General features: G+C 41.3%; 2 protein-coding genes across 4 annotated transcripts; one reads left to right on the forward strand and one right to left on the reverse strand.

Annotated features, from left to right (window-relative positions):
* Nucleotides 1–624: 624 nt before the first annotated feature.
* Nucleotides 625–16,348, forward strand: RPL15 (ribosomal protein L15). 2 transcript variants are annotated; one of them, XM_086824918.1, is made up of 5 exons: nt 625–781; nt 866–986; nt 7,339–7,551; nt 7,760–7,925; nt 15,983–16,348. In XM_086824918.1, exons 1-5 carry the CDS (start codon nt 686–688, stop codon nt 16,002–16,004), a joined length of 618 nt encoding a protein of 205 aa, XP_086681044.1. In that variant the 5' UTR covers nt 625–685; the 3' UTR covers nt 16,005–16,348. The 2 variants fall into 2 exon arrangements, with proteins under 2 accessions (XP_086681044.1, XP_086681043.1); XM_086824917.1 differs by having other exon boundaries at nt 7,760–7,911.
* Nucleotides 16,349–57,705: 41,357 nt separating this feature from the next.
* Nucleotides 57,706–61,126, reverse strand: LOC147620651 (microtubule-associated protein 70-1-like). Of its 2 annotated transcripts, none has more exons than XM_086824916.1 (10): nt 60,615–61,126; nt 60,450–60,535; nt 60,297–60,362; nt 60,014–60,184; nt 59,764–59,934; nt 59,534–59,689; nt 59,273–59,419; nt 59,101–59,172; nt 58,349–59,005; nt 57,706–58,243 (listed from the first exon to the last, which is right to left on the reverse strand). In XM_086824916.1, exons 1-10 carry the CDS (start codon nt 60,883–60,885, stop codon nt 57,953–57,955), a joined length of 2,088 nt encoding a protein of 695 aa, XP_086681042.1. In that variant the 5' UTR covers nt 60,886–61,126; the 3' UTR covers nt 57,706–57,952. The 2 variants fall into 2 exon arrangements, with proteins under 2 accessions (XP_086681042.1, XP_086681041.1); XM_086824915.1 differs by having other exon boundaries at nt 59,534–59,692.
* Between the last annotated feature and the right edge of the window lie 10,963 nt (nt 61,127–72,089).

The raw sequence follows: 72,089 nt of genomic DNA on the forward strand, positions 1-72,089 counted from the left end.
TTAGAGGGGGTGGTTGATAGGTTTCAGAAGGCCTTGTGTGGTCTTCAGTAGGTTTCCAGGACTAGGCTTTGCACCGTAAACAGGTGTTGATCCTTGTGAGTAGTGTGATGCCTCTTTGACTCGGAAGCAGAATGGTTCATTGATTTGGTTGATGGACACTAGATTGGACGGGAGCTTTCTGATGAGGCAATTGAGCTCATGGTTGCAAATGACTCTTTGGGAGGCATGATTACATATCTTGTGGTTTCCGTGGCATGCGAAGGATCATGGACTCTTTTACACAGGAGGGGAATTGTGATTGATGGAGTCCGACTCCACGGTTGGAGTGACTCAATTTGGGGAGGAGAGGAGATCTACTTCAGGCCCAGGAGCAGTTTTATGGAGCAGTAAGAGGCCGTCATCTTTTGCCTTGTCGTTAACAGAGGCAGAGTACCGGGCTGCTTGTGATACTGCTTATGAGGTGGTGCAGATGCAGAGGTTGCATTGCAGGATTGGGTTTCCATCTCTATCTCTCTCTCTCTCTTGTGCTGTTGTTTTTTGCATTGCGTTTGCTCTGGAAAAATTTCACAAAGCTGCCACGTGGCAACAATTGGGAGGTTAGGGATGGGGAGGAGGAGGTTTGAGAAGGTTTGGGTGGAATTTGAATTTAGAGTCTCAAAAGACTACACGTCTAACTTGCCCTCGGATGCTTTTGGCTTATCCAACTTGGTGGCCACACAGGAAGAACGAAATGGCGATGGCCGCTCCTGTGACACTGCTGCCCTCTCGACCGCTTCTGAAGGTAAAAAAGAGAGACAGTGATGATTTCATTATCATGCTCGCTTCACTTGCTGAGGCATACACGCTCTTCTTTTGGCGCATACAGGATGTGCAATCGTTTTCCAGCTCGAGTTTCGCGCGAGGCTGCCCCTTGCCGCTCTCCTTAGCCCCGACTCCTCGTCCTCGATATACGACTGCACTCTCCATTCGAGCGACTGCCACTCTTGGTACCTCAATTTCTTCCCTTTCTACATGTGCGAACAGTTTGAGTTTGTATGAAAGTCTCTGCACCCAATACAGTCCAAGTATAGACTTTACCTCATTAGAGGGTGTCGAAGGTTTTAATACGTAGGTTCTGTGCTAGTAGCATGAACCCTTACACTTCTTCTCAGAAGCAGGGGCATCGCTGTACAAGTCACAGTTTAAGGTTTTTGCTCATCACGTCTTTATAAGTGTCCCCACGCACTAGCTACCATGGTTACAATGCCGTAAGTTGGGAACGGAAAAAAGTGCTCCACACATGTTCGGAATGCAACTTTGGATCGGAAGCGATGGTACAGCCAGATGTATTGCGGTCATAGAAGCTTCAAGTGCTCTTGCAGCTGTAGTCCCATCTCTTACCTCAACCATGTACCAATGTGAAGGCCCATTTCCGGCACCTATCCATCTGGTTTTCACCATGTTTCATTGTGCAAATTGCTGCTCTCTTCTCTCGCTGATTTCCCACTCTCTCTATCAGACCCACTGTTTGGCCTCCACCATAGGCTCTATGAGCTTTAAATTAGTTAGATCTTCATACTCTTTTTCCATTCAGGGGCAAGTGTGTTAAATTCTCTGCCACCAAGATTGAGACTTCTGAAACTTTTATTTGGTGCATAGCCTTGTGATAGGCATACTACAAAAGTATTGTCTATGACTTTCTCTTTTGTTGAAATAAACTTGTTGATGCGATAGACACCCTCGAGATTGTTAATAAAGCTTTGACTTTCGTCCTTGACTAGCCACAGAAAGAGAGAGAGAGAGAGAGAGAGAGAGAGAGAGAGCCGAGTTTCAGTATATTCATAATATACAAAAAGGTGTACTTTCTTGGCAAGCCTAAAGCTGCCCCATAAAAGGTAGAATCACCTAGTCTAAACATAATCTATGATCTAACACGCAAATAGGTGAGAGATCCCCTCAAAGAGTTGTGCGCTTGCTTTATATAGGCCTTGGAAGCATGTGTGGACTAGCCGACTGTTGTTGGCCAGGTTCCTGGACACATTAAATCCCTTTGTTTGTTGCAGCAGGTGACATAGGAACAACCTCTTTATTTGCTGGTCCACAGCCCCTTGATGAAGATCTGTGCATTTGTTCCACTTTGTCCCCTAGCCGTTCATGCCACGTTCTTGAACACTTTCTTTGGTCTTCTTTTCCTGAGTATCGAGTTTGGCACTTTCACTCCACCCCTTGGAGGATCATCCTCCCTTGGAATGGCTGCCTAAAAGCCTTTCCTGGTATGCGCTAACTGGCATCCACTCATAGGATTGCCATTCCCCTTGGGTCTTGTGGAACATCACCAACCAACCTTCTGGGAACTTCTTCCATGTCTTGTGTTACTCTCCTTGGACTGTGCATCTTCATTTGGGACTGAATCAGTGTTTAGCCTTGTTGAGCATGATATTGATATAATGTTGCTTGGTCACCACACCACCAAAAGATAAAGACACGTGCGATGGTTTCATCCATGATGTAGTAAGGGTGGGTGGCTGGGTGGGTGTACGTGGGTGGGTCGGTGGTTAGGTCGGTGGGCGGGTGGGTGCGTGGACAACAACAATATGGTGGGTGGGCAATAACACTGGGTGGAACACCAGCCTAAAGCTCTGATACCAATGTTACATGCGAAAGCTCTGGGAGTCTTCTTTCAACCCTAAACACCTACCTCGAACATGCTGAAGCAAAAATGCAAGCAGAAGATAGAGAGAAGAGAGAGAGATAGCCGAGTTTCAATATATTTATAATATACAAAAGGTGTACATTCTTGGCAAGCCTTAAGCTGCCCCTTAAAAGGTAGAATCATGTAGTCTAAACCTAATCTATGATCTAACACCCAAATAGGTGAGAGATCCCCACAATGAGCTATGCGCTTGCTTTATATAGGCCTTGGAAGCATTTGTGGGCTTGCCAACCTGTTGTCGGCTAGGTCCTTGGACACATAAAATCCCTTTGCTGCAACCGACACAGAAACAACCCCTTTATCTGCTGGTCGAGACTCAACAACCTCTTGGTCCATCCACAAGTCTTCCCTGCCAATACTAGTTGCACAAGCTCCTCAATCAGGATCTAAATTTGATATTTATGTGTTGCCCCTTCACGGATTAGCATGTACATGTGCATGCACATGGCATTTTTGCATAAAACATAAAATGCTCCGGCTGTTTCTTCAATTCACGCTAACATTCAATGGGAATAAATAGCTTCAAAACCGCCTTGCGACAAGCATCCCAACAATTCCAGTGTTGCCAGGCGTTTTTGAAACGGCAGGTATGAAACGGGTGTCATACGTTTTGAAACGTTTCATAAAAGGTAAGAAACGGGTACAAAAAGGTTTCATACAAAATAGAAAAAACATGTATATTTTTAACTTGAAATATACAAAAGAAAAAACTGTTGACATAACTTATAAGAGACCACATTGAATTCATTTCAATAGAAACAAAATACATGTAAGATATGATGATATCTCAAATCACGTGGGTGATCACTGATCAGTGATGACTAAACACAAATCAAAAGGATCACCACGTGGGTGATGAGTCATGACTCAAAATCCAAGATTAAAATAAATAACATGTCCAAAGTTCAAACTAAATAACATGTCCAAATAAAATGATACTGGCAGCTGCTAGCTACTATCTGCATCCTCATGCTCATCCTCATCTGCATCTTCTGCCTCTGCAGCCTCACTCTCAAGGTCACTGCCGGTAGCCGAGTCCTCAAATGCCTCATCCTCTAGAGGTGCAGGTGCACCACTAGTACTAGCCTCTCGAGAAGATCGTGTAGTGCGAGCCGGAGCCATGATCTCCTCATAGAGCATAGAATAGATGTCTCTCTCCTCTTGCAGAATTTCGAGAATCTCCTTGCACTTCATGATATCAATCTTATCTGGATTCACTTGGCGAGGCTCAATGGGATGACCCTTTTGTTCTAGCAAACGGAGATTGCAACGACAAAAGACAAGCCTCTCCAATTGTGCTGAGGAGAGTCTATTTCTCTTTTTCGTGTGAAAAAGAGCCCATGTACTCCAGTTTCTCTCACAAGGCCTTGAACTGCAATCCAGGGAGAGAACTCTCAATGCAATCCGTCTCTACATTGTACAAAACAGAATGTTAAGTTAGAGTCAAAAAGAGAGTAGCATTTGAATGTAGATTTTGAAAGAATAGGACTCAGGAGACAAAGATACAAGATTCAAGAATCAAGAAACCTTACCAAGTTGGGTGTCCCAATACCGTATTTCTCCCACCAAGACACTGGCTCCAATTGTGTCTCCCTGAGCAATGCAGTAGCTCGCCCAAACATATGGCTACCGTTGCGGTAAATGAGAAGCTCATCCTCGAGCTTTCTCATAAGCTGTATATCACCTCCCACTCCCACCAACTTGGTAATGTACTCGATCCATCCTAACTCTAGCTCCTCATTGAGGTATTGCTTCTCATTCCTCCAAAGGGGATGCAAAATGTGAGCAACAGCATGGATTGGCCTATGAAACCAATCCCAACGCCGATTCCAGATCTCCTTAATATCTTGAACTCTACATGTAACATGTGACATACATAAGAGATCAAGATTTTTAAAATAACTTATAGGAAGACTCAAGAGAAAGACTCAAAGACTAAAGTGAGCACCTATCACGCGACATGGTAGTGAAATCATTGAGAGCTGAGCCGAAGGACACTATACATGGGCTGAGGTGCCTCTGCATCCTGCCACCAAGTATCTCTCATGACCATACGAGAGAATGCTATAGACTTGGGCTCATCCTTGTCCTCCCATGCTGTCCATTCACGACACACAATAGTGTGTAATAAGCCATGTCGCACTCTCACTAGTCTCTCCACCACAATAAACATATATGCAAACCGAGTTTTGGAGGGCTTTAGAAGCTCAAGATCACTATTGACCCTGTACATGCTCAAAACCTTTGGCCTCTTTGTGACAAAGCTCACCATGGTAGATGTAGCTGAAAATACATGGCTCACCCAATCAAGCTTCCCCACATCCTCAATCATCGAGTCAAGGCTGTGTGCGTGCTGCACAAGGTGTCCACACAATCTTGGGGAACTCCTCTAACATCCTGCCCATGGATACACAATTGGACCCATTGTCCGTGATCACCTGCACAATGTTATCACTCCCAATTTCATTGATTGCCTGGCGCATGTGGGACATAATGAACTCCACTATCCCTGGCACCGATGCATCTATGGCACGAATGAACATTGTGCCTTTGCAGGAGGACACAAGAATGTTGTACACATTTCTCTTCCGCACATCTGTCCATCCATCACAAAGCAAAGTACAACCATACTTTGCCCAAGTGGCCTTGAGAGGCTCCATCTCCATCTCCACAGCCAGTTGCTCCTTGCGAAGCTCAGTAGTGCGCAATGTCTCGTAGGAGGGGCCATCCCACTCACACCCAATGCGGGAGATAGCTCTCATTGCCTTCTTCCATCGAGGAGTCCTGACAATGTGGAAGGATAATCCACATTGAATAAACAACTTCATCAACTCCCTCGTTGCCTCTTTCATGGCAGCCTTTTGCATCCCTGCCTGTACATGTCCTTCTTGAACACTGGAAGACTAGTTCTCTTGGCTCGAGGTGCCGAGCTAGAACCACCTGCAACACCACCTGCAACCTCACCATTGGTATCTTCCTCTCTGATACTGCGAGTCCTCTTGGAGACACTTTGACGTGCTTCAGGCTCTTCCAGATTGGGGATATCCTCAAGGGGGATACCTAGCTGCATGGCCTTCCAAGCCTTGAGGCTATCATAGATTTCTTGTGGCACATGCTTACATGGCCCAATGCCAAAACCCTTTGTTTGTGACAAATGTGCCTTCAGCCTGGTGACACTGCCATGGTGCTTATCAGCACAAAAGTTGCATTTCCACTTTCCAGAGCCCGAGCCACCATATCTAGACTCGAAGGTGACATTGTTCCAAAGAGAATCACCTGTTCGAGGCATCCTACAAGGCGGGGATAAATGCATATTGTCGGCCTTGCAAGTGCGACACAGTTTCCTTATAAGTAATGAGCTCGATTATTGAAGCTTTTGAATCCTCCCAAGTTGAATTGGAAGATAGATAAAGAAGTCGTCACCAATTGGACCCACGAGACGGCTACCACATTGGAAACAGCACGTGGTTCAAATATTTTTCAGACCCATTTGGTGCGTACGGCTTTGACGGGTGCCGCTATCTTTTGGTTGGAAGCACAGTTGCATAGAAACGCGTTTCGTACAGGTTCGAAACGTTTCGAAATGCGTTTTTTTCATCATGCATATTTTAAAAACCTTAAAAAACGAATCGTTTCGTGAATTGTACGGCGCACTTCATTCACGTTTCCCAATGGCAGCCGCTTATGACTTCGCCGATTTGTGTGCCATCCTTCCATCACTCGTGTCAGCCCGCCTGCTCCTTGGTGTCCTTGGGCCTTGTGGAGGTCTTCCAAAGGGGTAATGTCATGTTTTGCTTTATGTTGGTTTTCTCTGCACAACTCACAAAGCAGCACACTTTTTTCTCTTCCATCAATATTTATGGCATATCTTCCACGGTCCACCCTTGCTCTATTGAGGCCTGACTTCTAAGGCTATCTACCTTCTCTTCCCTTGCTCTATTGTTGGCCAAGATGACAGTTAAAATCATGAATCATACAGAGAAACTCTTTGTGTTGTGAAGTCCAACATGAGGAAAGCATATGAATATGATGATTTGGCTACTCACGTATCTATATGCACCAATGCTCCTAGTCGGCCAGTAGTACTGCTGTTGGCCATATGTTCGGATTGTAGCGCTATCAATGCCATGCTATCATTGCCACATCATCATTGCTACATGGCAATGCCATGTGTCACATGTGCTGTCCGACTTTGCCTGTCGACTGCTATTTGATGTCCGGATGTGCCGTGCATACTCATAGGTGTGTCACATTCTTCTCTTTGGATTCATAATGTATATATGAGAAAAGAAAGAAAGAAAGACTTATTAATGTTTCCGGGAGGCCTAAATGGCCTATGAGACCAAGAAGGTACAACATGTAGAATTTGTAATAGGAGATGCATAGAGCATCTCCAAGAGCTATAACAACAAAGAAATAGAAGGTGAACTGGGCAGGTCAATGTAATAAAGCATGTAGGTTACTAGTGGGTACTGGTCGTGTCACTGTATGCCTATGCTAGGGCTGCAAGGTCACTCTGTCAGGGTGAAGGAGTTACAAAGGAGAGAGAGAGAGAGAGAGAGAGAGAGAGAGAGAGAGAGAGAGGATTTTCTTGTTTTGTGGTTGAAAGAGAGTCTCACAATCTATTGATCGGTACACATTTGCAGAAAGATTTCACCTGGCAAATCTAGGTCCTCAGCCTGGTTCTCGCAAGAAAGCCAAGAGAAAGGGACGAGGTGAGGGTTCTGGACAGGGTGGTAGCTGTGGGTTTGGGATGAGGGGGCAAAAGTCAAGATCAGGCCCTGGGGTGCGCCCAGGATTTGAAGGCGGCCAAACACCTCTGTACCGACGTCTCCCCAAGCTAAGAGGAATTGCAGGAGGTAACTTCTTTGTAGACACATGTAAAATTTGTCTCCACTTTGACCCTCAAACTGCACCTCATCAGACTGGTTCATGCCATTTTAAGGCCGAAGCTTGCTTGCGATTATCATTAGAGGAAGGATGCTTGCTTGATTCTGAAAGCTTTAAAGACTCGATTAGAGAAGTTGCAGTAACTTGATATGTGGGAGGGGATGTGTGTATCAACAGGTATGCCTGCAGGGCTGCCGAAATTTGTCACAGTGAATCTTTCAGATATTGCACTTGCGGGGTATAATGAGGGAGAGGAAGTCTCATTGGATTCTCTGAAGAGCAAAGGCATACTTAATCCTTCTGGACGAGACAGACGACTGCGACTGAAGGTACCATATTACAAGTATATGCCAGGATCCTCTTGTTTTTTTTCCTAGATATGAAATGTATTGAAACAAATCGTAGAAAACCTCGAAATGCGGTAAATAATTTGCTCAGAGAGGTGTCCCCATGGAGAGTGGGTATGGGGTAGCTACCCACAGAGTGCTTTCACTCTAGAGACTTCTCTTATCCTGGAGAGGCTTATAGAGCAGTTCATTTATTTCGTTTTGTTTTTTCTACTTCTGTTTGCATGATTGGGTAGTTTTACCTCTCATTTGGCTAGTCAGACCCCAGTTGGTTGCACAGGAGATTCGGTGTGAGAATGGACATGACCATTTGATCTTACACCCTAAAGTAAAGCACCATGACAGGAATGCCATCTATGATCTACCATACAGTTCTTCCCTTCCAAGGGACTTAATGGCATGCCTTTTTGTCCCTTAGAAGCTTCTTGTTTGCACCTCTTTATGTCATTAGATGGAACAGTTCTAAATTGGCCATGAATGCGAAGACCAACATCCACGAATTCCATGCTGGGATTTGATGCTTGGTCCTCCCTATGGACACCCTCTTATGGAACATCTTCAGGGAAGTAAGAGTCGCCATACATTAAGGAAAAAACTTAGGCCATTGCCTTATCAGCATCCAAGAAACCTGCTTTGGCCTTTGGTGAAGACACATTAACTGACTTATTCTCTTGTGGTGCCACAACAAGTGAAGAAATCACCAATGAAGTTAAAGATTCTCCATCAACACCTTTGATGGCTTTGAGGACTCTTCCTCACATACATGGCTAGAAGCTTGATCCTCCTGCAACTAAGGTCTAGGTGTAAACCAGACGGGACATTGCTTTACCAACTGTTGGTATAAAACTCTTCTTGAGAGAGTTGTGGTGACCCCCCCCTCTAGAATTTTCCTAATCCTATGTGGCCTTGATGGTTGTTTCCTTGGGAATATCCTTTCCATTTTGTTGTTGGTATTGTACCCTTCATTTGCGACTTTCTCAAGTCTCCCATTGTTTCTGCATCCAGCACTCATGCCAGAAGGCCACTAGTTGAGTAGTGAATTCTAGCTGCCATGTGCCCAAAAACTTAAAAGTTCACGCTTCCGCTTGTGTGGGGCCATCATGAAACATACAAGTTTGGAAAAGAGCTAGGAAATGTAGGAGATATACACATTTTGTAGTGGACATGTTTGTAGTGTGAGGGCAAAAGGATGAAAGGACCAAATGTATGAGAGATCAGAGCAAATCAACACAGCATGAAATGAGTGAGTGTATATAGGATGAAATCCAGTACAGGAGCTCAGTGTGAGGCTCTGAAGGAGGAGAGAGGGCTGCTGTCCCGTGATAATGCAGAGGGTGGAGAAGGCCACAATCCAAGGCAGATGGTAGGCTGCTGTCCCGAAGAAATGAGCAGAGAGGGCTGCTGTCCCGATGTCGAGGACCAAGGTAAAGGAGCAGAGAGGGCTGCTGTCCCGGTGATGATGAATGAGGGCAGAAAGGACCGCGATCCCGAGGTAGTAGATGCTGAAGTAAACCTGCGGGAAAGCTCTACTGTAGCAGAGAGGGCTGCTGTCCCATGTGCTGTAGAAAAACGCTGATATCCTGTAGGCGAAAAGCTACAGCAGATCAGCACGTGAGAAACGCTGATGTACTGTAGACAGGGTACCGAAGACCAGCTTCAGAGTAACGCAAAGGTGCTGTAGATGAAGACTGCTGCAGAACTGAAGCTGTAGGAAACGCTGATTGAAGAGAATGCTTAGCCTGCAGATGTGGAAGCACCAGCAGCAGCAAAATGGTAAAGATGCGCTGTTTGAAGAAGCATCGGCTGCAGCAAGACTTAGATCTATGTTCTTGTTGAAGTGAATAATGTTGAGTTTCTTTTATATGCTGAAGGACTACTGGTTGGTCTTAGGGTAAGCTGTCGGCCAATAGCAAAGACAAATAAAATCCCTTTTGGGCTGGAAGGTAAAGGCATGTTTTCACACACCTCCTTGCAGGCCAAAAAGGCATCATGAGAGAAGATGAAAAAGGGGTTGAAGAGGATCATGAAGAGGAATGTGGCTTTGGTTTGTCGATGGTGTAGAACCGTTTGAGTTTGGGCGGTATTGGATCAATGCCACAATGCAAGAGGTTTTCACTTGCATGAATGCCCATTTTTGGGTTTTCATTCACACATGCGTCCCAAACACAAAAAACAAAATGCTATGCATAGGGAATGCAAGATGGTAAATGCAATGCAGTGGGTTTTCACATGAGCCGTGCCCTCATGGGGTTTTCACTGACTCATGTGCCCGATACAACAATGATAAAAAATCTGAAAGGAGAGGAAGATCCCCCTCTCAATATGTGGAGGGTGATGGTGGAGGATAGATGCTGATTTGTTTGTGAAGACGCTCGAGGATGGGCCGGTTGACGGACTTTGTAAGGATGTCTGCATGGTTGTCCGCCGTAGGAATGTACTGGAGTCTGATGGTACCAAGCTTAACCTGTTCCTTGGTAAAATGAAAATGGACATCGACATGCTTGGTATGGTTAGACAAAATAGGATTGCCAGCAAGGGCAATCACACTTTGATTGTCGACGAAGATGGTAGAAGCGGTGTCAATGGGAACGCACATCTCCGTAAGAAGTAGACGAAGATACATAGCCTCAATGGTGGCGTCATAGAGGGCTTTGTATTCGGCCTCAACGGAAGAACGTGCAACGATATCCTGCTTCTTGCTAGACCAAGAGAAAGGGGCAGATCCGAGGGAGTACAAAAAACCACCATGAGAACGTTGGGAATCGAAATCACCGGCCCAGTCGGAGTCCGTGTAACCACGCAGGGCGATCCCACGACTGTAGTGAAGTCCAAACATATAGGTACTTGCTAGATAGCGAACAACTCTCATTGTTGAATTCCAATGTGGCCCCTTAGGAGCATTGAAATACCGACATAAAATGGATGTGCAATAGGAAATCTTAGGTCGAGAATTTGTGAGCCATATGAGTTTCCCAACCACTTGGCAGTAGGCTTTCTCTTCATGTGGAGGTGAGTTCTCTTTCTTTTATAGTTTGATGGTTGAATCCAATGGGGTAGCCACAGGGATAGCACCATTAGGAAAGTAGGAAGTAATGAGTTGGAGACAATACTTTTGTTGTGACACAAAAATACCATCAGGATGTTGGACCACCTCCATGCCAAGGAAATATGAGAGAAGACCGAGATCAGTCATCTCAAAAGTTCATCTCAGCTGTGCCGTGATATCAGCCACTTTGGCTTGATGCGAACCAGAAATGATGAGGTTATCAACATACAGCACTAGGTAGCAAACCATCCCCTGATCTGTGTGGATATAGATATTGGGATCACAGTGAGATGGTTGAAAACCTTGGCTGCAAAAATATTTATCGATGCGATAAAACCACACTCGAGGGGCTTGCTTAAGCCCATAAAGAGCTTTATGCAGGCGGAAGACTTTGTCCTCATACCCATTGACCGGGAAACCTAGAGGTTGGTCCACATATACCTCTTCCTCGAGAATGCCATTGAGGAAGGCACACTTGACATCCATTTGACAGACTGGCCATGTGGTGTGCGGCCAGATTGAGTAAGAGACAGATTGTCGTCATTTGAGTGGTAGGTGCGAAGGTCTCGTCGAAGTCAATGCCTTCTTTTTGGTGAAAACCTTGCACCACAAGCCGAGTTTTGTACTTGTCCAAGGTACCATCGACTTGAAATTTGGTGCGAAAAATCCATTTGGTTCGAATGACCTTATGATGAGGGCGATCCAGAAGGGACCACATGTCGGGTGGGCTTAGATGATAGGCACAGAACGATTATCAGGTAACTAAGAAATCTGAACAAGGGTGGACACGTCCACATGTGGACTGCCTCGTCTAGGAGGTTGTTTCTTCTCCCTTCTGGAAGAGTGACCAGAATCAACCTCAAATGTGACCGAGCGACATTGGCTGAGGGGTCGGGATGTGGTGTAAGAGATGACGAATCAGACATCTCTTTCGGGGTGGGAAAAGAAACTGACTGGGCGGGGGGGCCTTGAGCGACTTGACCGGTGGGTCGCCATGGAGATGATCTAGGTCAATTTGTACCATTGTCTTGTTGCGGGTTCCTTGGGGGGGAACCCTACAGAGTAGGTGCTGGATTATTACCCCCTATTAGGGGCATTACTGCCACCTTGGTTGTTTTGGCGATTCGAGTTAATGGGGTTGTTACCTCTATTTTTCTTGGCTTTAATGGCACACTCCTCATCAACATGACCAGGCATTTGGCAATTAGTGCAAAATCTATTCTTTTTGGGAATATTTTGCCAGCAGGGAGTGGGTGTTGAGGGAGGGTTTTTGGGATCAATATTGTTGCCTTGAGGTTTTCCTTGATTACTTGAGTTGTTGTTCCCCTCTCCTTGTTGCCCTTTTTGAGTAGAGGTGGTATTGGACACAAGAGCTCCCTCTTGAGTAGAGGAGGAAGATTTCTTCGGTTGAAATTGGGCATGCAACGAGCGAAGCGCAAGAGTTGGCACTCACACTCATATAGGTTAGGCATAGGTTCTAGACTAATGGACTGTGTGACAAAAGTAAAGAAACTAGGAAGCAACTTGTTCAGTAAAGTGATAACTTGGTCTTCTTGAGACTTGGCGGAGCCAGTGGTGGCGTACTCCACGTTAAGGCGTTGGTATTCAACAACCTTCACGGTTAGGTCATCACTCTCTTTTATAGAGAAAAGTTGGATTTGATGTTCGAGATCAATGCGACGTGTGCGATCACGTGCTGCATATCTCTTTGCAAGGTGTGCTCATTTGTCAGAGACATAGGGGAACTGCTGGAGTCGTGAATGAAACTCCGGCAGAAGGCCTTGCATGAGCTCCACTATGGCAGTGGCATTCCTAGCCTCCCAATAACGGATAACTTCAAGAGGAGCAAGTGAGGGGTGGGGTTTTGGTTCAAGTCCCTTTACTAGGTTCCAGGAACCTTGGGAAGTGAAAACTTGTTCCATAAGATTAGCCGAGGTGGTGTAATTAGACCCATTGAAACGAATCTTTGTTGTGAAAGCATTTCTGGACATAGAGACGTGAAAGGAAGGAGGTGGGGGAGTCCAGGATGATTGGTACCCATATCTAGAGTGTAAAGGGTGAGGAGGAACTCTAGAAATCCACTGATACCAAGCACATGTGTATGACTTGGCGAGGGTACTCCATAAGATGGAATATAAGGTTGGGCACTTGGCATAGGTGGAATACCTGGCCAAGGCACAAATCCTTGAGTGGCCACATAACCAGGAAAAGCATTAATGCCAGAGATGGGTTGGTAAACCATCTAATACCCCGGAATGCTGGGTGGCACCGTAGTGCCAGAAGGCATAGTGCTTGAGGTTGAGCAGTATTCCAAAACACATTAGGAGCATGAACAGAAGGTGAACTAGAAGAGAAAACAATGTTACCTCCTTGAACACCAGAAATTTGGGAGCGAATCGTACTCCTAGACCCTCCTCTATTTGGGTTCACATAATTCCAGGGATCGAGGGTAGTTGATGGTACCATATGTTGAACCTGTGCTACAGAAGAAGAAACCCAGGAAGAATTAGGAACATAAGTACTCAAAGGCACATACGAACCTGACGCGGTCATCGGCAGGGTTGATGATGATAGATCTCCGAACAACTGAGGAGGTACCTATCCTTCTTGAGAAAAAATCTCATACCGAAGTCGAGGCTGTCGGCTAGACTGAGTAACAGGGCTCTCCAGATGAGCCTGGATACCTCGGTCGAGTACTGGCACACTGGTTGTAGGCATGTATCCTCCTCTGGAAGTGAAGTCTGATAAGCTCGGAGAAGAAAGACGAGATGCCAAGGGTGTAGAGGGTGAGTAGGTGTAAATGGGCTGGTTCTCTCCCAATGAAAGACCTTGAACGGGGCTCTCCAGTGAATAAGGAGTCCCATCCTCCGTGTGATCTATATCTGAATAAGGAGAATCAACAGTTGGTAAGAAAGGCTGGTCCTCCGGAATGGTGGGTAGACGATCCATGCTGTGTGCTCTCAAGGTCTTCAATCCTTTTGCTCACGATAGCTCTGATATCATATGAGGGCAAAAGGACGAAGGACCAAACGTATGAGAGATCAAAGCTGATCAAGACAGCATGAAATGAGTGAGTGTATATATGATGAAATCTAGTACAAGAGCTCAGTGTGAGGCTCTGAAGGAGCAGAGGGCTGCTGTCCCATGATAATGCAGAGGGTGGAGAAGGTCACAATCCAAGGCAGATGGTAGGCTGCTGTCCTGAAGAAATGAGCAGAGAGGGCTGCCGTCCCGATGTCGAGGACCAAGGTAAAGGAGCAGAGAGGGCTGCTGTCCCGGTGATGATGAATAGAGGACGGAGAGGGCTGCGATTCCAAGGTAGTAGATGCTGAAGTAAACCTGCTGGAAAGCTTTACTGTAGCAGAGAGGGCTGCTGTCCCATGTGCTGTAGAAAAACGCTGATATCCTGTACGCGAAAAGCTACAGCAGATCAGCACGTGAGAAACGCTGATGTACTGTAGACAGGGTACCGAAGAACAGCTTCAGAGTAACGTAAAGGTGCTGTAGACGAAGACTGCTGCAGGACTGAAGCTGTAGGAAAACGCTGATTGAAGAGATGTGCTCAGCCTGTGGATGTGGAAGCATCAGCAGCAGAAGAATGGTAAAGATGTGCTGCCTGAAGAAGCATCGGCTGCAGCAAGACTCAGATCTATGTTCTTGTTGAAGTGAATAATGTTGAGTTTCTTTTATATGCTGAAGGACTGCTGGTCAGTCAGGGTAAGCTGTCGGCCAGCAGCAAAGACAAATAAAATGCCAAAAATACCCTTTTGGGCTGGATAAAATGGAATGTAAAGGCATGTTTTCACACATAGGAGTTAGAAGTTTACTAGTGCTAGGCACTAGGCGCATAGTTTATTTGGGGTTTTTATACCTTAAGAGTTACGTGTATGCCTTATGGTGACACATGGCACATTTTACTTGGACCCCTTGGTCCTTAGCTGTAGGGGGGGCACCTTCTACTTTGTGTTGCAGGTGAAGGTTTCCATTGCTCTCTCTTCCAACTTTTGGTATCAGAGCCAGGTTGGCTATAGACCAAGGGTGCCACAGAGCTGTTGGTCGACAGGTCGACATCTTATATCAAACAAGGGCTGCACAGCCAGCTGTGACAGGGAGGTGGAGCTTATAAGGCGGCTGCACAGACCGTAGTTGGTGCTGAACAGGTGGAGTTAGCAGGCAGCACTATGAAGCACGCGTCAGCAACGCATAGCAGGCAACAGGCGCTGCAGGCATTAGCACAGGTGGCAGCAGTGCATAACAGGCATTGTGTCAGCAGTGGGCAGTGGGCGCTGCAAAGGCGGCAGGCAGCGCAGCTGTGTGACTGCAGGTGGTGCCTGTTGTGGTGGGCTGGTGGCGGAACACAGCTCTGCACGGGCTGAGCTGAGCGCTGCAGTGGTGGCACAGGGGGGTCTGAGAATTGCACATGTGGCTTAGAAGAGTGAATCATCGGCAACATTCATCTGTATTGTTTATACAGTGCATTCAAGCTATCTTGGTGCCACAGGTTATTACACTTGCAGGCATTCAGATCTGTGTCGGGGATTTTTTGCCCTAGCATTTGAGTTCGCAGTACTGCAGTGGGCCTTTTTGCATTGTTGGCACATGCACATGATGTATTTGGGGTGCTCACCTAGGAGGATAAGTTGTACCCCAGGAGAAAAGGATATACCATCAGCAGATTAGTGCCAGCTTTTTGTGAAATTAATACACTAATGAAATGGCTATTAATGTGAATCTGCTGAATTGGAAACATATCAAACTCCTTAGAATTGTTCTTTGCTGTAGATGCAAAAAAATGGGATCCCATGACCAGCTATGAAATTAGTGAGTCGGTGGTCATGTGCTACCTCCCATTTCAGGAGCTCTTAGATTGGTTCAATATATGATTGTGCTTCAACCTGTTAGCTGTATGTACTTGTTTATCCTTTGTATGCTGTTTCCCTGTTTCAAGGTTTTCATCATCATATTTTTCTCACATTTCTTACTTTTTTTGTTTTTTGTTGTGTTCAGATACTCGGTGATGGAGAATTAAGCACCAAAGTTTCTGTTAAGGCCGGGGCTTTCTCAGAGTCAGCAAAGGGCAAATTAGAGGCTTCTGGCTGCACCTTGATAACAGTTCCAGGGCCAAAGAAGTGGGTAAAACCATCAGTGGCCAAACATCAAGCCCGTGCCATTGAGTACTTTGCCAAAAAGTTTGGATCAGCGGCGATGAAGACGTCAGAGTAGCTAAAGCCTTCCATCTTTTTTGTCAAAAACTGTCTACTGGCAGTATCTGTTGTCATGAAAATTGTCTCCTCGCTAATCAAAGCTAACATGGACCCTCTTGTAATCTCTTTAGAATATATATATTATGTTCCCTCATTGATTAGTTAACAAGGGAAAGGATTTTTGAGGGAACCTTAGAAAGTATTTCAAATTAAACTGGTGGAAAATCACAACAAAATCGCTTGCAATGATGCCAACCAGCATTGCTTCCGACAGCTTTGACAGTCCCTTGCCTAGCAAGTGCTCACTGCACAGAGGTCGATTGCCGATGAAACTGGTGGTGTCGAAGGCTTCGCCTAAGAAACCAGAAGGCACTTCACAGGTGTAGGAAACATTGAATGAATGACTTTAAGGATCAAGAGGGATGTCAGGATCTTTCCAGTATCGCCGGAAAGCTTTCTAGAGAATCAGGGATGGGTCTGGATAGGTGATTATGTTTGAGGTCAGTGTTGAGATGACTGCACATAGTAATTTCCTGTGGAATCTTCTTGGAAGATAAATTGAATTGGAGATGAGAGCGTTGAGATTCTGTAAGTTGCTAATCTGTTTGGGGAGGCTTCTTGAGAATCGATTCTGAGGCAGTAGGAGCATGGTAAGGTTGCCCAAATTCCCCATCTTACCAGGCAGGCTGTCAAAGAATAGAATGTGGGTTAACCTTAAGGTTGAGAGATGGCCGCATTGCCAATGCTAGAAGAATGCTACTCTCGAAGTTCCAGAATGTAGATGGCACGAAGTCCTGAGGCACTCTCAGTGAGCATGTTTCCATTCATCCGTAGGCATTGCACATGTGTGCAATCATCATACATCTCTGGAATTGTTCCATTGAACCTGTATACATGTTGAAACTACAAAGCACTACTCGCACACAGGTGAGGTGGCAGTGGCCCCATGAAATTATTGGAGGTGACATTGAACACTGAAGCTTGCCCAAAATTCTGGGGCACAGACCTTGAGAAGGTGATGTTAAAAAGACAGCTCTGCCAGGGCCTGAAGTTCTGTCAGCTCCTCTAGAAGAGAGCCAGACAAACAGCTCATTACCATAGAGGTGAAGATTCTAATTTGTGCAGACGTAAGAGGCTCGCATCTTGTCTGGTTGAAGCCTATGGTACCCAAATCTTCTATGTCAACATCTGCTTACAATCCTTTGCAAGCATCGATAGTTGGTCTGTAGCCTGCGCATCTGCAGTTGTTTCCTACGATGGCCTTTTGGTCATCTTCAAGCGAGAGGGTGGGCTGGGTTTGTAGAGGATGATGATGATCATTAGCATTATCAACACCATCACGATTTTCGGCAGGTCCTTAAGATTGAGAGTTTTGCAAGCAGTTGTACATGGACATGCACATTGAGAGCCATGGCAATGCAAACCATTCTGGGAGGTCTTCATGGTGCTGATAAAACAGCCATTGATAAAACAGAGGAGGGTAAGGCAAGGGTTGATGCCAAAGCGCACAGAACACTTTTATACACTCTTTTTTATAAAAAAGCTGAATTTAAAAAAGGAATTAGGGACGAATTGCTTCGTCATACGTGGTGTGGAATGAGCTTATTAGTTTGCTAAAGTCGTTTTGGCGTAATGATGAGGGAGATTTGCATGTGCTTGTGTAATCTTCAATAATGACTATTTGCTAATTTGTTGTGAGATTTTTGCATCGTGCAAGTATCAATGGTTGTTTGTGCAATGAACTCACATTGATCACTCAAGGCATGGAGTGATAACATGGGTGTAGGAGCACCATTCATGAGCAAGAAGAAGAGCAAGATTGCCATGAAAGCTTGTTAGCTTGTAATTTGAATTAGTATGAGTTAATTGTGATTAGCAATTCATATTGGCATAAATACCATGGTTCTCTTTTCACACATACTTATTAATGTCTATCTTACTTGGCCTTTTGTTTATAAGTCTATATCTTTCACTTACACTTGGTCCTTGGACCCAATATAACTTATGCTTGGTCTTTGGTCTCGTGTGTATAATTTGTGTTCACACTTATGTGTCAACCGCTTCATTACAAATTATCTCCACCCGAATATGTTTCGTCCTCGAAACATGCACAAAACAAAACCATAGTATAGATGGTTTGCATAAGCATCATCATTCACACTTTTTTGCCAAAGCTATGCATGATTTGAGGCTTTGAGACCTCCAAAACATCATGTAATGCTCCGCAACTCATTGTCAATCATGGCTAAGAAGTGTATATGCTAATTGCATCCGTTTGAACCTCTTTTATGTGTCATAATAGTAAATCACAGCAAGCTGTTTTTCATTGTTTTAACTCAAGAATCCACCTCGGATGCATCAAAAAGGCCAACATAGAGACGGGTTGCCATGTTGCTTCATCTTGAGGTAAACTTTTCCACTTGACAAGGTACTCACGCAAAGTGCGGTTGCCGAACACCTTCTCTCTTTCTTCCAAGATCTTCTCAGGAATATACTCCACCATGCCATCTTCACTCATGGATGGAAGCTCATTCAATACTTGCACCTCCAGCCCAACGTATGCCTTCAAATGTGATACGTGAAAGACATCATGTATCCTTGTAGTATATGGAAGTAGCAATTGATAAGTCCGCTTCACCAACCCTTCTCAATACTTTGTATGGCTCAGAAGATTGAATCATGGGCAACATTCATCTGCATTAACACAAATCCTTGCAAGCTTCCATCAAGTATTTTTTATATAGTGCATTCGAGCTATCTTGGTGCCATAGGTTATTACACTTGCAGGCATTCAGATCTGTGTTGGGGATTTTTTGCCCTAGCATTTGAGTTCGCCAGTACTGCAGTGGGGCTTTTTGCATTGTTGGCACATGCACAGGATGCATTTGGGGTGCTCACCTAGGAGGATAAGTTGGATGGAACGAACTTCTCCCTTTGGAGTTTTTTGATTCACAATGTGCTGGTGAAGACACCCACCAACATTTCAGCTAGCTACACCTCCTAGAAATGCTGCACAGTGGGTTGTAGGTGTTGATGTATAGGTTGCAGATCATCCTCTGTCTACACAGGAACAAACGAGGTGGGACTCTCATGATCCGCAAGGAATATCTTTGATAGCCTTGTCAGTAAAGAGGTAAATCATTCCACATAAAATGTCATGTAAGACAATTGAGAATGCTTGGGATACACTAGACCGTATGAATCAAACTCAGAATGAGACTAGGGTTGCCTATCTCAAGAGGCAACTGGATATTATTGAGTGCATGCGAGAGACTCTATGACAAAGCACCTCACAAAGGTTAAAGATTTGCAGGAACATCTGTTAAACATAGATGAGGTCATCCTTGACAAGCAATTGGTTAAAAGCACACTCAATTCATGGCCTCATATACTCGGTTCATTACTTCTCTCAATCTCATGATGAGGGGTGGTGCAAACCCAGTTCTTTTTGATGAACCTCTTTTATGCCTCATAACAGTAAATCACAGCAAGCTGTTTTTCATTGTTTTAACTCAAGAATCCACCTCGGATGCATCAAAAAGGTGTTCCATCCCCTCCAACATAGAGACGAGTTGCCATGTTGCTTCATCTTGAGGCAAACTTTTCCACTTGACAAGGTACTCACGCAAAGTGCGGTTGCCGAACACCTTCTCTCTTTCTTCCAACATCTTCTCGGGAATATACTCCACCATGCCATCTTCACTCATGGGTGGAAGCTCATCCAATACTTGCACCTCCAGCCCAACGTATGCCTTCAAATGTGATACGTGAAAGACATCATGTATCCTTGTAGTATATGGAAGTAGCAATTGATAAGTCCGCTTCACTAACCCTTCTCAATACTTTGTATGGCTCAGAAGACTGAATCATGGGCAACATTCATCTGCATTAACACAAATCCTTGCAAGCCATCAAGTATTGTTTATATAGTGCATTCGAGCTATCTTGGTGCCACAGGTTATTACACTTGTAGGCATTCAAATCTGTGTGTCGGGGATTTTTTGCCCTAGCATTTGAGTTCGCAGTACTGCAGTGGGCCTTTTTGCGTTGTTGGCACATGCATAGGATGTATTTGGGGTGCTCACCTAGGAGGATAAGTTGGATGGAACCAACTTCTCCCTTTGGAGTTTTTTGATTCACAACGTGCTGGTGAAGACACCCACCAACACTTCAGCCAGCTACACCTCCTAGAAATGCTGCACAAAGGGTCGCAGGTGTTGATGTATAGATTGCAGATCATCCTCCGTCTACACCCTCTGTCTACACAATAACAAAGGAGGTGGGACTCTCGTGATCTGCAAGGAATATCTTTGATAGCCTTGTCAGTAAAGAGGTAAATCATTCCACATAAAGAGGTAAATCATTCCACATAAATGGTCATGTAAGACAATTGAGAATGCTTAGACCGTATGAATCAAACTCAGAATGAGGCTAGGGTTGCCTATCTCAAGAGGCAACTGGATATTCTTGAGTGCATGAGGGGGACTCTATGTCAGAGCACCTCACAAAGGTTAAAGATTTGGAGGAACCATCTGTTAAACATAGATGAGGTCGTCCTTGACAAGCAACTGGTTCAAAGCACACTCTATTCATTGCCTCGTATATATTGGGTTCATTACTTCTCTCAATCTCATGATGAGGGGTGATGCAAACCCAGTTCTTTTTGATGAACTTGTTGGATTGCTCCTACAAGAAGAGCAAATGAGAGTAAATCTCTAGTTCTCATGGTGGGGAACAAGCATTTGTTCCGAGAGGTAAAGGCAAATCTGAAGTGGGCTCTGGGCGCACAATCACCAAGTGTGAAAATACTTCCAAAGGTGATGCGTCCAAGAGCAAGAAGAAGGGTGAATGCCATTTTTGCCATAAAAGCAAGGGCATTACATCAGTGAGTGCAGGAAGCGGATTGCTCGTGAAAAGGACAAGAAAAAGGATGCATGCAAGGATTCAAGCAATGTAGTGAATGCTTCTAGTAATAAAAAGGAGTATTCAACCAACCTTTTGGAAAATGATTGGGTGTTCTTGACCTTGGAAGAGGTCAGTGAGATGTCTCTTAGTGCATGTGATAAGAGCCAACCAATTTGGTACATTGATAGCGGAGCTACTAGACATATTACGTTTAGACATGATGTATTCAGCTCTTTGCGGGATGTGGATGATGGGAGGAGTGTCTCATGTGCAAACCACTCTTCATACTTTGTAAGATACTAGCAGATGATGTATGTGAGGGCTGCATTCTGGGCAAAATGTATCAAAAGCCCTCCCTTGAGATGGTGTGGCGAGAACTGAATGTAAATTACAGCTCATTCATAGCGATGTTTGCGGCCCAATGAGGACCCCGTCCATGGGAGGACACATGTATTTTGTCACATTCATAGATGACTACTCAAGATTCACATGGGTATATCTGATGAAAGATAAGTCCAAGGTGTAATGCACTTTCAGCACTTTTGGGGAATGGTTGCGCGGTGTAAAATTCACTCTCTTCGTACACAGAGAGGAGGTGAATACATGTCAAATGATTTCAATGCATATTTGCAGGGGAAAGAATGCACAGTGCCGTACACACCACAACAAAATGGTGTAGCAGAGAGAGAGAATAGATCTTTGATGGAAATTGCAAGATGCATGATAAAGGGTAAAGAGTTGCCACAAATGTTGGCTTGAAGCCAACTCATTTACTTAATAGATGCTCCATGAAGGCCTTGAAGACCATCACGCCATTCGAGGCTTGGCATGAGCACAAGCCCAAAGTTGACTACTTTCGTGTGTTTGGTAGCTTGGCATATGCACATGTACCCCAGGAGAAAAGGATATACCATTAGCAGATTAGTGCCAGCTTTTTGTGAAATTAATACACTAATGAGATGGCTACTAATGTGAATATGCTAAATTGGAAACATATCAAACTCCTTAGAATTGTTCTTTGCTGTAGATGCAAAAAAATGGGATCGCATGACTAGCTATGAAACTAGTGAGTCGGTGGTTATGTGCTACCTCCCATTTCAATATATGATTGTGCTTCAACCTGTTAGTTGTATGTACTTGTTTATCCTTTGTATGCTGTTTTCTTGTTTCTAGGTTTTCATCATCATATTTTTCCCACATTTCTTACATTTTTTGTTTTTTGTTGTGTTCAGATACTCGGTGATGGAGAATTAAGCACCAAAGTTTCTGTTAAGGCCAGGGCTTGTACTAGATGTGTCATGCTATTCTTCTAGGACTTTCACATGTGGAGACATTCACGATATCACTACTAGTTCTCATAGCTTACCTGGCAATGTTTGTAGTGCATATATTTGAGCAATCAATAAATGAGCATGAGGTAGTGATGACTTCATTAAGGTGAGACCTCGTAGGGGGGGAGGCACAATTATACATATAGATCTACGCATGCATGTAATGACCATGGTTTCAAGGGAAAGAGAGGGCTGGTGATAACATGCAAAAGGGTGGACCTCATTTTAAACCCTTTGTGGATGATGTAAAGAGTGGAGGGAAGGCTGAAAATATATAGCCCAATGATGCCTCTCAAAAAGAGCACAAATTTAGCCTAACCCCTGAGTAAAGGGAGCAATATGCTAAACTTCTTCTTCGAGAAAAGGAGTTTACAACTGATGGGCCTTCTACCTCCACTACACATTTTCTTAGATACAGTGTTGATGGAGATAGACCATACTTATAAAGATGACTAGTGCCCTTGGGGATTTGATGGTTACTAATTTCGTGGGTGATTCCACTTATCTCTCATGTGTGGATACATTGTTAGTCTTCAGTGATGGTGCTCTTGTTGATTATGCTTTTGTCTTGGAGGATTACACACATATAAAGGGATTTTTACGTGAGGATTTGGTGCATGGTTTGGATCATGCCCATACACACATTGATGTAGTGGATCCTGCCTTGTATTGTTGGAGTGGTGCTATAGTAGACAACAACATTGGCTCACATTTGTTCTTACATGATGTCGACCATGAGATGTGTTCCTTTGACTTCCATGATTATCAACATGATCCTATTTTCTTTGGAGCTAGGACATTCATTTTTGAGTGTATCATATGCCACTTGAGATGGATGGTAGATGGTTACATGGTACGGCATTCAAATGCACTTGCTCTTGATATTTTGGCCAAGGGTTTTGAGCTTTCTCCATGGATACTTTGGATTCCGGATTCATACTACGATCATGAGGATGGACTAGTAGGCTTTCCTTTAGATTCAAGCTTTCCTTTTGACCCGAGAGCTACTATTTCATCAGCTTTGGGAGTTCATGATATGTACCATGCCTATCCATTTGATCGAGGATTACCAAAACGTGAGTGAAAAAAACTAAGCGAGGCCCAAAAAGCAAGTGAAAAAAGATGAGTGAGATTCCTTCACAATAAGATACTTGAAACTCTAGAACGCAAAATTTATTTAGCTTGAGATGGGTGCATCAAATGTTAACGGGAAATTTTACAAAGAGAGCATCACATCTTAATTGTAATTTCATTTAGATATTAGTATTGTGAACTGAAATCTGCCATGATATTATCCAAGAACATGACGATACAAAACACATTCTTGTTACATGAAAGTAGAAAGCAAAACAACCAAGATGGACCGACCTAGTTGAATAGGGCACAACAAGCCGCACTTTAGTTTTCCAAACACAAAAAAGATGCACACAATGTAGCTACCAAAGCATAATAGGCAAGGTTACATTCTGCAAGTGAGATACATGGTACTCCATCTGATGTATCTCTTTGAAGCAATGCTTGCGATAACTCCAACTTTGATAGAGCTACCTGGTGGATGAATTGATGCACCATTTTATCGAGTCCCAAGATGTTAATGAACACATAGTATAGGTGTTTGCATGGCATGTAAGCCAATTTTATCTAACCTTTGGGGCTTGTTGATCTTTGGCATGGTGATGTTTTCAGAGAGGATGCTACAGATGGGAGCGAGAGATGTGAGCAACAGAGCAGATTGTGAATGTGCATTTTTAGGCCCCTTGTGTTCTTGTTTGCGATGTTTTCTTCTTTTTGCTTCCTTTTCGGGGTATTATCATTTTTAGCTTCTTGCTTTTCGAGGTGATGTGACCCTTGATACAATTTAAGGCCGTTGCCTCGGCTTAATGCATTTTTAGGCCCCTTGTGTTCTTGTTTGCGATGTTTTCTTCTTTTTGCTTCCTTTTTCGGGGTATTATCATTTTTAGCTTCTTGCTTTTCGAGGTGATGTGACCCTTGATACAATTTAAGGCCGCTGCCTCGGCTTAATGGTATGAAAGCATTTTTACTATTTTCCCATCTTACCGTTGCTAGTGGGGTCTTAATGATGTTGTGACACCTGTCCTCCATGTAGTTTCTCATGCCGACATCGTGGCCTTTTGAGATACTGATGTGGATCGGGCTGGCACCCCCTTAGTCACTTGCTTTTTAAGTGTCCTGGGCTTGATTGGTTGCGGAGTTCTGAGGTTTGCAGCCTGGCCACCCTTGTAGAGACTGGCCATCCTTATGGGGCTTCATGGTCTTTTGAATTTTCCACATCCACTTCTACTAGTGAGATCATGCCACAGAAAATGCTTCGAACTGGCTCCTGCTCTTTTCCTTCTTCTTCTTTCGGTGTACTTCTGGGTGGCCTTTATATTTTCTCATCCTCAAGCCATTCATTGTTTTTGGAAAGGGTGTATCATCCAAGTTTTCTAAGGTGAATGTATAAATGGTCCAATCCACCGGATTTTGAATTTTCTGGGTTGAGGTCCTAGCTTGGAATTGTAGACCAATACAAGATCTCCTTTCTCAAAAATCATGTGCTTGAGATGCCTATCAGTCCAAGCCTTTCTTCTTCGCTGTACTATCTCCACCTTTAGCGAGCTAATTTGCCTTTCTTCTTCTAAGGCTAAGAGTTCCTGTATTCTGATCTCCTAGGATTCTTTCATTGGAAGCTTTTCTTGAATGGCTACTCTCATATTGGGTACCACGAATTCCATGGGCATAATTGCTTCCAAGCCATGGACCTGTTTGAATGGTGTTTGCTCAGTTGAGACTTTGTAGGATGTGCAAAATGCCCATAGGGCTGCATCCAGCTTTTGGTCCCAATCGTTTTTGTTAACATTTACAATTTTCTTGAGAATTTTGGTCAAAACCTTATTGGTTGATTCCGCATGGCTGTTGCACTGTGGGTAGTAGGGTGAGGACTTCTTGTGATTGATCATGTATCTCTCCATTAGCCCTTTCATCACTTTGTTCATGAAATGTGTCCCCTGGTCTCACTGACTATTTCTACATGCAACCCATGCTTAGCAATGATATATTTGAAGAGGAACTTCACCACTTCTTCTGCGGAGTTGCTCTTTATAGCTCTAGCTTCCGGCCACTTGGTGAAATAATCGGTGGCCACAATGATGTACTCACATCTACTGCTTTTTGTAGGCGTTTTGATTGGTCCAACAAAATCCAATCCCCATTTCATGAACGGAAATAGAGGCAGTATAGGCGAGATGGGCAGTCTATCGGCATTTTTGGGTTGACCCATTCGATGACAGACATCACAGTTCTTTGCTTCGTTGTTGGCATCCTTTATGACAGTAGGCCACCATAGGCCTACTTGCAAAAATTTTTGGGCTGTTATTTCTCCACCCATGTGTCCTCCGCCGGTGATCCCACAGTGTGCTTCTCTTAACACGGCTTGCTGTTCATGATATGGAATACATCTACGTAAGATTTGGTCTATGTCTCTTTTGAGAGCTGCCCAGTAATCATAGTGAAATTTCTACTTCAATTCTCTTTTTTTTGTCAGCAGTTGTACCCTTTCGAAAATGTCCCATCTTCCAAACTGCATCATGTCATAATACCAGTTCTCTTCCACTTCACATGTTGCCATTGTGAATAAGTTGGTGTCTGGGAGTTGATCTTCCATGCCCCCCAAAGCAGGTTCTCCAGAATCTAGTCTGGATAAAACATTTACCATTGCATTTTCTTTTTCGGGTTTGTGTTGAATAGTGAACGCAAATTCTTGTAGTAGAAGCATCCATCTTGCGATCTTCCCTACCAGAAAAGATTTGTTTACTAGGTAAATGAGAGCTTGATGGTCTACAGAGTGTCGGAACTTGTTTACAGCATAGATCATCAAATGATGTTCTCGTTTTGTTGTGGCTGTAGTTCCTTTCCGCTGTGTCCTAATAGAGTCCCAGATTTTACTGCAAAAGCACACTTGGCCGGATTCAACTTTAGCCTTGTATCTATGCATCTCTTCAAGCATAACCTTAAATGGTAGATGTGCTTTGCTTTATCTTTGGACATGCTGAAATCATCTACAAATGTTTTCATGAAGTCTGTGAAATAGTCATAGAAAATCTCCTGCACCATTCTCTGAAAGGTAGCAAGTGTATTTTTTAAGCCAAACATTATAATAGTTGCCACAAAGACACCCCATTTGGTGACAAATGCGATCTTCTCCTTGTCTTCCGGAGCCATCTTCACCTAGTTGTATCTGTTGAAGACATCTAAGAAAGAGTACATCTCCTTTCCAGCTACCTCATCCAACAAAGAGTCTGTGAAAGGGAGCAAAAAAGGATCTGAATTAGTTGTAGCATTCAGCTTGTGGTAGTCTACATAGATCTTGATTTTCATATTTTTTTGGGAACTACCACAATCGGGGATATCCAGGTAGCTTTTTCTACTGGTACTATGAAACCCACTCTCAATAATCTGTCAATCTCTTCTTTAACTTGTTTTGCATAATTCGGGTTCATTCTATACCTCTATTGCCTGACATGTGTGATTCCTTCTTTCAAGTTGATGCTGTGCTAGAAGAATTCAGGGCCAATGCCCTCCATGTCTTTGTATGACCAAGCGAAGACATCTTGGTATTCCTTTAGAAAGGATACCAACTTCTATTTGAATTCATCTTCCAGTTCAAGGCTAATCTTTACACGCTTTTCTTATTTTCCATCCCCTAGATTTACCTCCTGTAATTTGTCCGGGCTCACCTTTGCTGCATTGTTTTCTTGGTTCTCCTTTTGGTTTTACACCCAGTCCCGGATCTCGTGAATCTCTCCTTCTTGCTCTCCAGATTTCGGGCCCACTTGATTTCTTTTGAGGCTTTTTCCTGCATGGTTTTACTTAATTTTGAGCCCTCTATCTTTTCAGAATCTTCTTCTTTCTTCATTTGTCTATTCGGTGCCTCCTTCTTTTCACTCTCTTCTTTTGCATAATGTCTTATTACTTCCCCCACATTTAACATGTATAAGGGCACCAGGTTTGGGTGTTCATGAAGTATTATGTTCTCTTCATCGTCATCCAAGCCTTCTGTCATGTTAAATGTTTCATGGAGTGGTCTCTGAGTGGGCTTCACTATTCCCCTTGTGTCATCAGAGAGATCAACATGCACTTTTCCCTTTCCTTTTCTGATGGTGATTTTGTTTCTACCCGTCTTGCTTTACCTTGCCGTGTCTTAGCTAGGGCCTTCCCAATAATACCTTGGCCAGTGTAGTATTTTGTGGTAATCACCACTAAGTTTACCTTGAAGTCAACTTGTTTTTATTTTCATCGGAACATTTTTTATTATTCCTTTAAGTACCACTACCCTATTGTCTGCCATTCTTATGTTGAACGGAATGGGCTCCCACTTGAGAACCAATCCCAATGGAGTTTCCATGGTGATAACATTCATTCTAGATCCTCCATCCAGCACTACATCATTGATGAGTACATTGCTCGGCTGAATTATGACTTTGGCCACTTCACCATCTTTGGATACTGGGGGTTCTTCGGCTTGCATATTGCTGCATTCTGGGGTTTCTTCTTCTATTGAGTTCTTCAATTCCTTGCTCAAACCTTCAATGCCTGCCCTTAGGATTTTGGCCTTGAACCTTGGACATAAGTCCAGCACTTGTCTCAGCTGAACCTGTTTATCTATCTAGCAGCATTGATGTTATATTGGTTTGTAACCAGTCAGCATCCTTCTGGTTTTCTCCTGGGTATTCTCTCTGGTTTTCTTTTGGGTATTCCCTATAGAGGTGCTTTGAATGCTTGCTTTTGCTTGTTTCTAGCAATTCCATGTTGATTTCTCGTAAGTCATCCTCTTTTTGCTTACCTTGCCTTTTCTCTATTTCATGCTGATCATGCTGATCATCTTTTCCTGCTGATCTTAGTCCACAACTGCTTTCTTGCAAGCTTGGGGTTAGGTTTTGATTATGTAGCCGAGTTATTACTATCAAGATTCATTAGCCGTAGCCCTTGTGACTACCAAGATGTTATGCACTTCCTTATGTATGTCATATGCCTACATCATGTTGGCGCTTGATGGATTTTCTTTGAGCTGCATCAATTCTCCTTGTCTTTCTTCATCATGGTTTTTCTTCATGGCACTTTATGCTTTGGTGTGACTAGGTTGTTGACAATAATAACACGTGAAGGTTGTTGAACCACCAGCTCGTCCTCCTTAGTTTCTTCTTCTTAAATAATTTCCACGGCCTCTATTTCCATACCTTCCCATTCATAGAGGTTTTCTTTTTGTTCCTTCCTAGATGTTCACCATGGGAGCTCTACTTTTCATATTGTATCTGCAGTTCCATGTACTGTGATTGTACATATTACAAATAGTGCAAGTTGGTGGCACAGTGCATTCCTCCTTATGGTGACCTTCCTTCTTGCATTGGGAACATAACACATTCTTGTGAAATTCTGAGCCCTTGCTCTTTTTCATCTCTTGCATCAGCTACTTTACATGCAACATCAATTCACCGACGCTTCCTTGTGCCTTCCCGGTTTTCTTCTTTTTGTCATTCTTTTTCACTACCACTAGTGTGTCTTGTGAAGAGTCGGATTGGCTACTTTCTAGTACTGCTCAAACCTCCTCACATGTAGGTATGCATCTTCCCCTTTCTCTCTTGAATACGTTTGAGAAATTCTTGGCTGATGATGCCATGGCTCCCTTGAACCGTTTTCGGTGGTTCTGTTGTGGTTATTCTTCATGGTTTTGCTGTTCTACCCTTCTTCAACTTTCCGAGCCCGAACTATGCCCAGCTTCTAGCTCTTGGCACCCCTTTTCTTGATCCAAGTTGTGCCTAAATTCTAACACTTCTTCTTGTTTGTGCGGGGCTACAGAAGTTTCAGCACTGCCTTCTTGATTGTGATGGTGCGAGGCACTTACAGCTGGAAGCTTCCGAGGGTCTCTTAGAAGGCATTACTTTTCATCATTCTTAGATCCTTGAACATGCATGTAGCATGCCTGAAGCTATGGGAAACGCTCCAAGTGTTAACTTCTCCGGAGAATTCCTTCGATGCTCTTATTTGTTTTTAGACTTGTTCTCAGCGATTGTAGTCCCCAATAGGATTGCCAAGTGTTTCTCGTTGTTTTCTTCCACAATGAAAAGGCAAGATAGCAGTATGTGGTAATAAACCAATCATGCAATGCCATGGGAGACGTACAGTCACCCACTAGAGTTTTTAGATACAAACACAAACTCCCATATCGTCACGGGGTCATGCTGAACATAACTCCATTAAGCCACCCTTCACTCTCACTCTCTCAGCTCACTCTCTGCACACTCCACTAAACATCTCACACACTTTCTCATGAACACACAACAATCCATGCTTAGCAATAATGTCCTTAAAGAGGAACTTCACCACCTCTTCTGCGGAATTTCTCTTCAAAGCTTTAGCTTCCAGGCGACTTGGTGAAATAATCAGTTGTTGCCACAATGATGTATTATTGCTGCCTTTTGTGGGAGGCTTGATTGGTCCAATAAAATACAATCCCCACTTCATGAATGGAAGCCTTGGTAGTATGGGCGAGATGGGCGATCTATCAAAATCACTGGGTTGACCCACCCATTGACAGACATCACATTGCTTTGCTTCGTTGTTGGCATCCCTCATGATCGTTGGCCACCATAGGCCAGCTTGTAAAATTTTCCAGTCTGTGATTTCTCCACCCATGTGTCCTTTGTTAATGCCACAATGTGCTTCTCTTAATACTGCTTGCTAGTCATGGTCTGGGACACACGTGCATAGGATCTAGTCTATGCCTCTTTTGCAGAGCTGCCCTGCAATCTAATGAAGTTCTTGCTCCTTAAGGAAATCCTATTCTTTTTGTCAGCAGTGTCATCTTTTGGGAAAGTTTCATCCTAGAAATTGCATCATATCATAATACGAGTTTTCTCCCACTTCTGTAGGCTACTACTGTGAATAGGTTGGTATTTGGTAGCTGGTCATCCATTCCATCTAGAGTAGGTTCTCCAGAATCTGGTCTGGACAGAAAGCCCACCACAACATTTTCTTTGCCAGGCATGTGCTAGATGGTGAACTCAAACTCTTGTAGAAGCATCCACCTTGCCATCTTCCCCACTAGAAAGGCTTTGTTCACCACATAAATTAGGGCTCGATAGTCCACATGGGAAATAAACTTGTTTCCGAAGGGGTAGTGTATAACTTGTTCACAGCATAAATCATTGAGAGCTTTCTGCTCTGTTGTGTTGTAGTTCCTTTCCACCCTTGTGAGGGCTTTGCTAGCATAATGAATGGGTTTCATATATCCATCTCCTTGGGCTGACACAATGTGTCCTAAACAGTGTTCCTGATCTCACTACAAATGCACACTTGGTTGGATTTAGCTTAAGCCTTGTATCTCTGCATCTCTGCAAACACAGCCTCAAATGATAGATGTGCTTTGTGTCATCTCCAGACACACTGAAGTCATCTATAAAAGCTTTCATAAAGTCTCTCAGGTAATCATAGAAGATATCTTGCACCATTCTTCGAAAAGTAGTAGGTGCATTTTCAAGCCGAACATCATGACATTCGCTGCGCACGAAAACACCCCATTCAGTGATGAAGGCTATTTTCTCCCCATCTTCTTGCGCCATTTTTACTTGGTTGTACCCACTGAATCCATCAAGAAATGAGTGAATTTTCTTTCTACCTATCTCATCCACCAGCAAAGAGTCCGAAATGGGAGTGGAAAGGGATCCGAGGTAGTTGCGGCATTTAGCTTACAGTAGTCCACACAGCGTCTAATCTTCATGTTCTTTTTGGGAACTACCACAATTGGGGATATCCAAGTAGCTTTCTCTACTAGCACAATGAAACCTACTCTTAGTAGTCTGTCAATTTCTTCTTTGACTTGTTTGGCATAGTTGGGGTTCATTCTATACCTCTGTTGTCTGATTAGTATGGCTCCTTCTCTTAAAGTGATGCTGTGCTGGAAGAAATTGTTGGAATTAGGGTTGCAGGAGAGCACACAAAGCTTGGAGAAGAAGAAGCAAAAATGCACACAACACACGATGTATTAGATTGTGTCAATGTACAAAAGATAAGTTAGCCCTAGAATGATGATGGGCGTATATACAAGCCGGGGGAAAAAACCTCCTAAAGAGGGAAAAAGTGCCCCGGCGGTCCTAAGTGTGTTCACACACATCACTGCCTATATATATGGGAGTGGTATGAACGAGAGCTGGCAGTCATGTATAGGGGAGTGCCATGCCCGAAGTAGATCAATCCACAAAGGGGAGTAAGCCCAAAGCTTTGTGGAAAGCTTCGAACTTCTCACGAGGAAGCACCTTTGTGAAAAGATCGGCGAGGTTGTCCTGTGTTGGCACATAGGCCAAGCTGATCTCTCCTGCTGAGAGTCTCTCCCTGACATAGTGATAATGCACCTCAATGTGCTTTGTGCGAGCATGAAAAACTGGGTTTCTCGCAACAACTGCCAATGCGCTCTGACTGTCAGTGAAGATAGTGGTGGCAGACTCCTATCCAACACCCAAGTCAGCCATAAGCCGTCTGAGCCACACACACTTAACCGTAGCTGTGAAAGCTGCCCTGTACTCAGCTTCACAACTAGAAGTGGCCACAGTAGGTTGCTTCTTGCTCAACCAAGATATGCATGAGCTACCGAGCATGAAACAAAAACCACTTGTGGACACTCTTATGTCATAGCAACCAGCCCAATCTGAGTCCGAAAAAGCATGTAAATCTGGTGGCAACGATCCCCCCTTGGGATAAAACAACCCAAGATGTATGGTGCCACTCAAGTAGCGAAAGATGTGTTTAACTGCCTTCCAATGCTGAGACCCTGGGCTATGCATAAACCTGCTCACTTGTGAGACTGCAAACTGAATGTCCGGCCTCGTAATGCATACATAAATGAGGCAACCAACAGCTGTTTGATAGAGTGTGACATCAAAGTGATCTCCAGCATCATACTTCAAACCTGTCTCCATTGGAGTAGCAATAGGCTTGTAGTCTTCAAGGCCAAATCTCCGTAACAATGTCTCAATATACTTTGTCTGACACAAAGCAATACCTCCATCACACTGCTTAAATTGTATCCCCAAATAATGATGCAAATGCCCCAAATCTAACATCTCAAAAGAGGCATTCAAATCAGCCTTAAAATCAGCAATATGACTCTCATTTGGTCCTATGAAGAGCATGTCATCGACATAGAGAGCAATGATTAGATGTACATCATCCACACATTTAACATACAAAGTGCTTTCTGTTGGACTATTCTAAAAACCATGTGCAGTCAAATATGCATGTATCTTTTTATACCAAGCTCGTGGAGCTTGCTTTAAACCATACAAAGCCTTTTTTAACTTGCACACTTTGTTTTCCTGCCCTCTATGAACAAAACCACGAGGCTGCGATACATACACCTCCTCATGCAAATCTCCATTCAAGAACGCAGTCTTTATGTCCAACTGATGTACATTCCAACCATTATTGCTACGAATGGTAGTCATACGACAAGTGGGAGCAAAGGTCTCATTAAAATCAATACCCTTTTCTTGAGCATAACCCTTTGCAACAAGTCTAGCCTTATAGCGATCAACACTGCCATCTGGCTTTCGTTTCAACTTAAAAATCCACTTACATCCAATGGCCTTTTTACCAATAGGCAAATCACACAAAGACCATGTACCATTCTTTATTATAGCATCATATTCACTTTGCATTGCAGCCAACCAATTTTTTTATTTTTGTGCCTCATCAAATGAAAGTGGTTCTTCCTCTTCACACATACTAGACACAGCCAAAGCATAACAATATGATGCATAAGAGACATGCTGAAAACTTGAACGAGTATGACTAGTCACATAGGTGCATCAATTTTACTATCACGCAAGGTTTGCACCAGCCATTTAGGCATACCTCTAGCCTGCTCATTTTCAGCCCTATCCTCATGAATTACATCCTGTAAATCTGCATCAGAAACAGGCTGATCTATGATGTCGTTTGAAATGTGCATAGGCTGAATATTTACCTCATTAGGACTTCATTTGAATTCCCACTTGTAAAGAGAGGCAACAACGTATCAAATACATCCCGTGAGCTCACACTTGTCACTTTGGTACATGATAACAAAGGTTGCACAGCATCTTCCACAAAAATAACATCTCGACTAATCAAGATACGCTTTGACTGCAGATGATACAATCTGTAACCCTTGCTCTCAGCACACTGTAACCAACAAAAATGCCTTTGACAGCCTTATCATCCAATTTTCTACGTTGTTGCACAGGCACTAAAGCATAGGCCAAGCAACCAAAGACACGCAAGTGACCAATAGAAGGCTTCCTCCCTTGCCAAGCTTCGTATGGAGTAATAGACTGCAAGGCCTTAGTGGGACACCTATTGAGTACATATGCAGCACACATGACAGCCTTAAGCCAAAACGCATGTGGCAAAGCTTGGCTCTTGACCATACATCGTGTCATCTCCATAAGTGACCTGTTTTTTCTCTCACAGCAACACCATTTTGCTGAGGAGTATACGGCACTGTACATTGGTGTTTTATCCCACGACTAGCTAGAAATGCATCAAACTCTTTAGACATGTACTCCCTCCCTCGATCAGAACGGAGGGTGCCTACATTACAATTGGATACATTTTCAACCATAAGCAAAAACTGTTTGCAGCACAAAAACACTTCGAACTTTGCCTTCAATGGATATACCCATGCATGCCTTGAGTAATCATCAATGAAAGTCACGAAGTACAAGTGTTTACCAAATGACGGAGTTTGCATAGGCCCACATACATCACTATGTACAAGTTGCAATTTGTGAGTGGCCCACACAGAACCATCTTTTGGAAACACAGAACGCTGCATTTTGCCCAAAATACAGCCTTCACAAACATGTTTCAACGGTGCCTCAAGAGGGGGCAATGAAGCAACCATATCAAATTTCTGCAAACACAGTAAACTAGCAAAGTTCAGATGACCAAAACGAGCATGCCATAGTTTTGCATCTGAAACTGCCTTTTCATCAGAAACTGCATTTGCTGAATCTTCCACACACTTGTCATAAGAATTGAGCCTATATAGCCCATGAAACAAGGTGCCAGATACAATAATCGTATCACCAGAAGTCAAATCATGAATAGTACATCTTTTATCCACAAATTTGACTACAAGTCCAAGTCTAGCAAGCGCAGAGATAGACAATAGATTCTTCTTTATCCCTGGTACATACAAAGCATCTGAAAGTGTGAAAACGCTACCATTTACAGCAGTAAGCATAATTTTACCAATTCCCTTTATTGGGTAAGAAGCATTATTGGCACATGTGACAATATTCCCATTAGGAACAGTCTCAAGACAAGTGAACATATCACGATGCGAGGTAATGTGCTTTGTAGCACCACTTTCAAAATACCAAATATTAGAGTTAACAAAAACTGCCAAACATGCATCATGTACAGATGGGTCATACTGGCAATACACGCTAAATGCTCATTCTGTATCCTGCACAACATTTACAGAATCTGCATTTGTAGAAGCATCCACTATTGTGGCTGCATTTGACTCTTTCTTCTTTGCCTCTTTAGGGCAATTCTTAATGACATGATCACTTGCCTTACAATAGTTGCACCTCATTTTTTTCTTGCCTTTATCAAGAGCCTTCTTAGACCTATTTTTGCTACCTGTGGAAGGAGAAGAAGTTGCAGAGAGAAGAAACAGTGGAAGGGACTGCCTTACCACTTCTTCTCTACTGGGCAGCAACAAATGCTTGATCAACTGCACGTTGCCTAGCCCTGTTTTGCCTGGTTTACGCTTCTTGCAAGAGCTTGTTGACTAAAATATCATACTTGACAACATCAGGTTTGTCCTCATCAGTAATACAAGTCTCCACGTGGAAGCAAAAGTCTAATATGACTCAGGTAAAGTATCAAGAACAGTCTGCACAAGAGAATGATGAGGAATAATCTCACCTGCAGAAATCAACTGTTCCTTGAGATCTTTAATCTCGACAAGAAAAACCTTCATGTCATCATCTTCCTGCATAATCTTCGATTCCAGCTCTTTATGCAGGTAAGAGATTTTTGCCTTGTTACGACCTGCATACAAACCAACTAGAATATCCCAAGCCTGTTTTGCTGTTTTAGCTAAACAAATATGTGGGGTGATGTTACGTTTGACAGAAAGTGCAATCAAGGCATGAGCCTGCACATCTTTACCATCCCAACGAGCTTGTTCTCAGCAGTGGGTAAAACAGCAGTAACAGTAGAGCTACTAGAACCTGCAACATCCTCAACAGATCCTACATCCACAGAACCTGGACGTACATCCATACCCTCCACAATGTTCCACACTCCTTTTGCAACCAAAACATGCTGCATCATATATGCCCAAAGTGGGTAGTTGCTGTCTCCATCCAATTTGTCATCAGTAGACAACATGCGAAATACATTATTGCTGTTATCAGCCATGGCCACTGACTGAAATTGATGCAAAAGCTACCTGTAATGAAGTAAAGATTGAACAGAAAATAACTTGTACTATGTAGCGCGATCCACAATAGAATACGTATGCCTGTTTTACAGAAAACCGCACTGTTAAAATTTCTGCAGAAAATGACGAAAACACCTGTGCAGAACTTGCAATGCAAAAACGGAGCCCGAAACGACCTTAGATGCGATTTTTGAGAACGCAAAGCCTTATGGGCGTTTTTGCAGAGTATAGGGACCTGCAAGTGCTCGTGAAAGCTCACCTCAATTGGAGAACATGAGTCGGAGGGTGTTGGCGGCGTAGCCCTAGGAGCTGATGCCTGCTCTGATACCAATTGTTGGAATTAGGGTTGCAAGAAAGCACACAAAGCTTGGAGAAGAAGAAGCAAGAATGCACACAATACACGATGTATTAGATTGTGTCAATGTACAAAAGATAAGTTAGCCCTCGAATGATGGGCGTATATATAAGCCGGGGGAAAAAACCTCCCAAAGAGTGCCCCGGCGGTCCTAAGTGTGTTCACACACATCACTGCCTATATATATGGCAACAAATAGAAATAGGGTCAATGCCCTCCATGTCCTCATACAACCAAGCAGAGACATCTTGGTATTCTTTTAGTAAGGACACAAACTCTTGCTTGAATTCTTCTTCTAGTTCCAAACTAATCTTCACAAGCTTTTCTTCTTTTTCATCTCCTAGATTCACCTCCTCTTGTGGTCTGTTCGGGCTTACTTTCGACATTTTTCTTCTAGTTCTCTTTTTGCTTCTACACCCAATCACGGATCTCTTGAATCTCTTCCTCTTGCTCAAGATTCCAGGCCCGTTCAATCTCTTCCGAGGATTTCTCTTGCATGGTTTTGCTCAGTTTTGTTCTCATTGAGCCCTTTGGTTTTACGAAATTTAATTCTTTTTCTTCATTTCTTTGGCTGCTTCTTCCAAGTTTTCATCTTTTGGTTCCACATAGTGCCCCATCCACATGTAACATGTACAAGGGCACCAGGTCGGGATATTCACGAAGTATTCTATCTTCTTCATCATCATTAAAGCCTTTTGAAATATTGAATGTCTTCACATGAACTGGCCTTTCAGCAAGTGTTACTGATCCCTTTACGTCAGAAAGATAAACATGAACCTTCCGCTTCCCCTTTCTGATAGAGATTCTATTTCTTTCCCAATCCTACTTTACTTTTCCATGTCTCATCAACCACCAGGGCCTTCCCAATAACACCTGGTAAGACTCGGTGTGGTTTTCAGTGGTCATGACCACCAAGTTTAACCTTGAAGTTTGTTTGATTTTCATTTAGACATTCTTGATAATTCCTTTAGGAACCACCATTCTATTATCTACCATTCTTACATTGAATGGAATGGGATCCCATTTGAGACCCAATCCTAGTGCAGTTTCCTCTCAGTAATGACATTTACTTCGAATCCACCATCCAGTATTACATCATTGATGAGAGCATGTTGTTCACTTGGATTATGACTTTGGCCACTTCATCATCTTTGGATAGTAGGAGTTCCTAGCTTGCACTCTGCTACATTCTGGGATTTCTTCTTCTTTTGAGTGCTTCAGTTCCTTGCTTAGTCCTTCAATGCCTACCATCAAGATTTTAGCCTTGAATCTTGGATATAAGTCTAGCACTTATCTCAGGAGAACCTATCTATCCAATAGCATTGATACTACATTGGTTTGCAACCAGTCAGCATCCTTTTTGCTTTCTTTCCAAGAAGATTTCTTTTTTGTGTTATGCACACATCTTGTATTTTTGCCTGCTTCCGAGTGATCTGCGATGACTTCGCATGAGCCACCCTCCTCCTTCTTGCCTTGCCTTCTTTCTATTTCCTTAGTGGTTTGGATCCTCACCTTCTTCTGATGTTCCCACTCCATAGCTTCCTTCTTTTGCAGGCTTTGGGTGAGTCCTGATTATCTAGCAGAGTGATTAGTACACCATATTCATTTTCTTTTGCCCTTGTGATTGTCAATATGTCTTCAACCTCCATCTGTATGTCATCGGCCTGCATCATGTTGGCACTTGGCAAATTTTCTTTGAACTCCATTAATTTCGCTTGTCTTTCCTCATGTTTTTTCTTCATGGCACATTTCTCCTTGGTGTGCCCAAGCTGTTGAAAATAGTAGTATGTGAAGGTGGTAGAACCACCAACATGTCCTTGGCTTCTTCTTCCTAATTAAATTTTGCGGCCTCTGCTCCCATACCTTCCTATCCCTTTGGGTCTTCTTTCCACTTCTTCCATACTGTTCACCATGGGAGCTCTATTTTTCAAGTTATACTTGCAGTTCCATGTACTATGATTGTACATGTTACAAATGGTACATGTTGGTGGCACTATGCATTCCTCCTTGAGGTGGCCTTCCTATTTGCATTGAGAGAATAACGCATTTTTGTAGAATTTTGAACTTTTTCTCTTTTTCATCTCTTGCATCAGTTGCTTCACTTGTAGTACAAGTTCTCCAGGGCTCATTTGTGCCATCACGATTTTCTTCTTTTTGTCCTTCCTTTTCTTTATTATTGCCACCACTCGAGTGTTCTGTGAGGTGTTGCTTGAATCATCCTCGTCAGTTGTGACACTTTTCCTAGGCTTTCTCTTTTTTCTTTCTTGACTTCTTTTTTTTGCCATTTTGGCCAGCTTGACCAATTCCTCAAACTCCTTTTTAGTTTTTGCATGCTTTGTGCTAATTGTTGAATGAATGTCCGGCTTAAGCCCTTGGACAAACCAATATGCAACTATTTGCATTGAGGGTCGGGTTTGTTCCACCACTCTCTACCTCAAGCTCACCAATTTTGTTACATAGGCCTCTACATCCATGTCTTCTTGTTGGAGTCCTCTCATTTGATCACAGAGTTGAGTTGTAGACTTTATCTTTTGCGGAATCTCCCCACAAAAGTAGTCATGACCTCTTCAAATAAGTTTGAAAATGGTTGTCTTGGTATCTTGACACCCACTTCGTGACTCTATCTTTGAAGGTGTTCATGAAAGCATCTCTGTAGATTTCACTCAGCTTTGGTTCTTCCACATTCCGAGGTCTAGCCACTTTCCAATATTGCTCAAACCTCCTTACATGCACATATGTATCTTCCCCTTTCTCTCTTGAGAACACCGAAAAATTTTTGGCTACTCCCTTGAACCTTTTCCAAGGGTTTTGTTGTTGTGGTTGTTCTTCTTGGTTTTGTTGCTCCACCCTTCTTGGGCTTTCTGGACCTGGACTTTGCATTCCAAATTGAACTTGAAATTTGATGCTCCCTCTTGCTCGTGTGGGGTTGTAGAAGTATTTGCACTATCTTCCTGATATTAGAACGGTGCGAGACACGCCTAGCTACAAGCTTCCTAGAGGGTTTCTTGGAAGGCATTACTTTTCTCCATCCTCAGGTTCACAATCATGTGAAAGGCATGCTTGACTCCATTTTTGCTAGTTGGGTTATGTGGAGGAAGGTTCTTCGCAAGCCCCTCCATGCTATGGCTTCTCTGCCGTCATAGACTTATTTTAGGAATCTAATTTTAGCAAGATCAGTTTGAGCGTAACCAAAACTTTCTCTTTTAGAGTTTCCTTTGCCTAAAGGTGCAAAATGCTACTCAGTGGAGACTTTTCTGCTCCGTCATAATTCCCCAAAAGGAAAGATTTTTGGCCTAGTTTACGGTAGAGGTTTTCCAATAGAGTTGCGCGGCGGTAGAGATCCCCAGTAGGATTGCCAAGTGTTTCTCACCAATTTTCCTCCTGACGGAATGGTAATAGACCAGTCAGGCAATGCCATGGGAGGCGAGTAGCCACCCACCAAAGCTTTTGGATTTGAACACCATCTCTAGAGTGGTCGTGGGGGACACTCATAACACCGCTCCGGTTTAGAACTCCACACACTCTCACTCTGCCACATAACTCTCTCTCTCTCTCTCTCTCTCTCTCTCTCTCTCTCTCTCTCGTGCATAGCATGTTTATTAAAACAGAGACACAACACTCTTATTCAACACATTACAGAGAGTAACATAGAGACATAATGAATGGAAACATTGCTCTTTGTTTACTAGATTACTTTTGAAATCATTGTGGGATCATTACAGAGCTAGACACATAGACTACAAAGTACCCTCACCATATATTATCTTGAACACGTGTATAAGAAATAGATGAATACTAGAATACGATGAGAGTTAAACCACTTACAAGTTCAACCAAGAACTCATGCTTATAGAATCACACTTGCATGTTTCATTAAGCTATCCAATAGATTGTATTGGCATAAACCTCTCATTGTAGGCTTAAATCAAACAATAAGAACCATCCCACAAGCATTACATGCATTATCAATGCTTACATTGCTTGAGGTTACTTCACAAATGCTTACAACACTTCAATAAGCCAACAAAGTATCCAATGCTTCACATAAGCCATCACTAGTGCATGGGTGAATGCATGGTATGGTGGCTCATATAGCTATGTCCATGGACACTAGCTATTGCGCTATATTTCAAGGGTTGGTTTATGTTTCAAAAGTCACAAAAAAAGAATTAAATTATATTATATGTATAAAGGATTTGAAACTCCCATGTAGTGGGGTTGCTACGTGGGTTTCCTTCTGTGCGCTATATTTCAAGGGTTGGTTTATGTTTCAAAAGTCACAAAAAAAGAATTAAATTATATTATATGTATAAAGGATTTGAAACTCCCATGTAGTGGGGTTGCTATGTGGGTTTCCTTCTGTGCGCTATATTTCAAGGATTGGTTTATGTTTCAAAAGTCACAAAAAAAGAATTAAATTATATTATATGTATAAAGGATTTGAAACTCCCATGTAGTGGGGTTGCTACGTGGGTTTCCTCTTTCTTTAGAAGCCTTTGTTGCTTCCCCCTCCCTCTCTGTACCTATCTCTCTCTGTCCCTCTCCTCATCATCACACACAGAGCCATATAGAGAACCTCTGTCCATCTCTCTCTCTCTCTCTCTCTCTCTCTCTCTCTCTCTCTCTCACACACACACACACACACACACACACACACACACACACACACAGATTAACTGGGTATTTCCATATCTTCTTGAGGTTATTTCTATATCTATCCTTGGTTTTGTTTAATGGAAGGCATAGAAGATAGTATAGAACCTTCAAATCAAGAAGGATGTTTTGTTGCGCATTTGATGGTCGCAAGCAACTCTTCACAGGCACATTTCATTTCATTTCAAGCATGTTCCCATTCTTCAAGAAGAAATCAGCTTCTCACTGAACAGGATGTAGTTAGAAAGTATGAAGCTTTTACGAAGGGGGAGTATTGGAAAAGGCATAGGTTACATAACCAATCACAAGTCATAGACAATGAGAAAGACATTGAATTAAGGAAACAAAAAAGTATAGAGCACCTAGTTGAGCACATTTTTACAGAGCTAAAACCTTATGGGAAAAATGACATGGCAGATATCGTTAAGCAAGTCCTCAGTAATGAACAAATTCTACCATATACAGAGGACATAAAAAAGTCTCTCTTTTGGTCTCTACAATCAGTAGCTCATTACAAGTGTTGAAGACTCCATGATCCTTGAATGAATCGTTTTTGAAGTGCAACACTCTAACAATGCTTGCTCATGGATTAAATCATGTTTTCGGATATGGTGACAAAGAACTCAGCCTTCTTCAAGCTTCAAAGCTTCTTAACATTCACCCAAGAAACCTTTATGCTGTAATAAGTAGAGCTAGTAGTGATGCTCAGGCTTCTCCATTGCCACTGGAAGCATGTAAAGAAAGAGTTCCCATTCTAGGCTGATTGAAGAGGTAAAGGAAATAGTAGTGAAATTTTGGACGGATCATACAAGGGTGTCTCCAAACAAGAAAGACGTTTGTTGGCTTCGAACTGGCTACAAGCAATCAATCGAACATCCGATACACTTGTTGCATGAATCTCAGGTATATACCTCCACTGTGGATAAGAGCATAGTTTGTTATTCATGTCTTGCATATCATGGTGTAGAGGTCATGGATTACTCATTGAAGAATGCTATATAGCTCACAACATCCTGGTATAGCACATTGACTAATGCACAAGGCTATTTTGCATGATTATGTAGTAAATAGCAGTCTCTACGAGCTATATAGCATAGTTAACCAATTACATAGCACATGTTGAATGACCATCCCTAATATAGCATGATCATGTAGTAAATAGCACTCTCTATGAGCTATATAGCATAGTTAACCAATTACATAGCACATGTTGAATGACCATCCCTAATATAGCATGATCATGTAGTAGTAAATAGCACTCTCTATGAGCTATATAGCATAGTTAACCAATTACCTAGCACATGTTGAATGACCATCCCTAATATAGCACACGTCATTAAATCCTAGGGTTCTATTGCATAGCCATGTACTAGTTATATAGCATTTGTACAATGATGTATAAGTCTAAGATTCACAAATAGCAGTGTGCATGGGCTATATATCTGAAAGAATTACTCATAGAGCACATGATTACTCAAGCATAGAGATATGATGCATATCAATGTTTTATGCAGCACTATCATTGTACCATCTTTATGCTATATAGCTCACTACACCTTGGTATAGCACAGTGACTACTAACCCTAGGGCTATTTCGCATGACCATGTAGTACATAGCAGTCACTCTACGAGCTATATAGCACAATTAACCAGTTATATATCACATGTTCAATGACCACCCCTAATATAGCGCACATCATTAAAGCCTAGGGTTCTATTGTGTAACCATGTACTATATAGCACTCTCTACAACACACTCAACCAATTATATAGCACTGAACCAATTATATAGCATTTGAACAATGATGCATAAGTCTAAGATTCACAAATAGCACCGTGCATGTGCTATATAGCTCACATGTACTACATAGCAATCAGTACGAGCTATATAGCACAGTACTAATGCTGCATAATGATATACTATATAGCTGACATGTTTTGTGAATACATAGCATTGTCTATACCAAGACTGCAACAATTACAGGTTGCAGGTACTATGTTACATTCATTGATGACCACACTAGGAAAGTGTGGGTTTATTTCATGAAGGAGAAAAGTGAGGTGTTTACTCACTTTCAGAGATTTAAAGCCTTGGTCGAGAAGGAAAAAGACATGCAAATAAAATGCCTAAGATCAAATGGTGGGGGAGAATATTTCTCTAATGAGTTCAGTGATTTCTTGAGAAAGCAGGGAATCAAGAGATAGTTTACATGCAGGTACACTCCGCAAACAGAATGGTGTTGCTGCAGAAAGGAAAAATAGGCACATTGCAGAAGTGACACGTGACTTGATGGTGGCTGAAAAGAATATGCCACATTACTTCCCGGCAAAAGCAGTAGCAACTACTGTGTACATTATGAACAGGACACCCACTACAGCTATTCATGGTATGACTCTTGAACAGAAGTTTACGAGCATAAGACCGGATGTGTCTCACTTGAAAGTGTTTGTGTGTATTGCATATGTACATGTTCCTGTGATGAAGTGAGAACAAAGTTGGATCCAAAGGCAGAGAAATGCATGTTCATTGATCATGCTATGGAGAGCAAAAAGGTTATAGAGGCTATAACCCTACCACTCATGAGATGCGAGTAAGCAGAGATATTGTCTTTGATGAGATGAGTAGCTAGTATGCACTAGTAGTAGTGAGGGCAACAAAAGATGCAGATGTAAGAAGTGCTGATGTTGCACCACATGTAGAGCAGCAAAATCACAGGTATTGAGTGGACATGGGGAGTCCTCGAGTAGTGGATCCAATGTTAGCCCATGGTCAGGCAGGTTGAGGAATGATGCAGGTACACATGTATCACAGAAAGGGAAGTAAAGGTAGATCAACCTTTTGTGCTTGATTTGTCAGCAGGTCACTTATATGTGGAGGGTGACTCTAGAGGCTCTGAGCAGAGCCTTGATGAGGAGCTTGGCATTCCGTCTGTGGGGGTTACTCTTGGTTTAAGGAGAACCAGGGCTGTTTTGAGTACACCTGACAGTGATCCAGGTGTACATAGGTCTACGAGGGTTAGATACCCTGTTGAGAGGTTGAGGTATGATGGATATACAACCCATCATTATGTTTACATGGTAAAAGCAATATAGGAGGTTGAGCCCACTTGCTTTGAGCAGGTAGTTGGAAATAAGAAATGGGAAGATGCCATGGATGAGGAGATGGCAGCATTGGATGCAAATGCAACATAGGAGTTAGTGCCTTTGCCTAAGGAAAAGAAGACTATTGGGATGTAAGTGGGTGTATAAAGTCAAGCACAATGCTGATGGTTCACTGATTAGGTACAAGGTAAGATTGGTTGCCAAGGGCTATGCGTAGACTTATGGCATAGACTTTGAGGAGACATTCAATCTGGTTGCAAGAATGGCAACCGTGAGAGCTGTCATTGCTATGGCTGCACAGCAAAGGGTTGATCTTTACATCAAATGGATGCAAAGAATGCTTTCTTGCATGGTGATTTGCAAGAAGAAGTGTACATGATGCAGCTACCAGGTTATGAGCGTGATGCACATCCAAATTTCAGGTTATGCAAAGCCTTGTATGGCTTGAAGCAAGCACCCAGAGCATAGTCAAACAAGATCGGGGAGTATCTTATTACCATTGGATTTCAGATATCCAATGTAGATTTTTCACTATATGTGAAAAAGACATATAGAGGGATCATGCTATTAGTCATCTATGTGGATGACTTGATTATCACTAGTGATAGTGATGTAGACATACATGATGTCAGGATGCTTTTGAAGTAGAAGTTTGAGATGAAGGATTTGGGTGAGCTGCGGTATTTCTTGGGCATAGAGTTGGTGAGATTACCTCATGGCATATTGCTATTGCGCAAAGGTAGTATGGCTTCTTGGACATGTTGTCCAAGTATGGTATTGTTGAAATATACAAGTGAATAGGGTGTATACGGGAACAAGCCCTTAGCAAGAGGCTATAAAAGAGAATCTGTAAATGTGAGAGAAGCTATGAAAAGGTGAGAAGTATCTACTAGGAGAGAATAAAGGGTAGCATGAGGAGATTTAGGAGGTGTGGAGATATTCTAGGGACGAGGTGGAGAGAATCAAGCAAAAGAGGTGGAGTGAATCAAGGAGAAATCAGTGGGATTAGATGCTTGGATGTAAACTCTATAAATTGAGGCATTGGCCTAATGAGAATTTGTTGGTTTTTGATTATCCATGCTTACATTAAGTTATCAAGTTAATTGCTCACTAATCACATCTTAATTATCGTGTAATCTCTTTTCTAATGATGTTGATTCTAGCATTTGACCCACCATAGCTCATCACATTGCTGAAAATTTAACATGGTATCAAGAGCCTAGCCTAGAATCCATCAAGTTTATGAGCCCATTATCTTGTTAATCACTTGGCTAATTAGGATTAGTAGATAATTAGATTTTTACTTCTTTTTCAACAAGCTCTCTGCACCCCCAACTAGTGGAAGGGCTTGATCTCCCTCCAGGCTTAACAATAGCCTCCAAGATCTTAGCCAAACATAGCCACCTTGCCCATCATTCAGCCCATCAAATCGATATGCCAAACCGCCAACTGGAGCAACCGATTTTTTCTAATTCACCAGTGTCTATTTTTCTAAAGAAAATTGAGATCTTGTCTGCACCAAGTACAATGGCTCTAATTCCTCTTGGCCCTAGGGCTTTTCAAGGGTGCTCTACAAGCTGGAGAAGATAGTTTTTGATTTGATCAAGTCTACAGTGAGATCCAAGCTCTTCATCAAATCTGCAGGTGACTTTGGTAAAACAGAGATTAAGCATTCAATGTTTGGTCAAATCTCATGTTTCTTGGCTTAATCCTCTACTAGACTGATTGCTATTCATGGCCTTGAAAGGATTTGAGCTCATTTGAACTATAAGGCCCCAGATTTGGACTCCTCGCATACTTTGTTTTTTGTACACAAAATAGAGGATTAATTTGCTAATCAATGTGATTAATCAATACTAATCACTATTTTTTGGTGCAATTGAGGGTTCAAATTAACCATTGGATATCTGATACAGATCCTTATAACTTTAGATTGCAATTCGGAGATGGTTTGATACTTCAACCATTCCGTACAGATTTGTTACCCTTGGTTTAATGTAATTTCTGGTGAATTTATGTTGATAAATCTATTGTTGTAATCATCACTTAAACACCAGATTGAGTTGTAAAAGGGTAGACACTGCTCTTGAATCTTGAAATTGGATCAAGAGGTAAGACACCCTTCACATCATCATGAGTATGGCACAAGAGATAGCCAAATTTAATGGGGAGTAGTTTTACACATGGCAGACAAAAACCATGTATCTGCTCATGAGAAAAAATCTGTGGGGGCTAGTTGAGGGGAAGAGATGAATGCCTAGAGGTGAGAGGGAAAAATGAGTGGAAGAGTAGGAATGAGAAAGCATTAGGACTTATCGCACTCAGTTTAAATGATGAAATCATTCATCACATCACAGGGATACAATGGGCAAAAGATGCATGGGATGAAAATAAATTATTTGGCACTCAAGCAAAAAATTCAAAGATAAATCTATTAATGCAATTCTACAAACTATATATGAAAGAAAGTGAACCTTTAATCACACACTTGAACAAATATAAAAGCATTAAGCAACAACTGTCAGCCACCATTGGCAAAAAGGTAGAAGATGATGAGGCACTAGCAGTGCTTCTGAAGAGTGTGGACAAAGGTGAATATGAAAACATTATAGCAACATTAAAGAATGTACCTGAATTGAAGCTACACGAGATAGAAGGAGCTCTACTAGAGCAAGAGACCAGAGTCAAAGAGAAGAAAAAGCATTCTTCACCCGAGGAGGATTCTCTCGAGAGGACGAGGTAGAGTAGGAGGAAGGACCTTCACTTGCCACAACTGTGGAAAGCCAGGACACATGGCAAGAGACTGCTACAACAAACCCAGTGGAGAAGGAACGACATCGGCAAACTTCATGGAGGCTCCTAAAGGAAGTGGAGTCAGATCATCTTTTCTAAGAGAGAGAGAGAGAGAAACCCCACAACCCAATGTAACCTACCCCAACATAGTAAAACCACCTCAAAGCCACCGATGATGTAGGCCATGTGGTAGATGTATGTGTGAGCACTTTAGTCAAGGTCACGGGCACTTGTAGTAGCCTTGGACACATAGAGAGAGAGAGTGTCAAGGACTATGAGTTTAGGGACTTGAGGCACTGGTCGCGGACTATCAAGTAAGAGGGAAACTTGGTATAGGGTCCAGGTGTGCTAGGAGTATTCACTTGAGGGGAGGTGTTGAAATATACAAGTGGAGGGTGTGTGCGAGAACAAGCCCTTAGCAAGAGGCTGTAAAAGAGAATCTGTAAATGTGAGAGAAGCTATGAAAAGGTGAGAAGTATCTACTGGGAGAGAATAAAGGGTAGCATGAGGAGATTTAGGAGGTGTGGAGATATTCTGGGAAGAGGTGGAGAGAATCAAGCAAGTGGAGTGAATCAAGGAGAAATCAGTGGGATTAGATGCTTGGATGTAAACTCTATAAATTGAGGCATTGGCCTAATAAGAATTTTCTAGTTTTTGATTATCCATGCCTACATTAAGCTATCAGTTAATTGCTCACTAATCACGTCTTAATTATCGTCTATTCTCTTTTCTAATGACGTTGATTCTTGTATTTGATCCACCATAGCTAATCACATTGCTACAAATTTAACAAGTATGACAGGTTATAAGCCTATTTTATTACCATTGGAGCAGAACACAACGCTTTTGCAGGTGTGCAGGTGAGCTTTTGGAGGACCCCACTACATACAGGCGCATAGTGGGTAGTTTGATCTACATGACTATTACGAGGCCAGACTTGAGCTATGCTATTGGACTTGTGAGTTAGTTTATGCAGGCCCCTAGGAAGCCACACTTGGATGTGGCTAGACGCATCCTCAGGTACATAAAGTCCACAGTTTATTATGGACTTTTCTATGAGGCTGGTACAGAGATACAGTTGCATGGGTACATAGATGCTGATTGGGCTAGTAGTATTGTAGACAGGAGATCTCCCAGTGGTTTTATGTTCTCATTTGGGAGTGCTACTGTGAGTTGGAGCAGTAAGAAGCAGCCAACAGTTGTCTTGTCGAGTACTACAGAGGCAAAGTACAGGGGATGTTGCTATGGCAGCTTGGTTTTAGAAGCTACTTGGTGACTGGGAGAGCCCGTGGTGTTGGATAGGGCAGTTGTCATATATTGTGACAACATGAGCAGTATAGAGTTGGCCAGTAACTTAGTATATCATGCTAGAACGAAGCACATTGAGATGCATTATCACTTTGTGAGAGAGAAGATTTTCACGAGATGTAGATCTGGTATATGTCAGCACGGAGGATCAGGTTGCTGACATCTTCATGAAGGCATTGGGCACAGAGAAGCTCTATAGGTTTAGGAGCTTACTTGGAGTGCAGTGTGTGGAGTTGAGCTCGAGGGGGAGTGTTGAGTTATCGAGCTCAACTAGTGCTACGATGGGCATTGATGACCTGCTTGGGTGATAGCTTCTGCATCTATACCACTGGCATGGCTGGTGAGATTATGGGTGATATGCGGCCAGTGGGATGACAAGCAGTGTGTGACAGCCATATTGGATTACTAGAGACTGGCATAATTATAGCACCAGCTCATTTAGTCGGGTTCACATTATGGACCGACCCTTGTATGTTGTTGTAGTTGAGTACTAACCCATATAGTGTGTACTCTTATCTTTATGTTATGTTAATTGAGTAGAGAAGAAGAAGATAGAAGAAAATTCAGCCATCCATCTCTCTCTTGTGTCTTACTCTCTCTTGTGTGTGTGTGTGTGTTTGCTTGCTAGGGTTTGAAGCTCTCCCTCTCCCCCATATTCTCTTTAAAGGTTTGCTACATAAAAAGGATCCTTGCCATGACACATAATCTTTCTTAGATATAGCATGTATTGTGCTATATACCACATTCTCTACTATATATCACATTGCTATATAGTATCATCAGTACTATATAACATACTCATTATGCTAAATAGGATCATGAGTGATCTTTAACATATTCATTGTGTTGTATAGATAATGTATCATGATATATCTAAGATAAATTAGCTATATAGCACACTAATTGTGCTATATAGGAAGCCTACCATGCTATATCTAGGAAAAATGATCTATATAGCATACTCATTTTGCTACTAGAAAACATACCATGCTACATCTAAGACAAATTAGCTATATAGCACACCAATTGTGCTATATAGGAAGCCTACCATGCTATATCTAGGAAAAATGATCTATATAGCATACTCATTTTGCTACATAGAAAACATACCATGCTACATCTAAGACAAATTAGCTATATAGCACACCAATTGTGCTATATAGCAAGCATACCATGATATATCTAAGAAAAAATTCTTATATAAAGCATGGTAATTGTGCTATATAGCAAGCATACCATGTTATATCTTAAAAAAAATTCTTATAGAAAGCATGGTAATTGTGCTATATAGCATTATTGGTGCTATATCAAAATAAAGTTGATACACAATAGGTAAGCAATGCTATATAGTACACTGGCAACATAATGTAAACAAACAAACAAATTTTTAAAAAAATATAAGGCACACACCTTTGCATCATTTACTTTCATCTCTAGCTTGGCAATTTCATCCTACGGTGTGGCCTGAAATTTTGCTATGAGCTTCATGAGGCAGTCTCAATCACCTCGATCTGTGGCAAGTGCAAGCTCCTCCTCGAGCCGACTAACATAGGTGCTATTGATTTGCTGAGCACCCTCCGCCTTATATGTAGATCTCTCATTCTATCTTTTAATGTTTGCTTTGATTGCTCTACAGAGCATCTCACATTTCCCAACCTTTGAACCGATGCATTGTGCAACTCAACCAGCTCACTCAGCTTTGTCTGGGTGAATTGAAAGGGTGTTGTCGGATGTGGACGTGCACGTGGACCTTTCACAGTATGTTGCTTTGCATCATCCTCAGATATAATCATCATCTACTCTTCCCACTTTAAGCGCTTCTTTTCTAGATTGTGTCTCTCATCGTTGCTCTTCATTGCCCTCTCTGTGAATGGAGCCCAAGCGATGGTGTATTGCTCCTCCTTGCTCTCAGCCCTTTTTGTAGCCTCACAATTCTCCAAGGCAAATGATTTTGCAGCTTGATGCCCGATCTCGTATTGAATGGTCCTTCTCTTGATAGACATCCCAATGTCGATGGACCAAGCATTCTGCAAACTTTGGCTTTGCATAATATGATTTAATCTTCTTGCTATTTCCTAAAAGGGGCTTTGAGCACAAAAAACAGAGCTCCAATTTTCATGAGAGATGTCATTCTTCCCATACAAGGTGTGGGGATCCACTCCTACCATGGAAAGACCCCGATCTTCATGAAAGTCCTGTGCATAGCGAGATAAATTTTTTTGTGGTGAGGTGGGGCAACTTCCTTGATCATGGATGTGCTTCCCTCTTCTTTTCTAGAAAAAGCTTGTGACTTCATTGAAGAGCCTGACCTTCCCATCCTTCATTGAGAGAGAGAGACCTGCAATATTTTGGCAACGTGCAAACTCTCTCTCTGTGTGTGTGTGTGTGTGTGTGTGTGTGTGTGTGTGTGTGTGTGTGTGTGTGTGTGTGTGTGTGTGTGTATTGCAATAGGTAAACAAGCAAACCTATCCAGTGAACACGTAGAGCAGGAATACGCGGCAAAGGAAGATAACGTTTTAGTCGCACCATAGTCCAAACGAGTTTGAAATGATTGGTAGTAGCGGCCATCCTACGCTCGTTATTGTTAATAGTGGGGAAGTTGGCAGCCCTTCCTATAGTAACAGCCTCTGCTATATAGCTCTTTCACAAACTAGTTTAAAATTGTTATGTGCCAACTAAACCTATGCTATAAATTTGGGCTATATAACTCATATAGTATTCCACAGACCCGCATAATATTGTTCTAAATTAAGCATTATCATCACCAAATCTTGACTATGCATATGCAAGGATCAATTAATAGTTGGCGTCACAAATATCATAGGCTTGCATGATGCTTTCATAGCTTAGAAATCTTCAAGAATCATCAAGAAAGTAGCAAGAAGCTATAATGATTACATTCTTGATCAAGAATAATCCACTACTTGCTCATAAGAGAAAGCCCCATGTTCATGGCCATGTAGAGAAGCATTTTCTTAATTTTCTTGATATAAATTTATAAGAAAGTGATCAAAATCAGCCCATAAGCATCAAGACGACTCACCTTATCCACCAAGCTTGTGAGGAAAGAGGTGAAAATCAAGTGGATATTACCTTTGTTGTCCCATTTGAAACATTCAAACTAGGCTCAACTCTCTATTGACTTCCATTATATACACAATGTTGATGACATTAGAAATTTTTTGGACCCAAAGAGGGCCTCTTGGATTAACTTTTGATTAGGAATAGACTAATAGGAAGAGGGCTGGGTGCACATTTTTGACTTCTTTGACCCTAGGGGGCCCAAGCTTTGGTTTGCTAATGGGGTCTAATTACTACTCTTGTCCCCCTACCTCTTGGGCCCAAACTTAGAGGTCCCCCCACCTAGAATTGCACAGATTAAAAACCCTAAAAATTTAAAATTTTTCAAAGGCATCTAGGTCAGTAGGGCTAAATTGGTTTTGTCCTTTACATGTTTTTGTGCACATGTTCAATTCCATGCCAATGCACCAAACAAAATTAATGTATATTTGTAAGGAGGTACGGTGTGACCAAATTCAAGGATTACTAGGAGAGGGTTGGGAGGTTAATGAGGGGTCACATCAAGGTGATGTGTACAAGTGCAATGTAGTAGATTCTACAGTGTCTTGCAGGTTCTTGAAGGCACGCTCTATTTTGTATGCGTCTACACTACCAAAGATGGATGCAAAAGCACGGGACATGGATCCCACTTCAAGCCTCAGAAGAAGAAATTATGTCTATTGAGGTAGCTGTGATAATGCAAAATGGATGGATTGAGCGAGTGGCAGCAAGCAAGCATTGGAGCCTAGCAGACCTACGTCAACACTTTAGCATCATGGGCTTTGACAATGTGGAAGAGTCAAGTTTCAAGTTGATGAGAAGAAAGGTATATCTGATTCCACTACATATCTAGAATTAACCCTTACACTTTCTGGTTATTGTGCCACTTTCTATATTTTTACAGATTGGAAAGCATAAGGAGGGGACAACCATGGAAATTATGTATAGGAAAATAATTTGATTTTTCCTTTGATTGTAGAGAGTGGTTGAAATTGATGCATTTGCAGGGAGAGGCGGCGACAGCAGAGACTAGGCCAAGGTCCATGGACATGATGCTGTGTTGGTGCACTATCTTGGTCGGCTTCTTGTGGATGGCATTGCCATTATCCATAGGGACTACACCCCTCAATCTGCCTTCACTCTCTTCTTTTTGAAAGCCCTCTCTAAGGTGCTCTGTGTAGCCTCTATGGCACAGAGCACCAAAATGTATAGTTCTGATTTAAAAATCCCTTGCCTTCGATGTTTTTGGTTCTAGGTTTAGGGGTAAGCTTCTTGTTCGTATAGGTATAGCCAAAAGCATAGGCATAGAGGATCCTCAAGAAATAGCCCAATCACTCCTTAAGCACACTCTGCCCACCAATAACAAGAGAAGGAAGCTCAATATTGTAAGAAAGCTTTTGTAAAGATGATGTATCACTTCTTATTATGAATACAATGCAATTTTTGCAAACTTATTTTCATCAAGTATATCATTTTTTTTATAGTTTGTACCATCAATGTTTTTGTGAATGCATCAAAAATGACCCTGGAAGCCTAGGTGGGGAGAGTGCCATAACAGTGTAAATTTTGAACCTGCATCGCTGCTGTAGAGCCCAAATTCGCACTGTTTGGCACAGCTTCCTCAACCCTTCAAGAGCAATTCTGATGCACTCGATGACAAATAATGTATTTTTACACATGATTAAAGGTATTTTTATCTTGTAAATTACTATTTTTCATAATCAATGTACTCAACTTCATTATAAATGCATCAGAAATAATTCTGAGTGGATGGGAGAGCAGTGCCAGAACAGTGTGAATTTTGAGCCTGCACACCGCTGCTGTAGAGAGCCCAAATTTGCACTGTTCTGGCATAGCTTCCCCACCCCTCCAGGAGCAATTCCGATGTATTGGATGATAAATAATGTATTTTTACACATGATTAAAGATATTTTTATCTTGTAAATTAATATTTTTTATAATTAATGTACTCAACTTCATTATAAATGCATCAAAAATGATCCTGAGTGGCTGGGAGAGCAGTGCCAGAATAGTGCAAATTTTGAGCCTGCAGCATCGCTGTAGAGCCTAAATTCACACTGTTCTGGCATAGCTTTCCCAGTCCTCCAGGAGCAATTAGAACTGATGCATTGGATGACAAATAATGTAATTTTATACATGATTAAAGCTATTTTTATCTTATAAACTATTGTTTCTCACAATTAGTGTACTCAACTTCATTATAAATGCATCAGAAATGATCCTGAGTGGCTAGGGGAGCAATGCCAGAACAGTGTGAATTTTGAGCCTGCATCGTCGCCGCTGCTGTAGAGCCTAAATTCGCACTGTTCTGGCATAGCTTTCCCAGTCCTGTAGGAGCAATTTTGATGCATTGGATGATAAACAGTGTATTTTCACACATGATTAAAGGTATTTTTATCTTGTAAACTAATGTTTCTCACAATTAGTGTGCTCAACTTCATTATAAATGCATCAAAAATGATCTTGAGTGGCTAAGGGAGAAGTGCCAGAACAGTGTAAATTTTGAGCCTATATCGCCATTGCAGAGGTTAAATTCGCACTGTTCTGGCACAGCTTCCTCAGTCCTCCAAGAGCATTTCTGATGCCTTGGGTAACAAACTGGCACATGATAGACACTCCATGTTAAACAAACATGATGACACCGAGACATTGTAAGAGAAACTTAAAATTTAAATTATCAGAAGGTTATAAATGAAAGCCAGATAGGCTTGTTAACAAAGGGGGGTTTGAAACAAAAGAGTTGCTTCAAAAAGAAGGTTAACATCTAAGATCTCTAGATCGTGTCTCGCTCACCTCGAATGCACCGAGCTAGTTGCATGTCCTTGGGACAGATATGGTAATCCTCTTTGCATGTATTGCAAGAAGGTTGGTGTCTTCAAAAAGCCCAACAAGGTAAGCCGCCTCAGAGGCTTCTTGCAATGCTTCAAGGGTAATCCTCTGCACACGGAACTCTGTTCTATATCATTGGAGAATCTCCTTCATTACTGTGTGAGCGAAAGGGGCTCTTCTTATCAGCAACTCAGTGTTCCTCTGATAAAACTTGATTTCTTGATTTATTGTGATACTTGCAATTGAGATTGGAGAATATGGGTTTGCCAAGCTCCACTTGTAGTCAATCTTCTGCAGTATCCTAGCAAGCCAAGCTCTCTTTTACCAACAAATTGCATAAAAGATGATAAATCACGAAAAGGAGAGTTTGCTCTTAATGGAGGGTCAATTGGATAGAGATGCCCATCAACCCAAAGATCTATATTTTTCTCCTTAGCTATCCTACGAGCTTGGACAGATTGTGTATCAGTAGGATGGGTTTTTTTAAAGCTGCCATACTCTTCAGGAATATGAATGTGTAAATCAACCTTCCGTTTTCTAGCTTTACAAGGGGCTACACACATAGCTTGCAAAGGCTCCATAGCTAAGTAGAGGAAGAAGCTAAAGCAGAGAGATCCTCAGAGGGAGGGAGAGAGAGAGAGAGAGAGAGAGAGAGTGAGTGAGTGAGAGACTGTTAAAACTTTGCTGTTGGAAGTTTAACACAAATCAGTTTTTCTAAGTAGAAAATGATATTTTTGATATACAAATATACTAACATGGAGTTTTTCATCAATAAATTACATTTATGAGAAAATTTAAGAAATAATAATTTTTAAAGTTCCCACAATTTCGGAATCTCATGTTGTAGTGGTTCATGACAGTTAGTTATGTTTATGGGGTTGGTTGGGTGGTGTTTTTTCCACCTCAAAATGTAAAAAAATAAAAAATTTCACTTTTTGGGACCCATCTAAATACGAGAATGTTTTGCTGATGTGAAAGGGAGATATGGTGGGAGTTAATCAGAAAGGAGATTTCAAACTGGCAAGAAAGATTCAATTTAAGAGAGTGAAGATAAAAAATTCATACATATTGGTTGGGTGATGTTTTTTCTACCTCAAAATGTAAAAAAATAAAAGAATAAAAATTTTTACTTTTTTGGGACCTACCTAAATACGAGAATATTTTGCTGATGTGGAAGGGAGATATGGTGGGAGTTAATGACAAAGGAGATTTCAAACTGACAAGAAAGATTCAATTTGTAGAGAGTGAAGATAAAAAATTCAAAAAATAAGAGAGAAAGTATGAAAAAATTCAAAAAATAAGAGAGAAAGCATGAAAAAAGTCAAAAAGTAAGAGAGAGTATGAGAATATTCCCTTTAAAAAGTGAAACTAGGAAGGTGTGGCTGATGTGGCAAAGCAAAAAATAGGGGTCATCATAGCCTTTGTCTCCCTTAAGCCCAACTTTTTAAGCTCTAATCCCTTAAAATTAAGAATCCTTAGAAGGCTCTTGTTAGGTCCAAAAAATTCCTAATGAAAACTTCAAAGATGCCTTAGTGTGATTATGTTGCCATAGATAGAGGGATAGGGGTCTCACAACTAGTAGTAGAGTCGAGCTAGGTTTAGACATGAGATTAAAATATTAGACATGATTTTATCCTTCTATGCAAGAGATGGATCAAAACATGAAGCTTAGATACCACTGTAAGAAGGAGGAAAGGAGGAAGAAGAGATAAGGGTTGCATCTCATGACATGGAGTGCACACACGAATACTCTTAATGGGAATAAACACTATGGAAGCTTGATGATGGGAAAGAAGATGAGTAAAAATGATTAGTATGAGCTAATTGTGATTAGGTCCATTTGAGTTCACCTATATACTCTTGATGGGAGTAAACACCATGGAAGCTTGCTAATGGGAAAGAAGATGAGTAAAAATGATTAGTACTAGCATTTAAGTTCACCTATATACTCTTGATGGGAGTAAACACCATGGCAGCTTGCTAATGGGAAAGAAGATGAGTATAAATGATTAGTACTAGCTAATTATAATCAGGCCCACAGTTCACATTACACTAATTTGGCCTCTCCTCATATGCCCATACACACATATCCTAAGCTAATTTGCACATGGACATGTTCCACCACATTACAGTTATTTCCATTTTCCCACCTTCTCCTTTTATTATTTTCTGATGTTCTTGTAATGAAAGCTTTGTCATTATGATCGAGTCTTTGTAGGTATTGTCTCTGTTCTTCTTGCTCTAGCATTGCCACCAGGTAATCAAAATCCCTTGCTTCATCTCTTCTATCGAAGGTGACTACCGTTTATTTGGCTGATTGCTGAGGAGTACGAATGCCAATTTCGGGTCTTCCATCCAAGGTGTGACTTGGTACCATGTGCTGCTTGGCAGATTGTTGAGGAGTGTGAATGCCAATCACGGATTTCCCAACTGTAGTGATTGTGATGCTACTTTATGTACATGGTTCTCCCGATCTATCCTTTAAAGTCATTAATTCTCGTTGCAGCCTCAATATATTCTTGACTTATAGATTCAATGACTCCCATGACATTTGAGCATGTAGTATTTCGACAGGTCCATCCCCAAGGCTCATGCATATTAAATCATGGACCATAAGGTCATGCGAGATGGCATCATGGTAGCAATCCTTGATCTCATAATTTTCCATATGAGAAAAGAGCACTATTTGAAGTGCCCATAGCGACCTCAATTCAAGAGCATGTGAACATAAACTTAAAAACCTGTGGGGAGCAAGAGCCAAAACTACTCTAGCCATCAAAGTATTGAGTTGTTGGCCTACTTTTATTCTTGCATAAGAGGTGTGAAGTGACTACCCAAAGTGTTGTACAATCCAATATGCCACGCGTTCCCTTTGTTGATAATCCATCACCTCCTCTTCATAGTCTTCCAGCACCTCATGATCTAGACTCCCTTTCTTCCAAGATCATCTGCATGCACCGTTTTCAAAGTTGGTCATTTAAGGTGTCAATATTCATGTTGTCCTACAGACCCAGCATTGTTTGCCATTGCATCTTGTCATCGTACGTTGCTAAAGTGCTGTGCTGGTGGTGGCTTGAGGTGTCACCTAGGCACTACTTTAGGGTGCTATTTTAGGGTGCAGTGTTAGTGAGGTTGTAAGCCCATAACATTGTTAGCACCAAACTATGTTTAATGTGCTATTATCAATCCTAATAGAGGTTAATATCTAATCAAAATCATAGTATGTGAGCAATTGTAATTGGGTTTAGTCAAGAATTATTATTAGTTGGGATTCGGTAAGGTAGTTGGGTCAACTTCTAGTAATGCCCAAAAAAAATATTACAATTGCCACATAGAGAGCGAGCGTGTATTCTTCACCTAACTAGTATCCACAAACCCGCACTTTATTAAAAAGATTAACAGGTAGAGCCTGGTTAGAGAGAGAGAGAGAGAAAAGGTAAAGTTTAAAAAAAAAACGGTCCCTATATCTGCTGTAGCCCGCCCAAAATGACATGGTACACAACATTAATTAATGGCACAACATGATCGATCCGACGGTGAACCATAATTTAGCTTCCAAATCCGTAATGAATGTTGGCGTAGCGTAGGCTACGATTAATGGCACAACGTGATCGATCCGACGGTGAACCATAATTTAGCTTCCAAATCCGAAATGAATGTTGGCGTAGCGTAGGCTACGATTGATTGCAGAATATTGCATGTACTAATTTGTATAATATATATATATTACAAATGATAATTGGTTACGTGGGTTAAATTTTGCAAATCTCTCTCTTGATTTTGAAAAGACGTAACGCATAGCTGCTTTTGTGTAAAGAGGAAAGATCTAATTAGACCACGCTTACTAGACGGATGACAATTATTAGAAATTTATTACTAATTATTGTTTCAGCGCGCTAGCTGGTTGGTTGAGAACTATTATCAACGTCAGTATCTGAATCGAAGAGTCCCATGATGATGATGATGCAGGGCGGCATTCTTGTTATTAATCGACGACCCCTTGCTCGATTCGTTGTTATTGCCGCAGCAGCTGGAATCATCCTGGTTTGTATCTGTATTCGTATTATTACTAGTTACACTATTATTATTAGCTGCTCCACCACACTTCGACGAGCGCAAGGCAGCCACCTCCCTCTCCATGGCGCCAACTTCTCGTCTCATTCTCTTTGATTCTAGCTCCATTGTGCGGTTTAGTGCACTCACTTTCTTCTCCAGCATCTGTAATATATATTATAAATGAAAATTTATATAAACAAAGCTGAATTAGAATAAATGAATACAAAAAGAGGAATTAATAATAATAACAGGAGATGCTAATAGAACCTCGATAGCATTGTCTTTATCGCTTAGGCCACGATCTTTCTCGTGGCATGTCTTTCTCAGGAGGATCACTTCCTTCTGCAGCAGGTCATACAACTGCCCCGACACATAGTCTCCTGTGACGTCCGCCAAGGGCTTACCAGCTGCGATCACCTGCACATCAGTACTACTGGTGCAGATGGCAGCAGATTCCACCTTCACACATGACGAGCTAGTTTTGCCCATGATGTAGTTTGTGTCACGTCGATTATAAGGAGCTGCTGATATCTTGCTCATCTCTTGTTGTTGCTGCTTGATTAAGCTGCTTTTAGGGCTGATTTCCACAGCATTGCCCGTATTGAAGGATTTGGAGATGGATCTGACATTCCTCTGTAGCAAGGCTCGGGCGGAGTTGCACCGCCCTAGCAGCTTTCTGCCGTCTTGATGACAATCGGCTCCGTTGATAGACCTACCGGCTGCTAGTGCAGATGTGCTGGTAGTGTTGATATTGACGCTCTTATAGCTGGAGCCGCTCGCTATGTTTAGGCTGAGCAAATGAGCTCGAGCTGGTGGAGGGCGGCTGGTGGCTACAGCGCCAGCAGCAGCTGCCTGAGAAGCATTGCTGGGAGATGCGTTCAAGAAGCTTTCTTCCAAAACCTTAAGCCTCAGTTGAACTTTCTCCTACATGATGTAGTATTCATAGCCGCTCAATAGAATGTAATCCTCCATTCAACAAGTAAAAACGAAATCAAAGTTGAATTATATCACCAATCCACCTTGAGGATCGCCTCAGTCTTGGCTGCCCTTTCCATCGAAGCTAGCTTCTCACGAAGCTGCACCATCTCACCCTGAACATGATCAGAAGCAGGTATGAATCTGTATGCCTAGCGATACAAACGCACGCCTACTGCAATCTTATAAACCGGATGACGTTGCAAGCGAATTCACCTGCAGAAATCGCCTCTCCTCGAGCCATTGTCTCACGGGCATGACCTTGTCGTTGGAGTCTTTCCAGCCATTGGCCACCACCACTGCAACTCTGTTAGCTGTGATCTTGACTCGAGCAAGTTCTCGTTCCAATGCTTTCTTCTCTTCCTATGGCGCGTAATCAGACGCACATTGATCATTGTAGCTAACGTCAAACTGGCCAATTACACCAAGCAACGACATGGCAGTGGAAAATTGTGCTGCTAATTATCTTATTAGAACCTGCAATTGCTGAAGTTGGCGTTGGTAATCGCGTGCAGCGTTAGCCGCATTCCCGCTTGAGAGAAGCTCCTCTTCGAGCTCTGCCACCGTCATGCTGAGCTTCTCAACCTCTGTGATCTTCTGCCTGTGCAATTTGTCCAGTAATTTGTTCTCCTCCTGCTGGTCAACGCATTATGAGCTGGTGCGAGCAATATATTAAAATGTATCATAACAGACGAACCCAGTTTTACCTGGCAGAAGTCGATGTGCCTGGCAAGCTCCTGGTTCTTGTTCTGCAAATCGTCCACCATGGAGGCCTTTGCAGTGGCGATTTGGACTCTCCTTTCAGCCTCAAGCAAAGCAGCTTCTTTGGCTTTTGTCAATCGGTCTAGCGCTCTGTTATCCTCTTGTAATCTTGCAACCTTGCAGATATTTAGCAATGAATTGTCGATTCTAGTGATTGGAAATAATTGGTGCGACATTGGGTGTAAAAGTTAGTACCTCCTGGCGGGTAAGCTTGATCTCGGCGTCGAGGGGAGCAAGGATGGCCTCGATGGGGGGCATGTCTTCGTCTTTCTGCGCCGCTTGGACCCGCCTCAGAGTGGCTTCCGCCGCATGCTGAGCCGCCTGCGCTGCTCTCTTCTCGTCGCTCAGGCGCTTCAACTCAAGATTCTTCGTATACATTGTTTATGTCAATAGCCTTCTTTAGAGCATGGTCGTATGGAAAAATAATCTTACATGTCTGACGATTATAATTAAATGTAGGTGATTATGATTTGCGAACCTTGTTATCTAGGAGAAGCTCCGCCCTTTCCAGCCTCTCATCAACTCTCGCAAGCTCGTCTGAAAGCTGCATGCATATCAACCGTGGAAAAAAAGACTACATTAGAATCTGGTGATCACATCGTTCCAATGACCAGTTTTACATTATAGGTACCTCTTCGACTGCTTTTTCTCTCGAACGCTCGGCCAACTTAAGAGCTTTGATTTCTCCTTGAGCTTCTGCTATCTCTCGGTTTTTTTCTGGAACAACGTATTACAACATGACATAACTAATGGTCTCTTGTAAGGAGATTACAATTGTACACGAATGATCGATTACCTCGCACTTCGTTCTCAAGGCGGTTGATCTCCTCCTTCACTGGGTCTAAGCCGTGAAGGAGAGCGATGAAGTCGTGATGATGATCCGAGAAGCTACGAGGGCTCGCAAGGCTAGCTTCTGAGCTGTCAATCACAGGAGGCGGCGAGTGATGATGGTGGTCAATTATGTCCACTCCGCCGTCGTCAACAATGTGATCGGCGTCAGCCTCTATATTGTTGATGGCACTGCATGAGATCGCGTAAAAGCTCATGATACAGGACCCTGGCTCCATGAGATGGAATCTGTCGTGGACGTGGTTACTCGCGTGATGGTGGTGGTGGTGCTACTAATGGTGCTGCATGGAGGCCAAGATTGCTTGGCTACTCGCAGACTTCGCGGCTGGCAAAGCTGGAAGAAGGGCTCCTATATTCTAGTACGTGCACTTGCTACGTAGGAAGGAAGATCACGAGAGAGGCTGGATACGGAGCTGCCTTTTATAAGATGATATTACCTTCTAGTGCAGAAATCTACAAACAAGTTACCAGCGCATATATATATATATATGTGTGTGTGTGTGTGTGTGTGTGTGTGTAATCTCGGAAACTAAGTCAAGTTTCAACCCTTCAATAGTGTTTGTCGGTAGCATCAAAATTTAGACAACTTCTTCCTCTTTCACAACTCGCATAGCGCCTTAAAAGTAAGCACACTGCCTGCATTGACTTTTTACTGAGTACCCAAAAGATGTCTCCCGTCCATCTCCATTGCCGGCCGGGTTATGCAACTGCAGGCCCTCCATGAAACATTTCCGCTGCAAGTTTGGGCGATGTGTAAAGGTCCTGACTCCTTACATAAATCTAGTACGGCGATGACATGCTCCCTCTCTCTCTCTCTCTCTCTCTCACACACACACGCACGTCGCTGATATCCGTTCGCACGGACATGATACATATTACATATATATGCAATAATTTAAAATATACCCATGTACATGAATATAAGATAGTGAACATCATGTACATGTGTCTACATGTACATGCCTAAAGACACATGTACATGTGTACAACTTACTCATGCACATGTGTGTGCATGAGTAACTCCTATATGAATAGTAAGGCTTAGGTTTTATGCATATATGTTCTATTATTTGAGTACCAAAAACTTAAATTATCTTATGGTCAACCCCTCTCCTAGGTGGTAACCCGCATCTGGAAACTCATCCAAGAAAACATTTCTAAAATCTCTAACGAGCTAGGATTGATAATATTGTCCACGAATAAAGTCATGCAACTACTTATGTCACTAAAAAACTTTAGGACAATCCTAGAATTCATGCTAGTTAAGTCAATAAAAAGCTTTAGAACAACCCTAGAATTCTAGAATTCATGTTCCTTAAGTCACTAAAAACCTTTAGTAGGACAACCCTAGAAGTCCTTAAAAGGTAACTTGGATGACCAAACATGAGAGTTATCATGTCAAAAATCTAAGACAAGCACAAACAAAGAAAATGCCATAATCCAAAATCCACTTTCCAACACGTACTTTATTAATCAAGGGTTCATAAGGTAAGTGTTTTTATACCTTGAAGATATTAAGTTTTACCCTCATGCATATTAAAATTGAGAGTATGCTTTACATAATCAACAAAGTCCAAAGTGGGGTTAAACTGATGGAACTATTTTATTTCCAAAATAGAATCCCAAAACCATTTCTCCTTAGCAATCATGAAATATACCATGTAGGTGTGCATACTAGATGTTATGGGAATTTGTAGCTTTTGCACAAGTTAACCATTCAAGAGTATGTAAGATATCTCTTAAGTTCAATAGCAGGGGTTCTACTATCTTGTAGAGTTATATGAAATTTACCTATATAGAAGGGGATTTTCAATTCAAAAAGTGAAATAAGCCATATATAAAAGAAGAGGTTCTTTATATCTTAAAAGCTAAAAGAGTGTATTTTACTTATAAAAATATGTAGCTATGGGGGTTTTAAATTATCCCTTGAATGCCAGTGCTAGGTATGGAGTTTCTTTAAAGGACTCCCCTCGGTTATAATTTTCCCCATTATAAAGCAAAACATCGACTTCCTTATCACCCACACAAGCTTTAAACATCAAAGGGCTAGTTCATTTAGCAATTACTTCAAAAGGTGTCTTTTTCATTTTACTTATAAGTGCTTTAATTTAGATACTGAATTAGTTGAGACTTGCATGTTCACCTCTCTAATAGATTCAAGAATACCTCAAGTCCATCCATGGGGTTATTACCCATCTTGGTAAGAATTTCACTTTTCATTTTCACCACTAAAAATCAAAGGAAGAGGTTTGAAAAAAGGATTTAACTACACTATTTTTATCCTTTCCAACCCTTAAATATTTAAAGAATTTTAAAACAAACTTGTGATGATTTTTTGAAATTTAGATTATTTGACTTTGTCATGCTTGCTAAAATTTAGAATTTGTATGCCTTTGAATGCTAATATATCTTTCTCTATGGATTTGGAGAAGGGATAAAATTACATAAGTGTAGATTAGCTTAATCTCAAATTTTTAGTACATAAAAGGTTTCATAGTTCTTTTCTAGCATGATGCAATATATAGTAAGAAGAAAGAAGATAGTGATTATGCAGCATTGCAGTGCATATGGACTTCTAAAGGCAATATTGGTGCTCATGACAAAATAATGCTTAAGGGCAGGTTCACATAGGAATATGTACGATACCATGGGAGTTCACGAGAAGGGGTTTTACTTTTCACGGACTTACATAAGGGTTTTTTTTATTGACAAAGTTAAAAAATTCATAAGATGTATCCAAAAGAGGTCATTTTATTACCTCTAAATGTATAGAATTATATCTAAAATATAAATCTCATAGAGGCAATCAAATTTTAGAAATCATCTTAAATGCCTGTGATACACAAGGTTTTCGTATAGTGAACACCCTTTAAAAAATGCTTTTTAGAGGGGGAAAATTTTAGTCACATAGTTACACACGTTTTTTTTTGTTTTTCAATGTTAATATAAATAAATTAATTTTCTTAATGTACTATATTTTAACTATGAACAAAGAAATTATGGTCGAAAGAGGTTGTATCTACAGTTGGAATTTCTTCTCAAAATAAATTGTACCTAGAGATGGAATCTTTTGTCAAGTTAGAGGATGTAAAGAAGGGATCTAACCAAGCTAAGATTTGGGAATCTAAGCCATATCCATGAAAAGCCATGTGATAATCCACACATGAGGGAGATAGCTCCCATAAAAGCCAAGGATCGGGTAGTCTCCTAAACATGGAAAGACTCTCATGATTCAACCATTGAGGCATAAGTCCCAAGAAAGGTCCAATGTATAATATGTCAAAATGATACCAAAAAGTACCATATTCCTACTATTGATGATGAAGCTATCTGCGTATCCTCCAGGATCAAATGGATAGGCATGGTACACAACACGAACTCCTGAAGCTGATGTAATAGTAGCTCTCGAGTCAAAAGGAAAGCTCGTCAAGTCTAAGCGAAAGCTCACTATCCCATCCTTATGATCATAGTGCAAATCCAAAACCCAAAGTATACACCAAGAAAGCTCAAAACCCTTGGCCAGAATATCAAGAGATCTTGACTCAAAAGAATCACCATGTAGGCCAAGACTAGGGTGTATCGCAAGTACGTCTGAATGTCATGCCACATAATCATCACCCATATATCTCAAATGGCTAGAATATCGAGAGATCTTGACTCAAAAGAATCACCATGTAGGCCAAGACTAGGGTGTATCGCAAGTACGTCTGAATATCATGCCACATAATCATCTACCATATATCTCAAATGGCATATGATGCACCCAAAAATGAATGTCCTGGCTCTAAGAAAAATAGGATCATGTCGACAATCATGAAGCCAAGGAACATATCTCATCGTCAGCATCGTGAAAGAACAAATGTGAACCAATACAGTCATCCATTGTATTGATTTGTGTACAGGAACGATCCAAACCATGTAGTAAATCCCTACATATAAATCCCTCTATGTGTGTGTGTGATTCTCTAAGGTAAAATCATGATCAATAAGATCACAATAAGCATCATCATCACTGATGACTAACAATGTATCCACACATGAAAACTAAGTGAAATAACCTACGAAATCACTAACCATGCAATACCCAAGGTCATTGAAGTCATCCTCATAAGTATGGTCTATCTCCATCAACACTGGATCTAAGAAAATGTCTAAGTCAAATGAAAAACTCTATAGATCCATATGTATAATCATGCCTCCCCTACGAGGTCTCACCTAAATAAAGTCATCACTACCCTCATTCTCAATGCCTGACTGCTCAAATATATGCACTATGCCCACACAAATGTTGCTAGGTAAGCTATGAGAGCTAGTAGTGATAATGTGAATGTCCCACTTAAAGTCCTAGAAGAATAGCCTAACACATCTAACACAAGAGACTAAGGCCAATGCTCACTAACCTTGTGAGTACTAATAGATGTAATGGATGCATCACTATCCACTTGATCATCAAATGCATCCCTAGGATCCCCAAGAAGGTAGGTAGGCCTAGGTGTATCAACACTTATAATGCTTGATGCCATCCTACCCTCGAGCTCGTGCCCAGCCTAGAGCTCTGTATGAGCTCTATGCATGCATAGACTACTCTATGCATGCAAAGAGTGCTCTATGGATATAACTCACTATGTATGCATAGAGAGATTTATGCATGGATAGGACTCTCTATGAGCTTTAAGCATGCATAGAGTGCTGTATAATCTTTATGCATGGATATATAGTTCTCTATGCATGTGTAGGGCTCTCTATGAGCTCTAAGAATGCATAGAGTGCTCTATAATCTCTATGCATGTGTAGGGTTCTCTATGAGCTCTAAGCATACATAAAGTGCTCTATAATCTCTATGCATGGATATAGCTCTCTATGCATGCATATGGCTCTCTATGAGATCTATACATAAACAAGTTCTCAAAAAATCATCCTTGAGGATGCTTTAGTGCATGCCTTTGTGGAGACGCTAGCTTGCCATCCATAGAAGATGAGATGGATAATGACTGCATGATGGAGAGATTATACTACTACAGGACGGTGGATAATGATGGAAGTGTTCTCAAGGATTCCCAAGGAAAATGTTTTAAAAACCACCTACAAACCTTGGTTCAACAAACTTTCAAGAACTCATTTATCAAGTGGACTAAGAAAAATACTAGTGACAAGTAATATATAATAGATGTACTGAATACAAAGTTTTTAAATCTTATGGGAAAGTTCTTGGATGAAGGTTGGGCTAAGGAGCAAATAGAATTACATCTCTCTAGAGGTCTATTGTACACTGACGGGTAAAGAGTGCTGCCCCCATTCATGCAAGCCCACATGCAAAGATGCATAAATTAAGAGACATATGCAACATAGAGCTACTAATGGATAATTCAACACAAAGTTTATAGATTTAACATTAAACATGATTGTGATGTTACTAAACATTTTAATGATTAGCACACTGATTTATAAAACATTACATAGTAGAATTGCAAAAAAAAGATGCATAATTGACTTTATATTCTTTCAACCTATAGCTTCTCTGTTTCTTCTCTCTCTGTATACATCAATGCTTAGCACATAAAATAATCATCTAGATTGAGAAACAAAGAGTCATCTCCGATCCGACATGCCTTTTGGAATCTTATTCCTAAGCTATCCCTAAACTAAGGTAAAGAATAATAATAAAGTTATGGCGCATTATTTTCTAAGCTAACACCTGATGGTGGGTAGTTTGCCCCACAAATAAATGTCAAACCCACTTAATGACCAAAATTATTCAGATAAGTAATAAAGAATTCTAATTCTATAATTTCCTAAGTAGATGTATATGGATGATATCCTAATCCTTATCTATCTTAATACAGTACCTATGATATAAGTAGGTGTATATGGATAGTATTCTAATCATGATCTATCTAATGGTTGTATAAAAACAGTATCTATAATTTGCGGAAGGATGTATTTATCTATAAGAATCTATTTAAGATGATAAATAAATAATATATATATATATTATAGTTTTTTGGATTGATTAGTTTTGGTTCCCGGATTGGTAATCTGACCACATAGTCAGGTGATTGATCCTCTCCTTTGTGCAACGTGTTTTGATGTTGACACCATTAGTTGGAACGTGTCAAGACAGCGGGAGGTCTGGATCCCCAAAGTGTTGTCACATAATCCAACACAAAGTTTACAAATTTAACATTAAACATGATTGTGACATTACTATAAACATTCAAATGATTAACACGCTGATTACAAAACATTATAGAGTACACATACAGAATTGCGAAACAAAGATGCATAACTGACTCTGTATTTCTTCTGCATGTATCTTCTCTATTTCTTCTCTCTTTGTATACATTAGTGCTGAGTGTATAAAATTATAATTATCTAGATCAAGAAACAAAGAGTCAAAAGTGTTGGCAGATAATCCAACACAAAGTTTATGGATTTAACATTAAACATGATTGTTGTGACATTTCTAAACATTCAAATTATTTAACACACTAGTTATAGAACATTACATAGTACACGTACGTAATTGTGAATCAAAGATGCATAATTTACTCTGTTTTCCTTCTACATATATCTTCTATGTTTCTTCTCTCTTTGTATACATTATCACTTAGTACATAATTGACTCTATTTTCCTTTTCCATATATCTTTCTATTTCTTCTCTCTCTCTCTATGTATACATCAGAACTTAGCACATAAAATAATCATCTAGATTGAGAAACAAAAAACCATCTCCAATCTGACATGTCTTTTGGAATCTTATTTCTAAGATAATCCTAAACTAAAGGCATAAAGAGCTATATCCATGCATGAGAGCACTCTATGTATATACAGAGCTCATAGAGAGTCCTATGCATGCATAGGAGCTATACGCATTCATAGAGCTGATAGAGAGTCCTATGCATGCATGGAGAGCCATATCCATGCATGAGAGTACTCTATGCATGCATAAAGCTCATAGAGGGTCCTATGCATGCATAGGAGCTATATGCATGCATAGACCTCATAGAGAGTGCATAGATAGAGCTCATGAAGGGCTCTATGAATACATACAGAGCTCTCATGCATTTGGTAGAGCTCTCCATGTATGTATAGGGCTCTCTATAAGCTCTATACATTCTCTATGCATGTATAGGGATCTCTATAAGCTCTATACATTCTCCATGTATGTATAGGGCTCTCTATAAGCTCTATACATTCTCTATGCATGCATAGAGCTCATAGAGAGTTCCCATGCATGTGAAAAAAAGAATGAATCCTATAGCACCCATGGTACGACATTTAAAAAAGAATGTTGGGTTTAGAGCTTACCATAAGAAAGGAGAGGGAGAATAGAGGCCATGCAAGAATGTTGGGTTTAGAGCTTACCCATAAGAAAGGAGAGGGAGAATAGAGGCCATGCAAGATAGATGAAAGACGTACATTAAAAAAAACATGATTTATATCAGAGTAAATATACATAAGAGAGCTCTATATGTAAGGTAAGAGCCCTTATGCAAATGCATAGAGAGAGTTCTCATGCATTTATTAGATCCCTCTTTGCAAATGTATAAGGGCGCTACCTTATATGCATAAATACCAAAGAGAGCTCCACACATAAGTCAAGATGAAAATGAATAGAGCTCTCATATATTTGGCAGAGCCCTCTATGAATTTTGCTGAATTTTGCATAAGGGCTCTAACAAGTATGTATAGAGATCAAAGAGAGCTCTATGCATAAGGTAAGAGTCCTTATACATAGATCTCCCATGCATTTGGTACCTTATGCATAGAGCTCAAAGAGAGCTCTATGCATAAGGTAAGAGTCCTTATACATAGATCTCCCATGCATTTGGTACCTTATGCATAGAGCTCAAAGAGAGCTCTATGCATAAGGTAAGATCCCTTATATAAATGCATAGAGCTCTCATACATTTGGTAGAGCCCTCTTTGCATTTGTATAAGGGCTCTACCTTATACATATCTACCTTATGCATAGAGCTCAAGGAGATATCTATGCATAAGGCAAGAGACCTTGAGCAAATGCATAGAGAGCTCTCATGCATTTGGTAGACTCTATTGAAATGCATAAGGGAGCTCTCATGCATTTGGTAGAGCCCACCAAATGCATAGAGCTCAAAGAGAGCTCTATGTATAGGGTAAGAGACCTTATGAAAATGCATAGAGCTCTATACATAAGGTAAGAGCCCTTCTATAAATGTATAGATCTCTCATGTATTTGGTAGGGCCCTCTATGCATTTACATAAGAGTCTTAATATTCTCATAAGAGCCTTATGTATATAGAGCGCATAAGAGTCTTATGTATATAGAGCTCAAAGAGAGCTAACTCTATACATAAGTTAAAAGACCTTATGTAAATACATAAGAGTTCTACCTTATATAAATACATAGAGATCCCTTATCTAAATGCATAAGAGCTCTATCTTATGCAAATACGTAAGAGCTCTACCTTATGTAAATACATAAGGTAGAGCTCTTATTTACATAATAAGAGCTCTACCTTATGTAAATACATAACGTAGAGCCCTTATGTAAATACATAAGAGCTCTACCTTATGCATAGAGCTCAAAGATATCTCTACACATAACGTAAGACCCCTTAAGTAAATGCATAGAGAGCTCTTATGTAAATACATAAGAGCTCTACCTTATGAGAGCTCTTATGTAAATGCTCTTAGGTAAATACATAAGAGCTCTACCTTATGAGAGCCCTTATGTATTTAATGCATAGAGAGCTCTACCTTATGAGAGCTCTTATGCAAATGCATAAGAGCTCTTAGGTAAATACATAAGAGCTCTACCTTATGCATAGAGCTCAAAGACATCTCTACGCATAAGGTAAGACCCCTTAAGTAAATGCATAGAGAGCTCTCATGAGTTTGGTAGAGGCATGAGATGATTATTTTTAAAAAGCACAAACTAATCGCTAAATATATTCAAGATAGCACTCTATTAATTAATTACCCAAGCCTACCAGCCTAGTTAATTAATTAGAAACCTTAGTATACCTAAGGTTTAACCTTAGATACACTAAGGTTTACAAGATTCTGTCTCTATCTCTCTCTACAAGATTTCATCTCTTTCTCTCGATCAGACACCATCCGTCGGACAAGATTTCGTCTCTCAGACACTGCAAGATTCTGTTTCTCTCTCTCAATTTGTTTCTTACAAGATTTCCATTAGGAAAATTACCATCACTCAAACAAAAAAACCAAAAAAAATAATGCCATCATCTCTCTCTCTTCAATGCATGCCTCTCTCTTCGTATCTCATCTTCACAAGCTCAACAACACACTTCTCTCTCTCGACGAGTGAACATATTTGCACAAGCTAAGGTCCAAACCAAACAATGTTACATATTTTAGTAGACTCAAACAATGTTGAGTCTCTCTCTCTCTCTCTCTCTCTCTCTCTCTCTCTCTCTCTCTCTCTCTCTCTCTCTCTCTCTCTCTCTCTCTCTATATATATATATATATATATATATATATATATATATATATATATATATATATATATATATATATATGAGTGCACATCGTGTTGTGGCCATGTTTTTCTTTCTTATCGTGCACAATGCTCTCTCTCTTATTGTGCAGCCTTAGCTCTCGTTCGTCTCTCTCTCTCTCTCTCTCTCTCTCTCTCTCTCTCTCTCTCTCTCTCTCTCTCTCTCTCTCTCTCTCTCTCTCTCTCTCTGAGGCAAACAGCCTCATAGGCTTTCCTCCCGCTTCAAACTTTATAGGTGAGCCTCAATCCTCTAACTGCCTCGAAGCATCTAGAGCTTTTTCATCTAAAGCTTTCGCCAATCTTCATTCAATATAGCCTACAAAGGTTTTTTTTTGGGATGCATATTTGCACCTCTCTAAGGTTCTTTCTTATTAACTAATTAATTAATGTGAAAGAAAATTTGGCACCCATATTTGCTCTCACCAACAAAAGAAAATAACGGTTATACAATGAGAAAGAATCATGGCAACGGCTTCTTAAAAAGAGGGCAATAGTTTAAGCTCTATTAAGGTGAATTTAATATTCTTTCATATTCTCTTTGATATTTTCTAACAACATTATAGTTATGTATATAATTTCTTTCTTTTCTATTTTGCATAAGATATAGATGATTGAGAAGCATGATGATGATGAGGAGGAGGAGGAGGAGGAGAAGCTTGACGATGAAGATGAATAGGGAACTCTAGGATAGTTTTTTTGTTTTGTTTTAGAATACATGGTTGAGGATATGATTCCTCTTTTTGTATATATCCTATATATCGTAAATGTACTTTTGGTATCTTGGATATTAAATATAATGTCTTTGTATACTCTTAAAAAGTTAAATGTTATGAGATCTTATGTACTTAAATTAATTTTAAAATTTGAGACAGAATGGGGGATATTAATCTTCCTCATTCTATCTCAAATTTTTTGTGGTTTTTTGTTAATTTTGTAGTTATAAACACAGTTATAAATATAATTTAAAAATACAATTATAAACATAATTATACGTAGTTATAAACACAGTTGGAACACGGTCATGAACTCTTAGCTGTGTTGCTAACCATGAAATGTGATTTTTTTTTTTAAAATAGATCTTTTGATTTCTACACAAATAGAAACGTGGCCTCCCCTATTTGTTGTAGTGTGTAAGGGTTGTATTCTTTTAGTTATGATAAAAATCTTTCTTAAAATTGATGAGATATAACTATTAAATTTTTGTTTGGACGTAAGCATAATATTCAAACTTTTTCTTACCACATAATTTTTGAAATGCATTAATTTATTATTCAAAGAAAAATCCAAAGTTCAAAAGAAGAATTTAAAGCCCTCATTTCAATGTGACATTTTTTTAAATGCATGAGATAGTTTTGTCATGAGAGTTACTTATGGGGCAGATTCCAACTGAGATTTTTGAACTTCAGTCGGGAAACAGTGGGACTAAGGAATGGCAAGTTTGGATTTCACAACATAACTGAAGTCAATACCGTTGATTTTATAAAGGGTAATTCTAAGGAATGGTAAGTTTAAGGCTCATAGCCTTTGTTTTAGTCCTTTTCTCTCTCTTTAGATTATTGTTAAGTCACGCATCTCTCTGTCTCCCTCCACGTGCTGTTTTCTTCATTTTTTAAATGTCAGAATGCCATTTTTGCAACCGCATGCAAAAAATGATGCTTCAAGGGCTAAGCTTTTGCTGTCATCATGTTAATGAATATAGATTTGGTGAGCAGCTCTTTGGACGCAATATGAAGTGTGTTGTAGGGAGAGTGAATGTAGCTACCACCACCGTACGTATAGCAGCGAGGTAGTGATCAAGTTGAGAGGGTACATGTACAGTCGGTTGACCGGTCAGAGCTCTGGGTGGTGGTCTGTCCATCCATCAAAATGCGGTTTTAGGAACAGGAGAGAGAGAGAGAGAGAGAGAGAGAGGTGTGGTA

Source organism: Cibotium barometz, chromosome 31 (genome assembly GCF_041138505.1).
Source record: "Cibotium barometz isolate CiBa-2024 chromosome 31, ASM4113850v1, whole genome shotgun sequence".
NCBI lineage: Eukaryota > Viridiplantae > Streptophyta > Polypodiopsida > Cyatheales > Cibotiaceae > Cibotium > Cibotium barometz.

Bases quoted from the DNA above. Each gene is read 5' to 3' on its own strand.
- RPL15 (XM_086824917.1), top strand. From the start codon at position 686: ATGCTTTTGGCTTATCCAACTTGGTGGCCACACAGGAAGAACGAAATG. The intron at 987-7,338 runs GTACCTCAATTT...ACACATTTGCAG, and splicing joins TCGAGCGACTGCCACTCTTG to AAAGATTTCACCTGGCAAAT. The intron at 7,552-7,759 runs GTAACTTCTTTG...GTGTATCAACAG, and splicing joins GCTAAGAGGAATTGCAGGAG to GTATGCCTGCAGGGCTGCCG.
- LOC147620651 (XM_086824915.1), bottom strand. From the start codon at position 60,885: ATGGAGCCAGGGTCCTGTATCATGAGCTTTTACGCGATCTCATGCAGT. The intron at 60,363-60,449 runs GTACCTATAATG...ATATGCATGCAG, and splicing joins GAGAAAAAGCAGTCGAAGAG to CTTTCAGACGAGCTTGCGAG. The intron at 59,935-60,013 runs GTACTAACTTTT...AATATCTGCAAG, and splicing joins TCAAGCTTACCCGCCAGGAG to GTTGCAAGATTACAAGAGGA.